The sequence below is a fragment of the Rhipicephalus microplus genome, chromosome 5 (genome assembly GCF_043290135.1).
Source record: "Rhipicephalus microplus isolate Deutch F79 chromosome 5, USDA_Rmic, whole genome shotgun sequence".
In the NCBI taxonomy this organism is placed as follows: Eukaryota; Metazoa; Arthropoda; class Arachnida; order Ixodida; family Ixodidae; genus Rhipicephalus; species Rhipicephalus microplus.
The window spans coordinates 196,200,572-196,272,660 of record NC_134704.1 but is presented as its reverse complement, the minus strand read 5'-3'; the positions used below and the strand labels follow the sequence as shown (position 1 = coordinate 196,272,660).

Below are 72,089 nucleotides of genomic sequence, written 5' to 3'. Positions count from 1 at the left end.
AAGGTCTCGTACTGGCAGACTTCGCGCCTTTAGGTTGTATACGAGGGTCTATTGGTCAGCTGAGAACTCGTAATAAGTTCACGTGCTGCGTGACGCTATATAGGCTCAAAAGAGTGTGCTACTTTCGCTGCCATGGCTACTGGTGGACCTGACTGACACTCCCATGTTTAATTCACATATACACCCAATAAAGTGAGGGGGGGGGGCGGATAGCTATCGTGGTAGTTCAGCGGTAGAGCATCGAACGCGTCATTCGAAGGTCGCAGGTTCGGATCCTGTCCTCGGCAAGTTATCTTTTTACCCACTTTTCTTCATATTTACATTACCAATCGGTCTAATGTCTTCCCCTATACTTTCCTTAGCATTAGTGTCTGTTAGATCTCCTTATTAATGTTTAAAACACAGAAAAAACGAGCCCTTAAGTATGCACTTCCTTCCTTAATTCATTAACGAAGGTCTCGTACTGGCAGACTTGGAGCCTTTAGGTTGTATACGAGGGTCGATTGGTCAGCTTACAACTCGTAATAAGTTCACGTGCTGCGTGACGCTATATAGGCTCAAAAGAGTGTGCTACTTTCGCCGCCATGGCTACTGGTGGCGCTGACTGACTCTCCCATGTTTAATTCACATATACACCCAATAAAGTGAGGGGGGGCGGATAGCTATCGTGGTAGTTCAGCGGTAGAGCATCGAACGCGTCATTCGAAGGTCGCAGGTTCGGATCCTGCCCACGGCAAGTCATGTTTTCACCAACTTTTCTTCACATTTACATTACCATTCGGTCTTATGTCTTCCCCTATACTTTCCTTGGCATTATTGTCTGATGGATCGCATTATTATTTATAAAACACAGAAAAAACGAGCCCTTACGTATACACTTCTTTCCTTAATTCATTAACGAGGGTCTCGTACTGGCAGACTTAGCATTTTTAGGTTTTATACGAGGGACTATTGGTCAGCTGACAACTCGTAATAAGTTCACGTGCTACGTGAGGATAAGTAAGCTCAAAAGAGTGTGCTACACTCGTCGCCATGGCTACTGGTGGCGCTGACTGAAACTCTCACGTTTAATTCACATATAAACCCAATAAAGTGGCTGGGTGAGAGCTGTCGTGGTAGCTCAGTGATAGAGCATCGAACGCGTCATTCGAAGGTCGCAGGTTCGAATCCTGCTCACGGCAAGTTATCTTTTCACCCACTTTTCTTCATATTTACATTACGATTCGGTCTAATGTCCTCTCCTATACTTTCCTTGGCATCATTGTCGGTTAGATCTCTTTATATTGTTTAAAACACAGAAAACACGAGCCCTTAAGTATACACTTCTTTCCCTTATTCATTAAGGAAGGTCTCGTACTGGCAGACTTAGCGCCTTTAGGTTGTATACGAGGGACCATTGGTCAGCTGCCAACTCGTAACAAGTTCACGTGCTGCGTGACGCCCAATAGGCTCAAAAGAGTGTGCTACTTTCGCCGCCATGGCTACTGGTGGCGCTGACTGACACTCCCATGTTTATTTCACATATAAACCCAATAAAGTGAGGGGGGGCGGATAGCTATTGTGGTAGTTCAGCGGTAGAGCATCGAACGCGTCATCCGAAGGTCGCAGGTTCGGATCCTGACCACGGCAAGTTATCTTTTCACCCACTTTTCTTCATACTTACATTACGATTCGGTCTAATGTCTTCTCCTATACTTTCCTTGGCATTATTGTCTGTTAGATCTCGTTATATTGTTTAAAACACAGAAAAAACAAGCCCTTAAGTATACACTTATTTCCTTAATTCATAAACGAGGGTCTCGTACTGGCAGACTTATCGCCTTTAGGTTCGATGCTCTACCACTGCTCTACCACTGAGCTACCACGACAGCCCTCACCCAGCCACTTTATTGGGTTTATATGTGAATTAAACGTGGGAGTTTCAGTTAGCACCACCAGTAGCCATGGTGGCGAGTGTAGCACACTCTTTTGAGCCTAATTGGCGTCACGTAGCACGTGAACTTATTACGAGTGTTCAGCTGACCAATAGTCCCTCGTATAAAACCTAAAAGTGCTAAGTCTGCCAGTACGAGACCCTCGTTAATGAATTAAGGAAAGAAGTGTATACTTAAGGGCCCGTTTTTTCTGTGTTTTATAAATAATAATGCGATCCATCAGACAATAATGCCAAGGAAAGTATAGGGGAAGACATAAGACCGAATGGTAATGTAAATATGAAGAAAAGTTGGTGAAAAGATGACTTGCCGTGGGCAGGATCCAAACCTGCGACCTTCGAATGACGTGCTCGATGCTCTACCGCTGAACTACCACGATAGCTATCCGCCCCCCCTCACTTTATTGGGTGTATATGTGAATTAAACATGGGAGTGTCAGTGAGCGCCACCAGTAGCCATGGCGGCGAAAGTAGCACACTCTTTTGAGCCTATATAGCGTCACGCAGCACGTGAACTTATTACGAGTTGTAAGCTGACCAATCGACCCTCGTATACAACCTAAAGGCTCCAAGTCTGCCAGTACGAGACCTTCGTTAATGAATTAAGGAAGGAAGTGCATACTTAAGGGCTCGTTTTTTCTGTGTTTTAAACAATAATAAGGAGATCTAACAGACACTAATGCTAAGGAAAGTATAGGGGAAGACATTAGACCGATTGGTAATGTAAATATGAAGAAAAGTGGGTAAAGAGATACTTTGCGGAGGACAGGATCCGAACCTGCGACCTTCGAATGACGCGTTCGATGCTCTACCGCTGAACTACCACGATAGCTATCCGCCCCCCCCTCACTTTATTGGGTGTATATGTGAATTAAACATGGGAGTGTCAGTCAGCGCCACCAGTAGCCATGGCGGCGAAAGTAGCACACTCTTTTGAGCCTATATAGCGTCACGCAGCACGTGAACTTATTACGAGTTGTCAGCTGACCAATAGTCCCTCGTATACAACCTAAAGGCGCTAAGTCTGCCAGTACGAGACCCTCGTTAATGAATTAAGGAAAGAAGTGTATACTAAAGGGCTCGTTTTTTCTGTGTTTTACACAATATAATGAGATCCAACAGACAATAATGCCAAGGAAAGTATTGGGGAAGACATTAGACCGAATGTTAATGTAAATATGAAGAAAAGTGGGTGAAAAGATGACTTGCCGTGGGCAGGATCCGAACCTTCAACCTTCGAATGAAGCGTTCGATGCTCTACCACTGAGCTACCACGACAGCTATCCCCCGGCCACTTTATTGGGTTTATATGTGAAATAAACATGGGAGTGTCAGTCAGCGCCACCAGTAGCCATGGCGGTGAGTGTAGCACACTCTTTTGAGCCTATATGGCGTCACCTAGCATGTGAACTTATTACGAGTTGTCAGCTGACCAATAGTCCCTCATATACAACCTAAAGGCGCTAAGTGTGCCAGTACGAGACCCTCGTTATTGAATTAGGAAAGAAGTGTATACTGAAGGGCTCGTTTTTTCTGTGTTTTACACAATATTAATGAGATCCAACAGACAATATTGCCAAGGAATGTATAGGGAAGACATTAGACTGAATGTTAATGTAAGTATGAAGAAAAGTGGGTGAAAAGATAACTTGCCGTGGGCAGGATCCGAACCTGCGACCTTCGAATGACGCGTTCGATGCTCTACCGCTGAACTACCACAATAGCTATCCGCCCCGCCTCACTTTATTGGGTTTATATGTGAAATAAACATGGGAGTGTCAGTCAGCGCCACCAGTAGCCATGGCGGCGAGTGTAGCACACTCTTTTGAGCCTATTGGGCGTCACGCAGCACGTGAACTTATTACGAGTTGGCAGCTGACCAATGGTCCCTCGTATACAACCTAAAGGCGCTAAGTCTGCCAGTACGAGACCTTCCTTAATGAATAAGGGAAAGAAGTTTATACTTAAGGGCTCGTTTTTTCTGTGTTTTAAACAATATAAAGAGATCTAACCGACAATGATGCCAAGGAAAGTATAGGAGAGGACATTAGACCGAATCGTAATGTATATATGAAGAAATGTGGGTGAAAAGATAACTTGCCGTGAGCAGGATCCGAACCTGCGTTCTTCGAATGACGCGTTCAATGCTCTACCACTGAGCTACCACGACAGCCCTCACCCAGCCACTTTATTGGGTTTATATGTGAATTAAACGTGGGAGTTTCAGTTAGCACCACCAGTAGCCATGGTGGCGAGTGTAGCACACTCTTTTGAGCCTATTTTGCGTCACGTAGCACGTGAACTTATTACGAGTTGTCAGCTGACCAATAGTCCCTCGTATAAAACCTAAAAGTGCTAAGTCTGCCAGTACGAGACCCTCGTTAATGAATTAAGGAAAGAAGTGTATACTTAAGGGCTCGTTTTTTCTGTGTTTTATAAATAATAATGCAATCCATCAGACAATAATGCCAAGAAAAGTATAGGGGAAGACATAAGACCGAATGGTAATGTAAATATGAAGAAAAGTTGGTGAAAAGATGACTTGCCGTGGGCAGGATCCGAACCTGCGACCTTCGAATGACGCGTTCGATGCTCTACCGCTGAACTACCACGATAGCTATCCGCCCCCCCTCACTTTATTGGGTGTATATGTGAATTAAACATGGGAGTGTCAGTCAGCGCCACCAGTAGCCATGGCGGCAAAAGTAGCACACTCTTTTGAGCCTATATAGCGTCACGGAGCACGTGAACTTATTACGAGTTGTAAGCTGACCAATCGACCCTCGTATACAGCCTAAAGGCTCCAAGTTTGCCAGTACGAGACCTTCGTTAATGAATTAAGGAAGGAAGTGCATACTTAAGGGCTCGTTTTTTCTGTGTTTTAAACAATAATAAAGAGATCTAACAGACACTAATGCTAAGGAAAGTATAGGGGAAGACATTAGACCGATTGGTAATGTAAATATGAAGAAAAGTGGGTAAAAAGATAACTTGCCGAGGACAGGATCCGAACCTGCGACCTTCGAATGACGCGTTCGATGCTCTACCGCTGAACTACCACGACAGCTATCCCCCAGCCACTTTTTGGGTTTATATGTGAATTGAACGTGAGAGTTTCAGTCAGCGCCACCAGTAGCCATGGCGACGAGTGTAGCACACTCTTTTGAGCTTACTTATCCTCACGTAGCACGTGAACTTATTACGAGTTGGCAGCTGACCAATAGTCCCTCGTATACAACCTAAAGGCGCTAAGTCTGCCAGTACGAGACCCTCGTTAATGAATTAAGGAAAGAAGTGTATACTTAAGGGCTCGTTTTTTCTGTGATCTACACAATATTTATGAGATATAACAGACAATAATGCCAAGGAAAGTATAGGGGAATACATTAGAAAGAATTGTAATGTAAACATGAAGAAAAGTAAGTAAAAAGATAACTTGCCATGGGCAGGATCTGAACCGGCGACCTTCGAATGACGCGTTCCATGCTCTACCACTGAGCTCTACCACTGAGCTCAGTGGTAGAGCATCGAACGCATTCAATGGTACCACTGAGCTCAGTGGTACCATTGAACGCGTCATTCGAAGAACGCAGGTTCGGATCCTGCTCACGGAAAGTTATCTTTTCACCCACTTTTCTTCGTATTTACATTACGATTCGGTCTAATGTCTTCCCCTATACTTTCCTTGGCATTATTGTCTGTTAGATCTCGTTATATTGTTTAAAACACAGAAAAAAACGAGCCCTTAAGTATACACTTCTTTCCTTAATTCATTAACAAGGGTCTCGTACTGGCAGACTTAGCGCCTTTAGGTTGTATACGAGGGACTATTGGTCAGCTGACAACTCGTAATAAGTTCACGTGCTACGTGACGCAAAATAGGCTAAAAAGAGTGTGCTACACTCGCCACCATGGCTACTGGTGGCGCTGACTGAAACTTCCACGTTTAATTCACATATAAACCCAATAAAGTGGCTGGGTGAGGGCTGTCGTGCTAGCTGAGTGGTAGAGCATTGAACGCGTCATTTGAAGGTCGCAGGTTCGGATCCTGCTCACGGCAAGTTATCTTTCCACCCACTTTTCTTCATATATACATTACGATTCGGTCTAATGTCTTCCCCTATACTTTCCTTGGCATTATTGTCTGTTAGATCTCCTTATATTGTTTAAAACACAGAAAAAACAAGCCCTTAAGTATACACTTATTTCCTTAATTCATAAACGAGGGTGTCGTACTGGCAGACTTAGCGCCTTTAGGTTGTATACGAGAAACTATTGGTCAGCTAACAACTCGTAATAAGTTCACGTGCTACGTGACGCCAAATGGGCTCAAAATGGTGTGCTACACTCGCCACCATGGCTACTGGTGGCGCTGACTGAAACTCCCACGTTTAATTCACATATAAACCCAATAAAGTGGCTGGGTGAGGGCTGTCGTGGTAGCTGAGTGGTAGAGCTTTGAACGCGTCATTCGAAGGTCGCAGGTTCGGATCCTGCTCACGGCAAGTTATCTTTTCACACACTTTTCTTCATATTTACATTACGATTCGGTCTAATGTCTTCCCCTATACTTTCCTTGGCATTATTGTCTGTTAGATCTCGTTATATTGTTTAAAACACAGAAAAAACGAGCCCTTAAGTATACACTTCTTTCCCTAATTCATTAACGAGGATCTCATACTGGCAGACTTAGCGTCTTAAGGTTGTATACGAGGGACTATTGGTCAGCTGCCAACTCGTAATATGTTCACGTGCTACGTGACGCCAAATAGGCTCAAAAGAGTGTGCTACACTCGCCGCCAGGGCTACTGGTGGCGCTGACTGACACTCCCACGTTTAATTCACATATAAACCCAATAAAGTGACCGGGGGATAGCTGTCGTGGTAGCTCAGTGGTAGAGCATCGAACGCGTCATTCGAAGGTCACAGGTTCGGATCTTGCCCACGGCAAGTTATCTTTTCACCCACTTTTCTTCATATTTACATTACCGTTCGGTCTATTGTCTCCCCTATAATTTCCTTGGCAATATTGTCTGTTGCATCTCATTATAATTGTGTAAAACACAGAAACAACGAGCCCTTAAGTAAACATTTTCCTTAATTATTTAACGGGGGTGTCGTACTGGCAGCTTTAGCGCCTTTAGGTTGTATACGAGGGAGTATTGTTCAGCTGCCAACTCGTAATAAGTTCACGTGCTACGTGAGAATAAATAAGCTCAAAAGAGTGTGCTACACTCGTCGCCATGGCTACTGGTGGCGCTGACTGAAACTCTCACGTTTAATTCACATATAAACCCAATAAAGTGGCTGGGTGAGAGCTGTCGTGGTAGCTCAGTGATAGAGCATCGAACGCGTCATTCGAAGATCGCCGGTTCGAATCCTGCTCCCGGCAAGTTATCTCTTCACCCACGTTTCTTCATATTTACATTACAATTCGGTCTAATGTATTCCCCTATACTTTCCTTGGCAATATTGTCTGTTAGATCTCATAAATATTGTGTAAATCACAGAAAAAACGAGCCCTTAAGTATACACTTCTTTCCTTATTTCATTAACGAGGGTCTCATACTGGCAGACTTAGCGGCTTAAGGTTGTATACGAGAGACTATTGGTCAGCTGCCAACTCGTAATAAGTTCACGTGCTACGTGACGCCAAACAGGCTCAAAAAAATGTGCTACACTCGCCGCCATGGCTACTGGTGGCGCTGACTGACACTCCCTCGTTTAATTCACATATAAACCCAAAAAGTGGCTGCAGGGATAGCTGTCGTGGTAGCTCAGCGGAAGAGCATCGAACGCGTCATTCGAAGGTCGCAGGTTCGGATCCTGCCCACGGCAAAATATCTTTTCACCCTTTTTCTTCATATTCACACTATAATTCGGTCTAATGTCTTCCCCTATACTTTCCTTGGCATCATTGTCTGTTAGATCTCATCAATAATGTGTAAAACACAGAAAAAACAAGCCCTTAAGTATACACTTATTTCCCTAATTCATTAACGAGGGTCTCGTACTGTCAGAGTTAGCGCCTTTAGGTTGTATACGAGGGAGTATCGGTCAGCTGATAACTCGAAATAAGTTCACGTGCTACGTGACGCCAAATAGGCTCAAAAGAGTGTGCTACACTCGCCGCCAGGGCTACTGGTGGCGCTGGCTGACACTCCCACGTTTAATTCACATATAAACCCAATAAAGTGACCGGGGGATAGCTGTCGTGGTAGCTCAGTGGTAGAGCATCGAACGCGTCATTCGAAGGTCACAGGTTCGGATCCTGCCCACGGCAAGTTATCTTTTCACCCACTTTTCTTCATAATTACATTACCGTTTGGTCTATTGTCTTCCCCTATACTTTCCTTGGCATTATTGTCTGTTGGATCTCATTATAATTGTGTAAAACACAGAAACAACGAGCCCTTAGGTACACATTTTCCTTAATTATTTAACGGGGGTGTCGTACTGGCAGCTTTAGCGCCTTTAGGTTGTATACGAGGCACTATTGGTCAGCTGCAACTCGTAATAAGTTCACGTGCTACGTGACGCCAAACAGGCTCAAAAGAATGTGCTACACTCGCCGCCATGGCTACTGGTGGCGCTGACTGACACTCCCACGTTTAATTCACATATAAACCCAAAAAAGTGGCTGGGGGGATAGCTCTCGTTGTTGCTCAGCGGTAGAGCATCGAACGCGTCATTCGAAGGTCGCAGGTTCGAATCCTGCCCACGGCAAGTTATCTTTTCACCCTTTTTCTTCATATTCACACTATAATTCGGTCTAATGTCTTCCCCTATACATTCCTTGGCATTATTGTCTGTTAGATCTCATCAATAATGTGTAAAACACAGAAAAAACAAGGCCTTAAGTATACACTTATTTCCTTAATTCATTAACGAGGGTCTCGTACTGGCAGAATTAGCGCCTTTAGGTTGTATACGAGGGAATATTGGTCAGCTGACAACTCGTAATAAGTTCACGTGCTACGTGACGCCAAATAGGCTCAAAAGAGTGTGCTACACTCGCCACCATGGCTACTGGTGGCGCTGACTGAAAGTCCCACGTTTAATTCACATATAAACCCAATAAAGTGGCTGGGTGAGGGCTGTCGTGGTAGCTCAGTGGTAGAGCCTTGAACGCGTCATTCGAAGGTCGCAGGTTCGGATCCTGCTCACGGCAAGTTATCTTTTCACCCACTTTTCTTCATATTTACACTACGATTCGGTCTAATGTCTTCCCCTATACTTTCCTTGGCATTATTGTCTTTTAGATCTCGTTATATTGTTTAAAACACAGAAAAAACGAGCCCTTTAGTATACACTTCTTTCCCTGATTCATTAACGAGGATCTCATACTGGCAGACTTAGCGCCTTAAGGTTGTATACGAGGGACTATTGGTCAGCTGCCAACTCGTAATAAGTTCACGTGCTACGTGATCCAAAACAGGCTCAAAAAAATGTGCTACACTCGCCGCCATGGCTACTGGTGGCGCTGAATGAAACTCCCACGTTTAATTCACATATAAACCCAATTATGTTGCTGGATGAGAGCTGTCGTGGTAGCTCAGTGGTAGAGCATCGAACGCGTCATTCGAAGGTAGCCGGTTCGGATCCTGCCCACGGCAAGTTATCTTTTCACCCCTTTTCTTCATATTTACACTAAAATTCTGTCTAATGTCTTCCCCTATACTTTCCTTGGCATTATTGTCTGTTAGATCTCATTATTGATGTGTAAAAGACAGAAAAAACAAGCCCTTAAGTATACACTTATTTCCTTAATTCATTAACAAGGGTCTGGTACTGGCAGACTTAGCGCCTTTAGTTTGTATACGAGGGACTATTGGTCAGCTGCCAACTCGTAATAAGTTCATGTGCTACGTGAGGCCGAATAAGCTCAAAAGAGTGTGCTACACTCGCCGCCATGGCTACTGGTGGCGCTGACTGAAACTCCCACGTTTAATTCACATATAAACCTAATAAAGTGGATGGGTGAGAGCTGTCATGGTAGCTCAGTGGTAGAGCATCGAACGCGTCATTTGAAGGTCGCAGGTTCGGATCCTGCTCACGGCATGTTATCTTTTCACCAACTTTTCTTCACATTTACATTAACATTCGGTCTTATGTCTTTCCCTATACTTTCCTTGGCATTATTGTCTGATGGATCGCATTATTATTGTGTAAAACACAAAAAACGAGCCCTTAAGTATACACTTCTTTCCTTAATTCATTAACGTGGGTCTCGTACTGGCAGACTTAGCGCCTTTAGGTTGTATACGAGGAACTATTGGTCAGCTGCCAACTTGTATTAAGTTCACGTGTTACGAGACGCCAAATAGGCTCAAAAGAGTGTGCTATACTCGCCGCCATGGCTACTGGTGGCGCTGACTGACACTCCCACGTTTAATTCACATATAAACCCAATAAAATGGCTGGGGGGATAGCTGTCGTGGTAGGTCAGCGGTAGAGCATTGAACGCGTCATTCGAAGGTCGCAGGTTCGGATCCTGCCCACGGCAAGTTATCTTTTCACCCCTTTTCTTCATATTCACACTATAATTCGGTCTAATGTCCTCCCCTATACTTTCCTTGGCATTATTGTCTGTTAGATCTCATCAATAATGTGTAAAACACAGAAAAAACAAGCACTCAAGTATACACTTATTTCCTTAATTCATTAACGAGGGTCTCGTACTAGCAGACTTAGTGCCTTTAGGTTGTATACGAGGAACTATTGGTCAGCTGCCAACTCGTAAAGGGTTCACGCGCTACGTGAGGCCAAATAGGCTCAAAAGAGTATGCTACACTCGCCGCCATGGCTACTGGTGGCGCTGACTGACACTCCCATGTTTATTTCACATATAAACCCAATAAAGTGAGGGGGGGGCGGATAGCTATTGCGGTAGTTCAGCGGTAGAGCATCCAACGCGTCATTCGAAGGTCGCAGGTTCGGATCCTGCCCACGGCAACTTATCTTTTCACCCATTTTCCTTCATATTTACAATACAATTCGGTCTAATGTCTTCCGCTATATTTTGCTTGGCATTATTGTCTGTTAGATCTCATTATTATTGCCTAAAACACAGAAAAAACGAGCCCTTAAGTATACACTTTATTTCCTAATTCGTTAACGTGGGTCTCGTACTGTCAGACTTAGCGCCTTTAGATTGTATACGAGCGACTATTGGTCAGCTGACAACTCGAAATAAGTTCACGTACTACGTGACGCCAAATAGGCTCAAAAGAGTGTGCTACACTCGCCGCCATGGCTACTGGTGGCGCTGACTGCCACTCCCACGTTTAATTCACATGTAAACCCAATAAATTGGGGGAGGGATAGCTGTCGTGGTAGCTCAGTGGTAGAGCATCGAACGCGTCATTCGAAGGTCGCAGGTTCGGATCCTGCCCACGGCAAGTTATCTTTTCACCAACTTTTCTTCACATTTACATTACCATTCGGTCTTATGTCTTCCCCTATAGTTTCCATGGCATTATTGTCTGATGGATCGCATTATTATTGTGTAAAACACAGAAAAAACGAGCCCTTATGTATACACTTCTTTCCTGAATTCATTAACGAGGGTCTCGTGCTGGCAGACTTAGCGCCTTTAGGTTGTATACGAGGGACTATTGGTCAGCTGACAACTCGTAATAAGTTCACGTGCTACGTGACGCCAAATAGGCTCAAAAGGGTGTGCTACACTCGCCACCATGGCTACTGGTGGCGCTAACTGAAACTCCCACGTTTAATTCACATATAAACCCAATAAAGTGGCTGGGTGTGGGCTGTCGTGGTAGCTCAGTGGTAGAGCATTGAACGCGTCATTCGAAGAACGCAGGTTCGAATCCCGCTCACGGCAAGTTATCTTTTCACCCACTTTTCTTCGTATTTACAATACGATTCGGTCTAATGTATTCCCCTATACTTTCCTTGGCATTATTGTCTGTTAAATCTCGTTATATTGTTTAAAACACAGAAAAAACGAGCCCTTAAGTATACACTTCTTTCCTTAATTCATTAACCAGGGTCTCGTACTGGCAGACTTAGCGCCTTTAGGTTGTATACGAGGGACTATTGGTCAGCTGACAACTCGTAATAAGTTCACGTGCTACGTGACGCCAAATAGGCTCAAAAGAGTGTGCTACACTCGCCACCATGGCTACTGGTGGCACTGACTGAAACTCCAACGTTTAATTCACATATAAACAAAATAAAGTGGCTGGGTGAGGGCTGTCGTGGTAGCTCAGTGGTAGAGCATTGAACACGTCATTCGAAGGTCGCAGGTTCGGATCCTGCCCATGGCAAGTTATCTTTTCGCCCACTTTTCTTCATATTTACATTACGATTCGGTGTAATGTCTTCCTCTATACTTTCCTTGGCATTATTTTCTAATATATCTCGTTATATTGTTTAAAACACAGAAAAAACAAGCCCTTAGGTGTACACTTATTTCCTTAATTCATTAACGAGGGTCTCGTACTGGCAGACTTAGCGCCTTTAGGTTGTATACGAGGAACTATTGGTCAGCTGCCAACTCGTAAAGGGTTCACGCGCTACGTGAGGCCAAATAGGCTCAAAAGAGTGTGCTACACTCGCCGCCATGGCTACTGGTGGCGCTGACTGAAACTCCCACGTTTAATTCACATATGAATCCAATAAAGTGGCTGGGTGAGAGCTGTCGTGGTAGCTCAGTGGTAGAGCATCGAACGCGTCATTGGAAGGTCGCAGGTTCGAATCCTGCTCACGGCAAGTTATCTTTTAACCCACTTTTCTTCATATTTACATTACGATTCGGTCTAATGTCCTCTTCTATACTTTCCTTGGCATCATTGTCTGTTAGATATCATTATTTTGTGTAAAACACAGAAAAAACGAGCCCTCAAGTGTACACTTCTTTCCTTAATTCATTAGCGAGCGTCTCGTACTGGCAGACTTAGCGCCTTTAGGTTGTATACGAGGGACTATTGGTCAGCCGACAACTCGTAATAAGTTCACGTGCTACGTGACGCCAAATAGGCTCAAAAGAGTGTGCTACACTCGCAGCCATGGCTACTGGTGGCACTGACTGAAACTCCAACGTTTAATTCACATATAAACCCAGTAAAGTGGCCGGGGGATAGCTGTCGTGGTAGCTCAGTGGTAGAGCATCGAACGCGTCATTCGAAGGTTGCAGGTTCGGATCCTGCCCACGGCAAGTTATCTTTTCACCCACTTTTCTTCATATTTACATTAACATTCGGTCTAATGTCTTCCCCTATACTTTCCTTGGCAATATTGTCTGTTGGATCTCATTAATATTGTGTAAAACACAGAAAAAACGAGCCCTTTAGTATACACTTCTTTCCTTAATTCATTAACGAGGGTCTCGTACTGGCAGACTTAGCGCCTTTAGGTTGTATACGAGGGACTCTTGGTCAGCTGACAACTCGAAATAAGTTCACATGCTACGTGACGCCAAATAGGCTCAAAAGAGTGTGCTACACTCGCCGCCATGGCTACTGGTGGTGCTGACTGACACTCCCACGTTTAATTCACATATAAACCCAATAAAGATGGGGAAGGATAGCTGTCGTGGTAGCTCAGTGGTGGAGCATCGAACGCGTCATTCGAAGGTCGCAGGTTCGGATCCTGCCCACGGCAAGTTAACTTTTCACCAACTTTTCTTAACATTTACATTACCATTCGGTCTTATGTCTTCCCCTATACTTTCCTTGGCATTATTGTCGGATGGATCGCATTATTATTGTGTAAAACACAGAAAAAACGAGCCCTTAAGTATACACTTCTTTCCTGAATTCATTAACGAGGGTCTCGTACTGGCAGACTTAGCGCCTTTAGGTTGTATACGAGGGACTACTGGTCAGCTGACAACTCGTAATAAGTTCACGTGGTACGTGACGCCAAATAGGCTCAAAAGAGTGTGCTACACTCGCCACCATGGCTACTGGTGGCGCTAACTGAAACTCCCACGTTTAATTCACATATAAACCCAATAAAGTGGCTGGGTGAGGGCTGTCGTGGTAGCTCAGTGGTAGAGCATTGAAAACGTCATTCGAAGGTCGCAGGTTCGGATCCTGCCCATGGCAAGTTATCTTTTCGCCCACTTTTCTTCATATTTACATTACGATTCGGTTTAATGTCTTCCTCTATACTTTCCTTGGCATTATTTTCTAATATATCTCGTTATATTGTTTAAAACACAGAAAAAACAAGCCCTTAGGTGTACACTTATTTCCTTAATTCATTAACGAGGGTCTCGTACTGGCAGACTTAGCGCCTTTAGGTTGTATACGAGGAACTATTGGTCAGCTGCCAACTCGTAAAGGGTTCACGCGCTACGTGAGGCCAAATAGGCTCAAAAGAGTGTGCTACACTCGCCGCCATGGCTACTGGTGGCGCTGACTGAAACTCCCACGTTTAATTCACATATGAATCCAATAAAGTGGCTGGGTGAGAGCTGTCGTGGTAGCTCAGTGGTAGAGCATCGAACGCGTCATTGGAAGGTCGCAGGTTCGAATCCTGCTCACGGCAAGTTATCTTTTAACCCACTTTTCTTCATATTTACATTACGATTCGGTCTAATGTCCTCTTCTATACTTTCCTTGGCATCATTGTCTGTTAGATATCATTATTTTGTGTAAAACACAGAAAAAACGAGCCCTCAAGTGTACACTTCTTTCCTTAATTCATTAGCGAGCGTCTCGTACTGGCAGACTTAGCGCCTTTAGGTTGTATACGAGGGACTATTGGTCAGCCGACAACTCGTAATAAGTTCACGTGCTACGTGACGCCAAATAGGCTCAAAAGAGTGTGCTACACTCGCCGCCATGGCTACTGGTGGCACTGACTGAAACTCCAACGTTTAATTCACATATAAACCCAGTAAAGTGGCCGGGGGATAGCTGTCGTGGTAGCTCAGTGGTAGAGCATCGAACGCGTCATTCGAAGGTTGCAGGTTCGGATCCTGCCCACGGCAAGTTATCTTTTCACCCACTTTTCTTCATATTTACATTAACATTCGGTCTAATGTCTTCCCCTATACTTTCCTTGGCAATATTGTCTGTTGGATCTCATTAATATTGTGTAAAACACAGAAAAAACGAGCCCTTTAGTATACACTTCTTTCCTTAATTCATTAACGAGGGTCTCGTACTGGCAGACTTAGCGCCTTTAGGTTGTATACGAGGGACTCTTGGTCAGCTGACAACTCGAAATAAGTTCACATGCTACGTGACGCCAAATAGGCTCAAAAGAGTGTGCTACACTCGCCGCCATGGCTACTGGTGGCGCTGACTGACACTCCCACGTTTAATTCACATATAAACCCAATAAAGATGGGGAAGGATAGCTGTCGTGGTAGCTCAGTGGTGGAGCATCGAACGCGTCATTCGAAGGTCGCAGGTTCGGATCCTGCCCACGGCAAGTTAACTTTTCACCAACTTTTCTTAACATTTACAATACCATTCGGTCTTATGTCTTCCCCTATACTTTCCTTGGCATTATTGTCGGATGGATCGCATTATTATTGTGTAAAACACAGAAAAAACGAGCCCTTAAGTATACACTTCTTTCCTGAATTCATTAACGAGGGTCTCGTACTGGCAGACTTAGCGCCTTTAGGTTGTATACGAGGGACTACTGGTCAGCTGACAACTCGTAAAGGGTTCACGCGCTACGTGAGGCCAAATAGGCTCAAAAGAGTGTGCTACACTCGCCGCCATGGCTACTGGTGGCGCTAACTGAAACTCCCACGTTTAATTCACATATAAACCCAATAAAGTGGCTGGGTGAGGGCTGTCGTGGTAGCTCAGTGGTAGAGCATTGAACGCGTCATTCAAAGAACGCAGGTTCGGATCCTGCTCACGGCAAGTTATCTTTTCACCCACTTTTCTTCGTATTTACATTACGATTCGGTATAATGTCTTCCCCTATACTTTCCTTGGCATTATTGTCTGTTAAATCTCGTTATATTGTTTAAAACACAGAAAAAACGAGCCCTTAAGTATACACTTCTTTCCTTAATTCATTAACCAGGGTCTCGTACTGGCAGACTTAGCGCCTTTAGGTTGTATACGAGGGACTATTGGTCAGCTGACAACTCGTAATAAGTTTACGTGCTACGTGACGCCAAATAGGCTCAAAAGAGTGTGCTACACTCGCCACCATGGCTACTGGTGGCGCTGACTGAAACTCCAACGTTTAATTCACATATAAACCCAATAAAGTGGCTGGGGGGATAGCTGTCGTGGTAGCTCAGCGGTAGAGCATTGAACGCGTCATTCGAAGGTCGCAGGTTCGGATCCTGCCCACGGCAAGTTATCTTTTCACACATTTTCCTTCATATTTGCAATACAATTCGGTCTAATGTCTTCCCCTATACTTTCCTTGGCATTATTGTCTGTTAAATCTCGTTATATTGTTTAAAACACTGAAAAAACGAGCCCTTAAGTATACACTTCTTTCCTTAATTCATTATCCAGGGTCTCGTACTGGCAGACTTAGCGCCTTTAGGTTGTATACGAGGGACTATTGGTCAGCTGACAACTCGTAATAAGTTTACGTGCTACGTGACGCCAAATAGGCTCAAAAGAGTGTGCTACACTCGCCACCATGGCTACTGGTGGCGCTGACTGAAACTCCACCGTTTAATTCACATATAAACCCAATAAATTGGGGGAGGGATAGCTGTCGTGGTAGCTCAGTGGTAGAGCATCGAACGCGTCATTCGAAGGTCGCAGGTTCGGATCCTGCCCACGGCAAGTTATCTTTTCACCAACTTTTCTTCACATTTACATTACCATTCGGTCTTATGTCTTCCCCTATAGTTTCCATGGCATTATTGTCTGATGGATCGCATTATTATTGTGTAAAACACAGAAAAAACGAGCCCTTATGTATACACTTCTTTCCTGAATTCATTAACGAGGGTCTTGTACTGGCAGACTTAGCGCCTTTAGGTTGTATACGAGGGACTATTGGTTAGCTGACAACTCGTAATAAGTTCACGTGCTACGTGACGCCAAATAGGCTCAAAAGGGTGTGCTACACTCGCCACCATGGCTACTGGTGGCGCTAACTGAAACTCCCACGTTTAATTCACATATAAACCCAATAAAGTGGCTGGGTGAGGGCTGTCGTGGTAGCTCAGTGGTAGAGCATTGAACGCGTCATTCGAAGAACGCAGGTTCGGATCCTGCTCACGGCAAGTTATCTTTTCACCCACTTTTCTTCGTATTTACATTACGATTCGGTTTAATGTCTTCCTCTATACTTTCCTTGGCATTATTTTCTAATATATCTCGTTATATTGTTTAAAACACAGAAAAAACAAGCCCTTAGGTGTACACTTATTTCCTTAATTCATTAACGAGGGTCTCGTACTGGCAGACTTAGCGCCTTTAGGTTGTATACGAGGAACTATTGGTCAGCTGCCAACTCGTAAAGGGTTCACGCGCTACGTGAGGCCAAATAGGCTCAAAAGAGTGTGCTACACTCGCCGCCATGGCTACTGGTGGCGCTGACTGAAACTCCCACGTTTAATTCACATATGAATCCAATAAAGTGGCTGGGTGAGAGCTGTCGTGGTAGCTCAGTGGTAGAGCATCGAACGCGTCATTGGAAGGTCGCAGGTTCGAATCCTGCTCACGGCAAGTTATCTTTTAACCCACTTTTCTTCATATTTACATTACGATTCGGTCTAATGTCCTCTTCTATACTTTCCTTGGCATCATTGTCTGTTAGATATCATTATTTTGTGTAAAACACAGAAAAAACGAGCCCTCAAGTGTACACTTCTTTCCTTAATTCATTAGCGAGGGTCTCGTACTGGCAGACTTAGCGCCTTTAGGTTGTATACGAGGGACTATTGGTCAGCCGACAACTCGTAATAAGTTCACGTGCTACGTGACGCCAAATAGGCTCAAAAGAGTGTGCTACACTCGCCGCCATGGCTACTGGTGGCGCTGACTGACACTCCCACGTTTAATTCACATATAGACCCAATAAAGTGGGGGAGGGATAGCTGTCGTGGTAGCTCAGTGGTAGAGCATCGAACGCGTCATTCGAAGGTCGCAGGTTCAGATCCTGCCCACGGCAAGTTAACTTTTCACCAACTTTTCTTAACATTTACATTACCATTCCGTCTTATGTCTTCCCCTATACTTTCCTTGGCATTATTGTCGGATGGATCGCATTATTATTGTGTAAAACACGGAAAAAACGAGCCCCTAAGTATACACTTCTTTCCTTAATTCATTAACGAGGGTCTCGTACTAGCAGACTTAGCGCCTTTAGGTTGTATACGAGGAACTATTGGTCAGCTGCCAACTCGTAAAGGGTTCACGCGCTACGTGAGGCCAACTAGGCTCAAAAGAGTGTGCTACACTCGCCCCCATGGCTACTGGTGGCGCTGACTGACACTCCCACGTTTAATTCACATATAAACCCAATAAAGTGGCCGGGGCATAGCTGTCGTGGTAGCTCAGTGGTAGAGCATCGAACGCGTCATTCGAAGGTCGCAGGTTCAGATCCTGCCAACGGCAAGTTATCTTTTCACCCACTTTTCCTCATATTTACATTACCATTCGGTCTAATGTCTTCCCCTATACTTTCCTTGGCATTATTGTCTGTTAAATCTCGTTATATTGTTTAAAACACAGAAAAAACGAGCCCTTAAGTATACACTTCTTTCCTTAATTCATTAACCAGGGTCTCGTACTTGCATACTTAGCGCCTTTAGGTTGTATACGAGGGACTATTGGTCAGCTGACAACTCGTAATAGGTTTACGTGCTACGTGACGCCAAATAGGCTCAAAAGAGTGTGCTACACTCGCCGCCACGGCTACTGGTGGCGCTGACTGAAACTCCAACGTTTAATTCACATACAAACCCAATAAAGTGGCTGGGGGGACCGCTGTCGTGGTAGCTCAGCGGTAGAGCATTGAACGCGTCATTCGAAGAACGCAGGTTCGGATCCTGCTCATGGCAAGTTATCTTTTCACCCACTTTTCTTCGTATTTACATTACGATTCGGTCTAATGTCTTCCCCTATACTTTCCTTGGCATTATTGTTTGTTAAATCTCGTTACATTGTTTAAAACACAGAAAAAACGAGCCCTTAAGTATACACTTCTTTCCTTAATTCATTAACCAGGGTCTCGTACTGGCATACTTAGCGCCTTTAGGTTGTATACGAGGGACTATTGGTCAGCTGACAACTCGTAATAAGTTCACGTGCTACGTGACGCCAAATAGGCTCAAAAGAGTGTGCTACACTTGCCACCATGGCTACTGGTGGCGCTGACTGAAACTCCCACGTTTAATTCACATATGAACCCAATAAAGTGGCTGGGTGAGGGCTATCGTGGTAGCTCAGTGGTAGAGCATTGAACGCGTCATTCGAAAGTCGCAGGTTCGGATCCTGCTTACGGCAAATTATCTTTTCACCCACTTTTCCTCATATTTACATTACGATTCGGTCTAATGTCTTCCCCTATACTTTCCTTGGCATATTGTCTGTTAGATCTTGTTATATTGTGTAAAACACAGAAAAAACGAGCCCTTAAGAATACACTTTATTCCTTAATTCATTAACGTGGGTCTCGTACTGTCAGACTTAGCGCCTTTAGGTTGTATACGAAGGACTCTTGGTCAGCTGACAACTCGAAATTAGTTCACGTGCTACGTGACGCCAAATAGGCTCAAAAGAGTGTGCTACACTCGCCGCCATGGCTACTGGTGGCGCTGACTGACACTCCCACGTTTAATTCACACATAAACGCAATAAAGATGGGGAGGGATAGCTGTCGTGGTAGCTCAGTGGTAGAGCATCGAACGCGTCATTCGAAGGTCGCAGGTTCGGACCTGCCCACGGCAAGTTAACTTTTCACCAACTTTTCTTAACATTTACATTACCATTCGGTCTTATGTCTTCCCCTATACTTTCCTTGGCATTATTGTCGGATGGATCGCATTATTATTGTGTAAAACACAGAAAAAACGAGCCCCTAAGTATACACTTCTTTCCTGAATTCATTAACGAGGGTCTCTTACTGGCAGACTTAGCGCCTTTAGGTTGTATACGAGGGACTATTGGTCAGCTGACAACTCGTAATAAGTTTACGTGCTACGTGACGCCAAATAGGCTCAAAAGAGTGTGCTACATTCGCCACCATGGCGACTGGTGGCGCTGACTGAAACTCCAACGTTTAATTCACATATATACCCAATAAAGTGGCTGGGGGGATAGCTGTCGTGGTAGCTCAGTGGTAGAGCATCGAACGCGTCATTCGAAGGTTGCAGGTTCGAATTCTGCCCACGGCAAGTTATCGTTTCACCCACTTTTCTTCATATTTACAATACCATTCGGTCTAATGTCTTCCCCTATACTTTCCTTGGCATATTGTCTGTTAGATCTTGTTATATTGTGTAAAACACAGAAAAAACGAGCCCTTAAGTATACACTTCTTTCCTTAATTCATTAACGTGGCTCTCGTACTGGCAGACTTAGCGCCTTTAGGTTGTATACGAAGGACTATTGGTCAGTTGACAACTCGTAATAAGTTCACGTGCTACGTGACGCCAAATAGGCTCAAAAGAGTGTGCTACACTTGCCACTATGGCTACTGGTGGCGCTGACTGAAACTCCCACGTTCAATTCACATATAAACCTAATAAAGTGGCTGGGTGAGGGCTGTCGTGGTAGCTCAGTGGTAGAGCATTGAACGCGTCATTCGAAGAACGCAGGTTCGGATCCTGCTCACGGCAAGTTATCTTTTCACCCACTTTTCTTCGTATTTACATTACGATTCGGTCTAATGTCTTCCCCTATACTTTCCTTGGCATTATTGTCTGTTAAATCTCGTTATATTGTTTAAAACACAGAAAAAACGAGCCCTTAAGTATACACTTCTTTCCTTAATTCATTAACCAGGGTCTCGTACTGGCATACTTAGCGCCTTTAGGTTGTATACGAGGGACTATTGGTCAGCTGACAACTCGTAATAAGTTTACGTGCTACGTGACGCCAAATAGGCTCAAAAGAGTGTGCTACATTCGCCACCATGGCTACTGGTGGCGCTGACTGAAACTCCAACTTTTAATTCACATATAAACCCAATAAAGTGGCTGGGGGGACCGCTGTCGTAGTAGCTCAGCGGTAGAGCATTGAACACGTCCTTCGAAGAACGCAGGTTCGGATCCTGCTCATGGCAAGTTATCTTTTCACCCACTTTTCTTCGTATTTACATTACGATTCGGTCTAATGTCTTCCCCTATACTTTCCTTGGCATTATTGTCTGTTAAATCTCGTTATATTGTTTAAAACACAGAAAAAACGAGCCCCTTAAGTACACACTTCTTTCCTCAATTCATTAACCAGGGTCTCGTACTGGCATACTTAGCGCCTTTAGGTTGTATACGAGGGACTATTGGTCAGCTGACAACTCGTAATAAGTTCACGTGCTACGTGACGTCAAATAGGCTCAAAAGAGTGTGCTACACTTGTCACCATGGCTACTGGTGGCGCTGACTGAAACTCCCACGTTTAATTCACATATGAACCCAATAAAGTGGCTGGGTGAGGGCTATCGTGGTAGCTCAGTGGTAGAGCATTGAACGCGTCATTCGAAAGTCGCAGGTTCGGATCCTGCTTACGGCAAGTTATCTTTTCACCCACTTTTCCTCATATTTACATTACGATTCGGTCTAATGTCTTCCCCTATACTTTCCTTGGCATATTGTCTGTTAGATCTTGTTATATTGTGTAAAACAAAGAAAAAACGAGCCCTTAAGAATACACTTTATTCCTTATTCATTAACGTGGGTCTCGTACTGTCAGACTTAGCGCCTTTAGGTTGTATACGAGGGACTCTTGGTCAGCTGACAACTCGAAATTAGTTCACGTGCTACGTGACGCCAAATAGGCTCAAAAGAGTGTGCTACACTAGCCGCCATGGCTACTGGTGGCGCTGACTGACACTCCCACGTTTAATTCACACATAAACGCAATAAAGATGGGGAGGGATAGCTGTCGTGGTAGCTCAGTGGTAGAGCATCGAACGCCTCATTCGAAGGTCGCAGGTTCGGATCCTGCCCACGGCAAGTTAACTTTTCACCAACTTTTCTTAACATTTACATTACCATTCGGTCTTCTGTCTTCCCCTATACTTTCCTTGGCATTATTGTCGGATGGATCGCATTATTATTGTGTAAAACACAGAAAAAACGAGCCCCTAAGTATACACTTCTTTCCGGAATTCATTAACGAGGGTCTCGTACTGGCAGACTTAGCGCCTTTAGGTTGTATACGAGGGACTATTGGTCAGCTGACAACTCGTAATAAGTTTACGTGCTACGTGACGCCAAATAAGCTCAAAAGAGTGTGCTACATTCGCCACCATGGCGACTGGTGGCGCTGACTGAAACTCTAACGTTTAATTCACATATAAACCCAATAAAGTGGCTGGGGGGATAGCTGTCGTGGTAGCTCAGCGGTAGAGCATTGAACGCGTCATTCGAAGGTCGCAGGTTCGGATCCTGCCAACGGCAAGTTATCTTTTCACCCCTTTTCTTCTTATTCACACTATAATTCGGTCTAATGTCTTCCCCTATACTTTCCTTGGCATTATTGTCTGTTAGATCTCATCAATAATGTGTAAAACACAGAAAAAACAAGCACTCAAGTATACACTTATTTCCTTAATTCAATAACGAGGGTCTCGTACTAGCAGACTTAGCGCCTTTAGGTTGTATACGAGGAACTATTGGTCAGCTGCCAACTCGTAAAGGGTTCACGCGCTACGTGAGGCCAACTAGGCTCAAAAGAGTGTGCTACACTCGCCCCCATGGCTACTGGTGGCGCTGACTGAAACTCCCACGTTTATTTCACATATAAACCTAATAAAGTGGCTGGGTGAGAGCTGTCGTGGTAGCTCAGTGGTAGAGCATCGAACGCGTCATTGGAAGGTCGCAGGTTCGAATCCTGCTCACGGCAAGTTATCTTTTAACCCACTTTTCTTCATATTTACATTACGATTCGGTCTAATGTCCTCTCCTATACTTTCCTCGGCATCATTGTCTGTTAGATCTCTTTATATTGTTTAAAACACAGAAAAAACGAGCCCTTAAGTACACACTTCTTTCCCTTATTCATTAAGGAAGGTCTCGTACTGGCAAACTTAGCGCCTTTAGGTTGTATACGAGGGACCATTGGTCAGCTGCCAACTCGTAATAAGTTCACGTGCTGCGTGACGCCCAATAGGCTCAAAAGAGTGTGCTACACTCGCCGCCATAGCTACTGGTGGCGCTGACTGAAACTCCCAGGTTTAATTGACATATACACCCAATAAAGTGGCTGGGTGAGAGCTGTCATGGTAGCTCAGTGGTAGAGCATCGAACGCGTCATTGGAAGGTCGCAAGTTCGAATTCTGCTCACGGCAAGTTATCTTTTCACCCACTTTTCTTAATATTTACATTACGATTCGGTCTAATTTCCTCTCCTATACTATCCTTGGCATTATTGCCTGTTAGATCTCGTTATATTGTTTAAAACACAGAAAAAACGAGCCCTTAAGTATACACTTCTTTCCTTAATTCATTAAGGAAGGTCTCGCACTGGCAGACTTAGCGCCTTTAGGTTGTATACGAGGGACCATTGGTCAGCGGCCAACTCCTAAAAAGTTCACGTGCTGCGTGACGCCAAATAGGCTCAAAAGAGTGTGCTACACTCGCCGCCATGGCTACTGGTGGCGCTGACTGACACTCCCATGTTTATTTCACATATAAACCCAACAAAGTGAGGGGGGCGGATAGCTATTGCGGTAGTTCAGCGGTAGAGCATCGAACGCGTCATTCGAAGGTCGCAGGTTTGGATCCTGTCCACGGCAAGTTATCTTTTCACCCATTTTCCTTCATATTTACATTACAATTCGGTCTAATGTCTTCCGCTACACTTTGCTTGGCAATATTGTCTGTTAGATATCATTAATATTGTGTAAAACACAGAAAAAAAGTGCCCTTAAGTATACACTTATTTCCTTAATTCATTAGCGAGGGTCTCGTACTGGCAGACTTAGCGCCTTTAGGTTTTATACGAGGGACTATTGGTCAGCTGACAACTCGTAATACGTTACGTGCTACGTGACGCCATATAGGCTCAAAAGAGTGTGCTACACTCGCCGCCATGGCTACTGGTGGCGCTGACTGACACTCCCACGTTTATTTCACATATAAACCCAATAAACTGGCCGGGGGATAGCTGCCGTGGTAGCTCAGTGGTAGAGCATCGAACGCGTTATTCGAAGGTTGCAGGTTCGGATCCTGCCCAGGGCAAGTTATCTTTTCACCCACTTTTCTTCATATTTACATTACCATTCGGTTTAATGTCTTCCCCTATACTTTCCTTGGCATTATTGTCTGTTGGATCTCATTATTATTGTGTAAAACAAAGAAAAAACGAGCCCTTAAGTATACACTTCTTTCCTTAATTCAATAACGTGGGTCTCGTACTGGCAGACTTAGCGCCGTTAGGTTGTATTCGAGGGACTATTGGTCAGCTGACAACTCGTAATAGGTTCACGTGCTACGTGACGCCAAATAGGCTCAAAAGAGTGTGCTACACTCGCCTCCATGGCTACTGGTGGCGCTGGCTGACACTCCCACGTTTAATTCACATATAAACCCAATAAAGTGGCCGGGGCATAGCTGTCGTGGTAGCTCAGTGGTAGAGCATCGAACGCGTCATTCGAAGGTCGCAGGTTCAGATCCTGCCAACGGCAAGTTATCTTTTCACCCACTTTTCCTCATATTTACATTACCATTCGGTCTAATGTCTTCCCCTATACTTTCCTTGGCATTATTGTCTGTTAAATCTCGTTATATTGTTTAAAACACAGAAAAAACGAGCCCTTAAGTATACACTTCTTTCCTTAATTCATTAACCAGGGTCTCGTACTGGCAGACTTAGCGCCTTTAGGTTGTATACGAGGGACTATTGGTCAGCTGACAACTCGTAATAAGTTTACGTGCTACGTGACGCCAAATAGGCTCAAAAGAGTGTGCTACACTCGCCACCATGGCTACTGGTGGCGCTTACTGAAACTCCAACGTTTAATTCACATATAAACCCAATAAAGTGGCTGGGGGGATAGCTGTCGTGGTTGCTCAGTGGTAGAGTATTGAACGCGTCAATCGAAGGTCGCAGGTTCGGATCCTGCCCACGGCAAGTTATCTTTTCACCCCTTTTCTTCTTATTCACACTATAATTCGGTCTAATGTCTTCCCCTATACTTTCCTTGGCATTATTGTCTGTTAGATCTCATCAATAATGTGTAAAACACAGAAAAAACAAGCACTCAAGTAGACACTTATTTCCTTAATTCATTAACGAGGGTCTCGTACTAGCAGACTTAGCGCCTTTAGGTTGTATACGAGGAACAATTGGTCAGCTGCCAACTCGTAAAGGGTTCACGCCCTACGTGAGGCCAACTAGGCTCAAAAGAGTGTGCTACACTCGCCCCCATGGCTACTGGTGGCGCTGACTGAAACTCCCACGTTTAATTCACATATAAACCCAATAAAGTGGCTGGGTGAGAGCTGTCGTGGTAGCTCAGTGGTAGAGCATCGAACGCGTCATTGGAAGGTGGCAGGTTCGAATCCTGCTCACGGCAAGTTATCTTTTAACCCACTTTTCTTCATATTTACATTACGATTCGGTCTAATGTCCTCTCCTATACTTTCCTTGGCATCATTGTCTGTTAGATCTCTTTATATTGTTTAAAACACAGAAAAAACGAGCCCTTAAGTACAGACTTCTTTCCCTTATTCATTAAGGAAGGTCTCGTACTGGCAAACTTAGCGCCTTTAGGTTGTATACGAGGGACCATTGGTCAGCTGCCAACTGGTAATAAGTTCACGTGCTGCGTGACGCCCAATAGGCTCAAAAGAGTGTGCTACACTCGCCGCCATAGCTACTGGTGGCGCTGACTGAAACTCCCAGGTTTAATTGACATATACACCCAATAAAGTGGCTGGGTGAGAGCTGTCATGGTAGCTCAGTGGTAGAGCATCGAACGCGTCATTGGAAGGTCGCAGGTTCGAATTCCGCCCACGGCAAGTTATCTTTTCACCCACTATTCTTAATATTTACATTACGATTCGGTCTAATGTCCTCTCCTATACTATCCTTGGCATTATTGCCTGTTAGATCTCTTTATATTGTTTAAAACACAGAAAAAACGAGCCCTTAAGTACAGACTTCTTTCCCTTATTCATTAAGGAAGGTCTCGTACTGGCAAACTTAGCGCCTTTAGGTTGTATACGAGGGACCATTGGTCAGCTGCCAACTCCTAAAAAGTTCACGTGCTGCGTGACGCCAAATAGGCTCAAAAGAGTGTGCTACACTCGCCGCCATGGCTACTGGTGGCGCTGACTGACACTCCCATGTTTAGTTCACATATAAACCCAACAAAGTGAGGGGGGCGGATAGCTATTGCGGTAGTTCAGCGGTAGAGCATCGAACGCGTCATTCGAAGGTCGCAGGTTTGGATCCTGTCCACGGCAAGTTATCTTTTCACCCATTTTCCTTCATATTTACATTACAATTCGGTCTAATGTCTTCCGCTACATTTTGCTTGGCAATATTGTCTGTTAGATATCATTAATATTGTGTAAAACACAGAAAAAAAGTGCCCTTAAGTATACACTTATTTCCTTAATTCATTAGCGAGGCTCTCGTACTGGCAGACTTAGCGCCTTTAGGTTTTATACGAGGGACTTTTGGTCAGCTGACAACTCGTAATACGTTACGTGCTACGTGACGCCATATAGGCTCAAAAGAGTGTGCTACACTCGCCTCCATGGCTACTGGTGGCGCTGGCTGACACTCCCACGTTTAATTCACATATAAACCCAATAAAGTGGCCGGGGCATAGCTGTCGTGGTAGCTCAGTGGTAGAGCATCGAACGCGTCATTCGAAGGTCGCAGGTTCAGATCCTGCCAACGGCAAGTTATCTTTTCACCCACTTTTCCTCATATTTACATTACCATTCGGTCTAATGTCTTCCCCTATACTTTCCTTGGCATTATTGTCTGTTAAATCTCGTTATATTGTTTAAAACACAGAAAAAACGAGCCCTTAAGTATACACTTCTTTCCTTAATTCATTAACCAGGGTCTCGTACTTGCATACTTAGCGCCTTTAGGTTGTATACGAGGGACTATTGGTCAGCTGACAACTCGTAATAGGTTTACGTGCTACGTGACGCCAAATAGGCTCAAAAGAGTGTGCTACATTCGCCACCACGGCTACTGGTGGCGCTGACTGAAACTCCAACGTTTAATTCACATATAAACCCAATAAAGTGGCTGGGGGGACCGCTGTCGTGGTAGCTCAGCGGTAGAGCATTGAACGCGTCATTCGAAGAACGCAGGTTCGGATCCTGCTCATGGCAAGTTATCTTTTCACCCACTTTTCTTCGTATTTACATTACGATTCGGTCTAATGTCTTCCCCTATACTTTCCTTGGCATTATTGTTTGTTAAATCTCGTTACATTGTTTAAAACACAGAAAAAACGAGCCCTTAAGTATACACTTCTTTCCTTAATTCATTAACCAGGGTCTCGTACTGGCATACTTAGCGCCTTTAGGTTGTATACGAGGGACTATTGGTCAGCTGACAACTCGTAATAAGTTCACGTGCTACGTGACGCCAAATAGGCTCAAAAGAGTGTGCTACACTTGCCACCATGGCTACTGGTGGCGCTGACTGAAACTCCCACGTTTAATTCACATATGAACCCAATAAAGTGGCTGGGTGAGGGCTATCGTGGTAGCTCAGTGGTAGAGCATTGAACGCGTCATTCGAAAGTCGCAGGTTCGGATCCTGCTTACGGCAAATTATCTTTTCACCCACTTTTCCTCATATTTACATTACGATTCGGTCTAATGTCTTCCCCTATACTTTCCTTGGCATATTGTCTGTTAGATCTTGTTATATTGTGTAAAACACAGAAAAAACGAGCCCTTAAGAATACACTTTATTCCTTAATTCATTAACGTGGGTCTCGTACTGTCAGACTTAGCGCCTTTAGGTTGTATACGAAGGACTCTTGGTCAGCTGACAACTCGAAATTAGTTCACGTGCTACGTGACGCCAAATAGGCTCAAAAGAGTGTGCTACACTCGCCGCCATGGCTACTGGTGGCGCTGACTGACACTCCCACGTTTAATTCACACATAAACGCAATAAAGATGGGGAGGGATAGCTGTCGTGGTAGCTCAGTGGTAGAGCATCGAACGCGTCATTCGAAGGTCGCAGGTTCGGACCTGCCCACGGCAAGTTAACTTTTCACCAACTTTTCTTAACATTTACATTACCATTCGGTCTTATGTCTTCCCCTATACTTTCCTTGGCATTATTGTCGGATGGATCGCATTATTATTGTGTAAAACACAGAAAAAACGAGCCCCTAAGTATACACTTCTTTCCTGAATTCATTAACGAGGGTCTCTTACTGGCAGACTTAGCGCCTTTAGGTTGTATACGAGGGACTATTGGTCAGCTGACAACTCGTAATAAGTTTACGTGCTACGTGACGCCAAATAGGCTCAAAAGAGTGTGCTACATTCGCCACCATGGCGACTGGTGGCGCTGACTGAAACTCCAACGTTTAATTCACATATATACCCAATAAAGTGGCTGGGGGGATAGCTGTCGTGGTAGCTCAGTGGTAGAGCATCGAACGCGTCATTCGAAGGTTGCAGGTTCGAATTCTGCCCACGGCAAGTTATCGTTTCACCCACTTTTCTTCATATTTACAATACCATTCGGTCTAATGTCTTCCCCTATACTTTCCTTGGCATATTGTCTGTTAGATCTTGTTATATTGTGTAAAACACAGAAAAAACGAGCCCTTAAGTATACACTTCTTTCCTTAATTCATTAACGTGGCTCTCGTACTGGCAGACTTAGCGCCTTTAGGTTGTATACGAAGGACTATTGGTCAGTTGACAACTCGTAATAAGTTCACGTGCTACGTGACGCCAAATAGGCTCAAAAGAGTGTGCTACACTTGCCACTATGGCTACTGGTGGCGCTGACTGAAACTCCCACGTTCAATTCACATATAAACCTAATAAAGTGGCTGGGTGAGGGCTGTCGTGGTAGCTCAGTGGTAGAGCATTGAACGCGTCATTCGAAGAACGCAGGTTCGGATCCTGCTCACGGCAAGTTATCTTTTCACCCACTTTTCTTCGTATTTACATTACGATTCGGTCTAATGTCTTCCCCTATACTTTCCTTGGCATTATTGTCTGTTAAATCTCGTTATATTGTTTAAAACACAGAAAAAACGAGCCCTTAAGTATACACTTCTTTCCTTAATTCATTAACCAGGGTCTCGTACTGGCATACTTAGCGCCTTTAGGTTGTATACGAGGGACTATTGGTCAGCTGACAACTCGTAATAAGTTTACGTGCTACGTGACGCCAAATAGGCTCAAAAGAGTGTGCTACATTCGCCACCATGGCTACTGGTGGCGCTGACTGAAACTCCAACTTTTAATTCACATATAAACCCAATAAAGTGGCTGGGGGGACCGCTGTCGTAGTAGCTCAGCGGTAGAGCATTGAACACGTCCTTCGAAGAACGCAGGTTCGGATCCTGCTCATGGCAAGTTATCTTTTCACCCACTTTTCTTCGTATTTACATTACGATTCGGTCTAATGTCTTCCCCTATACTTTCCTTGGCATTATTGTCTGTTAAATCTCGTTATATTGTTTAAAACACAGAAAAAACGAGCCCCTTAAGTACACACTTCTTTCCTCAATTCATTAACCAGGGTCTCGTACTGGCATACTTAGCGCCTTTAGGTTGTATACGAGGGACTATTGGTCAGCTGACAACTCGTAATAAGTTCACGTGCTACGTGACGTCAAATAGGCTCAAAAGAGTGTGCTACACTTGTCACCATGGCTACTGGTGGCGCTGACTGAAACTCCCACGTTTAATTCACATATGAACCCAATAAAGTGGCTGGGTGAGGGCTATCGTGGTAGCTCAGTGGTAGAGCATTGAACGCGTCATTCGAAAGTCGCAGGTTCGGATCCTGCTTACGGCAAGTTATCTTTTCACCCACTTTTCCTCATATTTACATTACGATTCGGTCTAATGTCTTCCCCTATACTTTCCTTGGCATATTGTCTGTTAGATCTTGTTATATTGTGTAAAACAAAGAAAAAACGAGCCCTTAAGAATACACTTTATTCCTTATTCATTAACGTGGGTCTCGTACTGTCAGACTTAGCGCCTTTAGGTTGTATACGAGGGACTCTTGGTCAGCTGACAACTCGAAATTAGTTCACGTGCTACGTGACGCCAAATAGGCTCAAAAGAGTGTGCTACACTAGCCGCCATGGCTACTGGTGGCGCTGACTGACACTCCCACGTTTAATTCACACATAAACGCAATAAAGATGGGGAGGGATAGCTGTCGTGGTAGCTCAGTGGTAGAGCATCGAACGCCTCATTCGAAGGTCGCAGGTTCGGATCCTGCCCACGGCAAGTTAACTTTTCACCAACTTTTCTTAACATTTACATTACCATTCGGTCTTCTGTCTTCCCCTATACTTTCCTTGGCATTATTGTCGGATGGATCGCATTATTATTGTGTAAAACACAGAAAAAACGAGCCCCTAAGTATACACTTCTTTCCGGAATTCATTAACGAGGGTCTCGTACTGGCAGACTTAGCGCCTTTAGGTTGTATACGAGGGACTATTGGTCAGCTGACAACTCGTAATAAGTTTACGTGCTACGTGACGCCAAATAAGCTCAAAAGAGTGTGCTACATTCGCCACCATGGCGACTGGTGGCGCTGACTGAAACTCTAACGTTTAATTCACATATAAACCCAATAAAGTGGCTGGGGGGATAGCTGTCGTGGTAGCTCAGCGGTAGAGCATTGAACGCGTCATTCGAAGGTCGCAGGTTCGGATCCTGCCAACGGCAAGTTATCTTTTCACCCCTTTTCTTCTTATTCACACTATAATTCGGTCTAATGTCTTCCCCTATACTTTCCTTGGCATTATTGTCTGTTAGATCTCATCAATAATGTGTAAAACACAGAAAAAACAAGCACTCAAGTATACACTTATTTCCTTAATTCAATAACGAGGGTCTCGTACTAGCAGACTTAGCGCCTTTAGGTTGTATACGAGGAACTATTGGTCAGCTGCCAACTCGTAAAGGGTTCACGCGCTACGTGAGGCCAACTAGGCTCAAAAGAGTGTGCTACACTCGCCCCCATGGCTACTGGTGGCGCTGACTGAAACTCCCACGTTTATTTCACATATAAACCTAATAAAGTGGCTGGGTGAGAGCTGTCGTGGTAGCTCAGTGGTAGAGCATCGAACGCGTCATTGGAAGGTCGCAGGTTCGAATCCTGCTCACGGCAAGTTATCTTTTAACCCACTTTTCTTCATATTTACATTACGATTCGGTCTAATGTCCTCTCCTATACTTTCCTCGGCATCATTGTCTGTTAGATCTCTTTATATTGTTTAAAACACAGAAAAAACGAGCCCTTAAGTACACACTTCTTTCCCTTATTCATTAAGGAAGGTCTCGTACTGGCAAACTTAGCGCCTTTAGGTTGTATACGAGGGACCATTGGTCAGCTGCCAACTCGTAATAAACTCACGTGCTGCGTGACGCCCAATAGGCTCAAAAGAGTGTGCTACACTCGCCGCCATAGCTACTGGTGGCGCTGACTGAAACTCCCAGGTTTAATTGACATATACACCCAATAAAGTGGCTGGGTGAGAGCTGTCATGGTAGCTCAGTGGTAGAGCATCGAACGCGTCATTGGAAGGTCGCAAGTTCGAATTCTGCTCACGGCAAGTTATCTTTTCACCCACTTTTCTTAATATTTACATTACGATTCGGTCTAATTTCCTCTCCTATACTATCCTTGGCATTATTGCCTGTTAGATCTCGTTATATTGTTTAAAACACAGAAAAAACGAGCCCTTAAGTATACACTTCTTTCCTTAATTCATTAAGGAAGGTCTCGCACTGGCAGACTTAGCGCCTTTAGGTTGTATACGAGGGACCATTGGTCAGCGGCCAACTCCTAAAAAGTTCACGTGCTGCGTGACGCCAAATAGGCTCAAAAGAGTGTGCTACACTCGCCGCCATGGCTACTGGTGGCGCTGACTGACACTCCCATGTTTATTTCACATATAAACCCAACAAAGTGAGGGGGGCGGATAGCTATTGCGGTAGTTCAGCGGTAGAGCATCGAACGCGTCATTCGAAGGTCGCAGGTTTGGATCCTGTCCACGGCAAGTTATCTTTTCACCCATTTTCCTTCATATTTACATTACAATTCGGTCTAATGTCTTCCGCTACACTTTGCTTGGCAATATTGTCTGTTAGATATCATTAATATTGTGTAAAACACAGAAAAAAAGTGCCCTTAAGTATACACTTATTTCCTTAATTCATTAGCGAGGGTCTCGTACTGGCAGACTTAGCGCCTTTAGGTTTTATACGAGGGACTATTGGTCAGCTGACAACTCGTAATACGTTACGTGCTACGTGACGCCATATAGGCTCAAAAGAGTGTGCTACACTCGCCGCCATGGCTACTGGTGGCGCTGACTGACACTCCCACGTTTATTTCACATATAAACCCAATAAACTGGCCGGGGGATAGCTGCCGTGGTAGCTCAGTGGTAGAGCATCGAACGCGTTATTCGAAGGTTGCAGGTTCGGATCCTGCCCAGGGCAAGTTATCTTTTCACCCACTTTTCTTCATATTTACATTACCATTCGGTTTAATGTCTTCCCCTATACTTTCCTTGGCATTATTGTCTGTTGGATCTCATTATTATTGTGTAAAACAAAGAAAAAACGAGCCCTTAAGTATACACTTCTTTCCTTAATTCAATAACGTGGGTCTCGTACTGGCAGACTTAGCGCCGTTAGGTTGTATTCGAGGGACTATTGGTCAGCTGACAACTCGTAATAGGTTCACGTGCTACGTGACGCCAAATAGGCTCAAAAGAGTGTGCTACACTCGCCTCCATGGCTACTGGTGGCGCTGGCTGACACTCCCACGTTTAATTCACATATAAACCCAATAAAGTGGCCGGGGCATAGCTGTCGTGGTAGCTCAGTGGTAGAGCATCGAACGCGTCATTCGAAGGTCGCAGGTTCAGATCCTGCCAACGGCAAGTTATCTTTTCACCCACTTTTCCTCATATTTACATTACCATTCGGTCTAATGTCTTCCCCTATACTTTCCTTGGCATTATTGTCTGTTAAATCTCGTTATATTGTTTAAAACACAGAAAAAACGAGCCCTTAAGTATACACTTCTTTCCTTAATTCATTAACCAGGGTCTCGTACTGGCAGACTTAGCGCCTTTAGGTTGTATACGAGGGACTATTGGTCAGCTGACAACTCGTAAAGGGTTCACGCCCTACGTGAGGCCAACTAGGCTCAAAAGAGTGTGCTACACTCGCCCCCATGGCTACTGGTGGCGCTGACTGAAACTCCCACGTTTAATTCACATATAAACCCAATAAAGTGGCTGGGTGAGAGCTGTCGTGGTAGCTCAGCGGTAGAGCATTGAACGCGTCATTCGAAGGTCGCAGGTTCGGATCCTGCCAACGGCAAGTTATCTTTTCACCCCTTTTCTTCTTATTCACACTATAATTCGGTCTAATGTCTTCCCCTATACTTTCCTTGGCATTATTGTCTGTTAGATCTCATCAATAATGTGTAAAACACAGAAAAAACAAGCACTCAAGTATACACTTATTTCCTTAATTCAATAACGAGGGTCTCGTACTAGCAGACTTAGCGCCTTTAGGTTGTATACGAGGAACTATTGGTCAGCTGCCAACTCGTAAAGGGTTCACGCGCTACGTGAGGCCAACTAGGCTCAAAAGAGTGTGCTACACTCGCCCCCATGGCTACTGGTGGCGCTGACTGAAACTCCCACGTTTATTTCACATATAAACCTAATAAAGTGGCTGGGTGAGAGCTGTCGTGGTAGCTCAGTGGTAGAGCATCGAACGCGTCATTGGAAGGTCGCAGGTTCGAATCCTGCTCACGGCAAGTTATCTTTTAACCCACTTTTCTTCATATTTACATTACGATTCGGTCTAATGTCCTCTCCTATACTTTCCTCGGCATCATTGTCTGTTAGATCTCTTTATATTGTTTAAAACACAGAAAAAACGAGCCCTTAAGTACACACTTCTTTCCCTTATTCATTAAGGAAGGTCTCGTACTGGCAAACTTAGCGCCTTTAGGTTGTATACGAGGGACCATTGGTCAGCTGCCAACTCGTAATAAGTTCACGTGCTGCGTGACGCCCAATAGGCTCAAAAGAGTGTGCTACACTCGCCGCCATAGCTACTGGTGGCGCTGACTGAAACTCCCAGGTTTAATTGACATATACACCCAATAAAGTGGCTGGGTGAGAGCTGTCATGGTAGCTCAGTGGTAGAGCATCGAACGCGTCATTGGAAGGTCGCAAGTTCGAATTCTGCTCACGGCAAGTTATCTTTTCACCCACTTTTCTTAATATTTACATTACGATTCGGTCTAATTTCCTCTCCTATACTATCCTTGGCATTATTGCCTGTTAGATCTCGTTATATTGTTTAAAACACAGAAAAAACGAGCCCTTAAGTATACACTTCTTTCCTTAATTCATTAAGGAAGGTCTCGCACTGGCAGACTTAGCGCCTTTAGGTTGTATACGAGGGACCATTGGTCAGCGGCCAACTCCTAAAAAGTTCACGTGCTGCGTGACGCCAAATAGGCTCAAAAGAGTGTGCTACACTCGCCGCCATGGCTACTGGTGGCGCTGACTGACACTCCCATGTTTATTTCACATATAAACCCAACAAAGTGAGGGGGGCGGATAGCTATTGCGGTAGTTCAGCGGTAGAGCATCGAACGCGTCATTCGAAGGTCGCAGGTTTGGATCCTGTCCACGGCAAGTTATCTTTTCACCCATTTTCCTTCATATTTACATTACAATTCGGTCTAATGTCTTCCGCTACACTTTGCTTGGCAATATTGTCTGTTAGATATCATTAATATTGTGTAAAACACAGAAAAAAAGTGCCCTTAAGTATACACTTATTTCCTTAATTCATTAGCGAGGGTCTCGTACTGGCAGACTTAGCGCCTTTAGGTTTTATACGAGGGACTATTGGTCAGCTGACAACTCGTAATACGTTACGTGCTACGTGACGCCATATAGGCTCAAAAGAGTGTGCTACACTCGCCGCCATGGCTACTGGTGGCGCTGACTGACACTCCCACGTTTATTTCACATATAAACCCAATAAACTGGCCGGGGGATAGCTGCCGTGGTAGCTCAGTGGTAGAGCATCGAACGCGTTATTCGAAGGTTGCAGGTTCGGATCCTGCCCAGGGCAAGTTATCTTTTCACCCACTTTTCTTCATATTTACATTACCATTCGGTTTAATGTCTTCCCCTATACTTTCCTTGGCATTATTGTCTGTTGGATCTCATTATTATTGTGTAAAACAAAGAAAAAACGAGCCCTTAAGTATACACTTCTTTCCTTAATTCAATAACGTGGGTCTCGTACTGGCAGACTTAGCGCCGTTAGGTTGTATTCGAGGGACTATTGGTCAGCTGACAACTCGTAATAGGTTCACGTGCTACGTGACGCCAAATAGGCTCAAAAGAGTGTGCTACACTCGCCTCCATGGCTACTGGTGGCGCTTACTGAAACTCCAACGTTTAATTCACATATAAACCCAATAAAGTGGCTGGGGGGATAGCTGTCGTGGTTGCTCAGTGGTAGAGCATTGAACGCGTCATTCGAAGGTCGCAGGTTCGGATCCTGCCCACGGCAAGTTATCTTTTCACCCCTTTTCTTCTTATTCACACTATAATTCGGTCTAATGTCTTCCCCTATACTTTCCTTGGCATTATTGTCTGTTAGATCTCATCAATAATGTGTAAAACACAGAAAAAACAAGCACTCAAGTAGACACTTATTTCCTTAATTCATTAACGAGGGTCTCGTACTAGCAGACTTAGCGCCTTTAGGTTGTATACGAGGAACAATTGGTCAGCTGCCAACTCGTAAAGGGTTCACGCCCTACGTGAGGCCAACTAGGCTCAAAAGAGTGTGCTACACTCGCCCCCATGGCTACTGGTGGCGCTGACTGAAACTCCCACGTTTAATTCACATATAAACCCAATAAAGTGGCTGGGTGAGAGCTGTCGTGGTAGCTCAGTGGTAGAGCATCGAACGCGTCATTGGAAGGTGGCAGGTTCGAATCCTGCTCACGGCAAGTTATCTTTTAACCCACTTTTCTTCATATTTACATTACGATTCGGTCTAATGTCCTCTCCTATACTTTCCTTGGCATCATTGTCTGTTAGATCTCTTTATATTGTTTAAAACACAGAAAAAACGAGCCCTTAAGTACACACTTCTTTCCCTTATTCATTAAGGAAGGTCTCGTACTGGCAAACTTAGCGCCTTTAGGTTGTATACGAGGGACCATTGGTCAGCTGCCAACTCGTAATAAGTTCACCTGCTGCGTGACGCCCAATAGGCTCAAAAGAGTGTGCTACACTCGCCGCCATGGCTACTGGTGGCGCTGACTGACACTCCCATGTTTAATTCACATATAAACCCAATAAAGTGGCCGGGGGATAGCTGTCGTGGTAGCTCAGTGGTAGAGCATCGAACGCGTCATTCGAAGGTTGCAGGTTCGGATTCTGCCCACGGCAAGTTATCTTTTCACCCACTTTTCTTCATATTTACAATACCATTCGGTCTAAAGTCTTCCCCTATACTTTCCTTGGCATTATTGTCTGTTGGATCTCATTATTATTGTGTAAAACACAGAAAAAACGAGCCCTTAAGTACACACTTCTTTCCTTAATTCATTAACGTGGCTCTCGTACTGGCAGACTTAGCGCCTTTGGGTTGTATATGAAGGACTATTGGTCAGTTGACAACCCGTAATAAGTTCACGTGCTACGTGACGCCAAATAGGCTCAAAAGAGTGTGCTACACTTGCCACCATGGCTACTGGTGGCGCTGACTGAAACTCCCACGTTTAATTCACATATGAACCCAATAAAGTGGCTGGGTGAGGGCTATCGTGGTAGCTCAGTGGTAGAGCATTGAACGCGTCATTCGAAAGTCGCAGGTTCGGATCCTTCTCACGGCAAATTATCTTTTCACCCACTTTTCCTCATATTTACATTACGATTTGGTCTAATGTCTTCCCCTATACTTTCCTTGGCATTATTGTCTGTTAGATCTTGTTATATTGTGTAAAACACAGAAAAAACGAGCCCTTAAGAATACACTTTATTCCTAATTCATTAACGTGGGTCTCGTACTGTCAGACTTAGCGCCTTTAGATTGTATACGAGGGACTACTGGTCAGCTGACAACTCGAAATAAGTTCACGTGCTACGTGACGCCAAATAGGCTCAAAAGAGTGTGCTACACTCGCCGCCATGGCTACTGGTGGCGCTGACTGACACTCCCACGTTTAATTCACATATAGACCCAATAAAGTGGGGGAGGGATAGCTGTCGTGGTAGCTCAGTGGTAGAGCATCGAACGCGTCATTCGAAGGTCGCAGGTTCGGATCCTGCCCACGGCAAGTTATCTTTTCACCAACTTTTCTTCACATTTACATTACCATTCGGTCTTATGTCTTCCAATATACTTTCCTTGGCAATATTGTCTGATGGATCGCATTATTATTGTGTAAAACACAGAAAAAACGAGCCCTTATGTATACACTTCTTTCCTGAATTCATTAACGAGGGTCTCGTACTGGCAGACTTAGCGCCTTTAGGTTTTATACGAGGGACTATTGGTCAGCTGACAACTCGTAATAGGTTCACGTGCTACGTGACGCCAAATAGGCTCAAAAGAGTGTGCTACACTCGCCACCATGGCTACTGGTGGCACTAACTGAAACTCCCACGTTTAATTCGCATATAAACCCAATAAAGTGGCCGGGCGATAGCTGTCGTGGTAGCTCAGAGGTAGAGCATCGAATGCGTCATCTGAAGGTCGCCGGTTGGGATCCTGCCCATGGCAAGTTATCTTTTCACTTACTTTTCTTCATGTTTACATTACAATTCGGTCTAATGTATTCCCCTATACATTCCTTGGCATTATTGTCTGTTAGATCTCATCAATTTTGAGTGAATCACAGAAAAAACGAGCCCTTAAGTATACACTTCTTTCCTTAATTCATTAACGAGGGTCTCATACTGGCAGACTTAGCGTCTTAAGGTTGTTTACGAGGGACTATTGGTCAGCTGCCAACTCGTAATAAGTTCAAGTGCTACTTGACGCCTAACAGGCTCAAAAGAATGTGCTACACTCGCCGCCGTGGCTACTGGTGGCGCTGACTGACACTCTCACGTTTAATTAACATATAAACCCAATAAAGTGGCTGGGGGGATAGCTGTCGTGGTAGCTCAGTTGTAGAGCATCGAACGCGTCATTCGAAGGTTGCAGGTTTGGATCCTGCCCACGGCAAGTTATCTTTTCACCCACTTTTCTTAATATTTACATTACGATTCGGTCTAATGTCCTCTCCTATACTATCCTTGGCATTATTGCCTGCTAGATCTCGTTATATTGTTTAAAACACAGAAAAAACGAGCCCTTAAGTATACACTTCTTTCCTTAATTCATTAACGTGGGTCTCGTACTGGCAGACTTAGCGCCTTTAGGTTGTATACGAGGGAGTATTGGTCAGCTGCCAACTCGTAATAAGTTCACGTGCTACGTGAGGCCAAATAGGCTCAGAAGAGTGTGCTACACTCGCCGCCATAGCTACTGGTGGCGCTGACTGAAACTCTCACGTTTAATTGACATATAAACCCAATAAAGTGGCTGGGTGAGAGCTGTCATGGTAGCTCAGTGGTAGAGCATCGAACGCGTCATTGGAAGGTCGCAGGTTCGAATTCTGCTCACGGCAAGTTATCTTTTCACCCACTTTTCTTCATATTTACATTACGATTCGGTCTAATGTCCTCTCCTATACTTTCCTTGGCATCATTGTCTGTTAGATCTCTTTATATTGTTTAAAACACAGAAAAAACGAGCCCTTAAGTACACACTTCTTTCCCTTATTCATTAAGGAAGGTCTCGTACTGGCAAACTTAGCGCCTTTAGGTTGTATACGAGGGACCATTGGTCAGCTGCCAACTCGTAATAAGTTCACCTGCTGCGTGACGCCCAATAGGCTCAAAAGAGTGTGCTACACTCGCCGCCATGGCTACTGGTGGCGCTGACTGACACTCCCATGTTTAATTCACATATAAACCCAATAAAGTGGCCGGGGGATAGCTGTCGTGGTAGCTCAGTGGTAGAGCATCGAACGCGTCATTCGAAGGTTGCAGGTTCGGATTCTGCCCACGGCAAGTTATCTTTTCACCCACTTTTCTTCATATTTACAATACCATTCGGTCTAAAGTCTTCCCCTATACTTTCCTTGGCATTATTGTCTGTTGGATCTCATTATTATTGTGTAAAACACAGAAAAAACGAGCCCTTAAGTACACACTTCTTTCCTTAATTCATTAACGTGGCTCTCGTACTGGCAGACTTAGCGCCTTTGGGTTGTATATGAAGGACTATTGGTCAGTTGACAACCCGTAATAAGTTCACGTGCTACGTGACGCCAAATAGGCTCAAAAGAGTGTGCTACACTTGCCACCATGGCTACTGGTGGCGCTGACTGAAACTCCCACGTTTAATTCACATATGAACCCAATAAAGTGGCTGGGTGAGGGCTATCGTGGTAGCTCAGTGGTAGAGCATTGAACGCGTCATTCGAAAGTCGCAGGTTCGGATCCTTCTCACGGCAAATTATCTTTTCACCCACTTTTCCTCATATTTACATTACGATTTGGTCTAATGTCTTCCCCTATACTTTCCTTGGCATTATTGTCTGTTAGATCTTGTTATATTGTGTAAAACACAGAAAAAACGAGCCCTTAAGAATACACTTTATTCCTAATTCATTAACGTGGGTCTCGTACTGTCAGACTTAGCGCCTTTAGATTGTATACGAGGGACTACTGGTCAGCTGACAACTCGAAATAAGTTCACGTGCTACGTGACGCCAAATAGGCTCAAAAGAGTGTGCTACACTCGCCGCCATGGCTACTGGTGGCGCTGACTGACACTCCCACGTTTAATTCACATATAGACCCAATAAAGTGGGGGAGGGATAGCTGTCGTGGTAGCTCAGTGGTAGAGCATCGAACGCGTCATTCGAAGGTCGCAGGTTCGGATCCTGCCCACGGCAAGTTATCTTTTCACCAACTTTTCTTCACATTTACATTACCATTCGGTCTTATGTCTTCCAATATACTTTCCTTGGCAATATTGTCTGATGGATCGCATTATTATTGTGTAAAACACAGAAAAAACGAGCCCTTATGTATACACTTCTTTCCTGAATTCATTAACGAGGGTCTCGTACTGGCAGACTTAGCGCCTTTAGGTTTTATACGAGGGACTATTGGTCAGCTGACAACTCGTAATAGGTTCACGTGCTACGTGACGCCAAATAGGCTCAAAAGAGTGTGCTACACTCGCCACCATGGCTACTGGTGGCACTAACTGAAACTCCCACGTTTAATTCGCATATAAACCCAATAAAGTGGCCGGGCGATAGCTGTCGTGGTAGCTCAGAGGTAGAGCATCGAATGCGTCATCTGAAGGTCGCCGGTTGGGATCCTGCCCATGGCAAGTTATCTTTTCACTTACTTTTCTTCATGTTTACATTACAATTCGGTCTAATGTATTCCCCTATACATTCCTTGGCATTATTGTCTGTTAGATCTCATCAATTTTGAGTGAATCACAGAAAAAACGAGCCCTTAAGTATACACTTCTTTCCTTAATTCATTAACGAGGGTCTCATACTGGCAGACTTAGCGTCTTAAGGTTGTTTACGAGGGACTATTGGTCAGCTGCCAACTCGTAATAAGTTCAAGTGCTACTTGACGCCTAACAGGCTCAAAAGAATGTGCTACACTCGCCGCCGTGGCTACTGGTGGCGCTGACTGACACTCTCACGTTTAATTAACATATAAACCCAATAAAGTGGCTGGGGGGATAGCTGTCGTGGTAGCTCAGTTGTAGAGCATCGAACGCGTCATTCGAAGGTTGCAGGTTTGGATCCTGCCCACGGCAAGTTATCTTTTCACCCACTTTTCTTAATATTTACATTACGATTCGGTCTAATGTCCTCTCCTATACTATCCTTGGCATTATTGCCTGCTAGATCTCGTTATATTGTTTAAAACACAGAAAAAACGAGCCCTTAAGTATACACTTCTTTCCTTAATTCATTAACGTGGGTCTCGTACTGGCAGACTTAGCGCCTTTAGGTTGTATACGAGGGAGTATTGGTCAGCTGCCAACTCGTAATAAGTTCACGTGCTACGTGAGGCCAAATAGGCTCAGAAGAGTGTGCTACACTCGCCGCCATAGCTACTGGTGGCGCTGACTGAAACTCTCACGTTTAATTGACATATAAACCCAATAAAGTGGCTGGGTGAGAGCTGTCATGGTAGCTCAGTGGTAGAGCATCGAACGCGTCATTGGAAGGTCGCAGGTTCGAATTCTGCTCACGGCAAGTTATCTTTTCACCCACTTTTCTTAATATTTACATTACGATTCGGTCTAATGTCCTCTCCTATACTATCCTTGGCATTATTGCCTGTTAGATCTCGTTATATTGTTTAAAACACAGAAAAAACGAGCCCTTAAGATACACTTCTTTCCTTAATTCATTAAGGAAGGTCTCGCACTGGCAGACTTAGCGCCTTTAGGTTGTATACGAGGGACCAATGGTCAGCGGCCAACTCCTAAAAAGTTCACGTGCTGCGTGACGCCAAATAGGCTCAAAAGAGTGTGCTACACTCGCCGCCATGGCTACTGGTTGCGCTGACTGACACTCCCATGTTTATTTCACATATAAACCCAACAAAGTGAGGGGGGCGGATAGCTATTGCGGTAGTTCAGCGGTAGAGCATCGAACGCGTCATTCGAAGGTCGCAGGTTTGGATCCTGTCCACGGCAAGTTATCTTTTCACCCATTTTCCTTCATATTTACATTACAATTCGGTCTAATGTCTTCCGCTACATTTTGCTTGGCAATATTGTCTGTTAGATATCATTAATATTGTGTAAAACACAGAAAAAACGTGCCCTTAAGTATACACTTCTTTCCTTAATTCATTAGCGAGGGTCTCGTACTGGCAGACTTAGCGCCTTTAGGTTTTATACGAGGGACTATTGGTCAGCTGACAACTCGTAATACGTTACGTGCTACGTGACGCCATATAGGCTCAAAAGAGTGTGTTACACTCGCCGCCATGGCTACTGGTGGCGCTGACTGACACTCCCACGTTTATTTCACATATAAACCCAATAAACTGGCCGGGTGATAGCTGCCGTGGTGGCTCAGTGGTAGAGCATCGAACGCGTTATTCGAAGGTTGCAGGTTCGGATCCTGCCCACGGCAAGTTATCTTTTCACCCACTTTTCTTCATACTTACATTACCATTCGGTTTAATGTATTCCCCTATACTTTCCTTAGCATTATTGTCTGTTGAATCTCATTATTATTGTGTAAAACAAAGAAAAAACGAGCCCTTAAGTATACACTTCTTTCCTTAATTCAATAACGAGGGTCTCGTACTGGCAGACTTAGCGCCGTTAGATTGTATACGAGGGACTATTGGTCAGCTGACAACTCGTAATAAGTTCACGTGCTACGTGACGCCATATAGGCTCAAAAGAGTGTGTTACACTCGCCGCCATGGCTACTGGTGGCGCTGACTGACACTCCCACGTTTATTTCACATATAAACCCAATAAAGTGGCCGGGGCATAGCTGTCGTGGTAGCTCAGTGGTAGAGCATCGAACGCGTCATTCGAAGGTCGCAGGTTCAGATCCTGCCAACGGCAAGTTATCTTTTCACCCACTTTTCCTCATATTTACATTACCATTCGGTCTAATGTCTTCCCCTATACTTTCGTTGGCATTATTGTCTGTTGGATCTCATTATTATTGTGTAAAACACAGAAAAAACGAGCCTTTAAGTATACACTTCTTTTCTTAATTCATTAACGTGGGTCTCGTACTGGCATACTTAGCGCCTTTAGGTTGTATACGAGGGACTATTGGTCAGCTGACAACTCGTAATAAGTTCACGTGCTACGTGACGCCATATAAGCTCAAAAGAGTGTGCTACACTCGCCGCCATGGCTACTGGTGGCGCTGACTGACACTCCCATGGTTATTTCACATATAAACCCAATAAAGTGAGGGGGGCGGATAGCTATTGTGGTAGTTCAGCGGTAGAGCATCGAACGCGTCATTCGAAGGTCGCAGGTTCGGATCCTGCCCACGGCAAGTTAACTTTTCACCCACTTTTCTTCATATTTACATTACCATTTGGTCTAATGTCTTCCCCTATACTTTCCTTGACATTATTGTCTGTTGGATCTCATTATTATTGTGTAAAACACAGAAAAAACGAGCCCCTCAGTATACACTTCTTTCCTTAATTCAATAACGAGGGTCTCGTACTGGCAGACGTAGCGCCGTTAGATTGTATTCGAGGGACTATTGGTCAGCTGACAACTCGTAATAGGTTCACGTGCTACGTGACGCCAAATAGGCTCAAAAGAGTGTGCTACACTCGCCTCCATGGCTACTGGTGGCGCTGGCTGACACTCCCACGTTTAATTCACATATAAACCCAATAAAGTGGCCGGGGCATAGCTGTCGTGGTAGCTCAGTGGTAGAGCATCGAACGCGTCATTCGAAGGTCGCAGGTTCAGATCCTGCCAACGGCAAGTTATCTTTTCACCCACTTTTCCTCATATTTACATTATCATTCGGTCTAATGTCTTCCCCTATACTTTCCTTGGCATTATTGTCTGTTGGATCTCATTATTATTGTGTAAAACACAGAAAAAACGAGCCCTTAAGTATACACTTCTTTTCTTAATTCATTAACGTGGGTCTCGTACTGGCATACTTAGCGCCTTTAGGTTGTATACGAGGGACTATTGGTCAGCTGACAACTCGTAATAAGTTCACGTGCTACGTGACGCCATATAAGCTCAAAAGATGGTGCTACACTCGCCGCCATGGCTACTGGTGGCGCTGACTGACACTCCCACGTTTAATTAACATATAAACCCAATAAAGTGGCTGGGGGGATAGCTGTCGTGGTAGCTCAGTTGTAGAGCATCGAACGCGTCATTCGAAGGTTGCAGGTTTGGATCCTGCCCACGGCAAGTTATTTTTTCGCCCCTTTTCTTCATATTTACAGTACAATTCGGTCTAATGTCTTCCCCTATACTTTCCTTTGCATTATTGTCTGTTAGATCTCATTATTAAAGTGCAAAACACAGAAAAAACAAGCACTTAAGTATACACTTACTTCCTTGATTCATTAACGAGGGTCTCGTACTGGCAGACTTGCCACATTTAGGTTGTATACGAGGGATTATTGGTCAGCTGCCAACTCGTAATAAGTTCACGTGCTACGTGAGGCCAAATAGGCTCAGAAGAGTGTGCTACACTCGCCGCCATAGCTACTTGTGGCACTGACTGAAACTCCCACGTTTAATTGACATATAAACCCAATAAAGTGGCTGGGTGAGAGCTGTCATGGTAGCTCAGTGGTAGAGCATCGAACGCGTCATTGGAAGGTCGCAGGTTCGAATTCTGCTCACGGCAAGTTATCTTTTCACCCACTTTTCTTAATATTTACATTACGATTCGGTCTAATGTCCTCTCCTATACTATCCTTGGCATTATTGCCTGTTAGATCTCGTTATATTGTTTAATACACAGAAAAAACGAGCCCTTAAGTATACACTTCTTTCCTTAATTCATTAAGGACGGTCTCGCACTGGCAGACTTAGCGCCTTTAGGTTGTATACGAGGGACCATTGGTCAGCGGCCAACTCCTAAAAAGTTCACGTGCTGCGTGACGCCAAATAGGCTCAAAAGAGTGTGCTACACTCGCCGCCATGGCTACTGGTGGCGCTGACTGACACTCCCATGTTTATTTCACATATAAACCCAACAAAGTGAGGGGGGCGGATAGCTATTGCGGTAGTTCAGCGGTAGAGCATCGAACGCGTCATTCGAAGGTCGCAGGTTTGGATCCTGTCCACGGCAAGTTATCTTTTCACCCATTTTCCTTCATATTTACATTACAATTCGGTCTAATGTCTTCCGCTACATTTTGCTTGGCAATATTGTCTGTTAGATATCATTAATATTGTGTAAAACACAGAAAAAACGTGCCCTTAAGTATACACTTCTTTCCTTAATTCATTAGCGAGGGTCTCGTACTGGCAGACTTAGCGCCTTTAGGTTTTATACGAGGGACTATTGGTCAGCTGACAACTCGTAATACGTTACGTGCTACGTGACGCCATATAGGCTCAAAAGAGTGTGTTACACTCGCCGCCATGGCTACTGGTGGCGCTGACTGACACTCCCACGTTTATTTCACATATAAACCCAATAACCTGGCCGGGTGATAGCTGCCGTGGTAGCTCAGTGGTAGAGCATCGAACGCGTTATTCGAAGGTTGCAGGTTCGGATCCTGCCCACGGCAAGTTATCTTTTCACCCACTTTTCTTCATACTTACATTACCATTCGGTTTAATGTCTTCCCCTATACTTTCCTTGGCATTATTGTCTGTTGAATCTCATTATTATTGTGTAAAACAAAGAAAAAACGAGCCCTTAAGTATACACTTCTTTCCTTAATTCAATACTGTGGGTCTCGTACTGGCAGACTTAGCGCCGTTAGGTTGTATTCGAAGGACTATTGGTCAGCTGACAACTCGTAATAGGTTCACGTGCTACGTGACGCCAAATAGGTTCAAAAGAGTGTGCTACACTCACCTCCATGGCTACTGGTGGCGCTGGCTGACACTCCCACGTTTAATTCACATATAAACCCAATAAAGTGGCCGGGGCATAGCTGTCGTGGTAGCTCAGTGGTAGAGCATCGAACGCGTCATTCGAAGGTCGCAGGTTCAGATCCTGCCAACGGCAAGTTATCTTTTCACCCACTTTTCCTCATATTTACATTACCATTCGGTCTAATGTCTTCCCCTATACTTTCCTTGGCATTATTGTCTGTTGGATCTCATTATTATTGTGTAAAACACAGAAAAAACGAGCCCTTAAGTATACACTTCTTTTCTTAATTCATTAACGTGGGTCTCGTACTGGCATACTTAGCGCCTTTAGGTTGTATACGAGGGACTATTGGTCAGCTGACAACTCGTAATAAGTTTACGTGCTACGTGACGCCATATAAGCTCAAAAGAGTGTGCTACACTCGCCGCCATGGCTACTGGTGGCGCTGACGGACACTCCCATGTTTATTTCACATATAAACCCAATAAAGTGAGGGGGGCGGATAGCTATTGTGGTAGTTCAGCGGTAGAGCATCGAACGCGTCATTCGAAGGTCGCAGGTTCGGATCCTTCCCACGGCAAGTTAACTTTTCACCCACTTTTCTTCATATTTACAATACCATTCGGTCTAATGTCTTCCCCTATACTTTCCTTGACATTATTGTCTGTTGGATCTCATTATTATTGTGTAAAACACAGAAAAAACGAGCCCCTCAGTATACACTTCTTTCCTTAATTCAATAACGAGGATCTCGTACTGGCAGACTTAGCGCCGTTAGGTTGTATTCGAGGGACTATTGGTCAGCTGACAACTCGTAATAGGTTCACGTGCTACGTGACGCCAAATAGGCTCAAAAGAGTGTGCTACACTCGCCTCCATGGCTACTGGTGGCGCTGGCTGACACTCCCACGTTTAATTCACATATAAACCCAATAAATTGGCCGGGGCATAGCTGTCGTGGTAGCTCGGTGGTAGAGCATCGAACGCGTCATTTGAAGGTCGCAGGTTGAGATCCTGCCAACGGCAAGTTATCTTTTCACCCACTTTTCCTCATATTTACATTATCATTCGGTCTAATGTCTTCCCCTATACTTTCCTTGGCATTATTGTCTGTTGAATCTCATTATTATTGTGTAAAACACAGAAAAAACGAGCCCTTAAGTATACACTTCTTTCCTTAATTCATTAACGTGGGTCTCGTACTGGCATACTTAGCGCCTTTAGGTTGTATACGAGGGACTATTGGTCAGCTGACAACTCGTAATAAGTTCACGTGCTACGTGACGCCATATAAGCTCAAAAGAGTGTGCTACACTCGCCGCCATGGCTACTGGTGGCGCTGACTGACACTCCCACGTTTAATTCACATATAAACCCAAAAAGTGGCCGAGGGATTGCTGTCGTGGTAGCTCAGTGGTAGAGCATCGAACGCGTCATTCAAATGTCGCAGGTTCGGATCCTGCCCACGGCATGTTATCTTTTCACCCACTTTTCTTCATATTTACATTACCATTCGGTCTAATGTCTTCCCCTATACTTTCCTTGACATTATTGTCTGTTAGATCTCGTTATATTGTTTAAAACACAGAAAAAACGAGCCCTTAAGTATGCACTTCCTTCCGTAATTCATTAACGAAGGTCTCGTACTGGCAGACTTCGCGCCTTTAGGTTGTATACGAGGGTCTAATGGTCAGCTGACAACTCGTAATAAGTTCACGTGCTGCGTGACGCTATATAGGCTCAAAAGAGTGTCTACTTTCGCCGCCATGGTGCTGGTGGCGCTGCCTGACAGTCCCACATTTAATTCACATATAAACCCAAAAAGTGGCCGGGGGATAGCTGTCGTGGTAGCTCAGTGGTAGAGCATCGAATGCGTCATCTGAAGGTCGCCGGTTGGGATCCTGCCCATGGTAAGTTATCTTTTCACTTACTTTTCTTCATGTTTACATTACCGTTCGGTCTAATGTATTCCCCTATACTTTCCTTGGCATTATTGTCTGTTAGATCTCATCAATATTGTGTGAATCACAGAAAAAACGAGCCCTTAAGTATACACTTCTTTCCTTAATTCATTACCGAGGGTCTCATACTGGCAGACTTAGCGCCTTAAGGTTGTTTACGAGGGACTATTGGTCAGCAGCCAACTCGTAATAAGTTCAAGTGCTACTTGACGCCTAACAGGCTCAAAAGAATGTGCTACACTCGCCGCCATGGCTACTGGTGGCGCTGACTGACACTCCCACGTTTAATTAACATATAAACCCAATAAAGTGGCTGGGGGGATAGCTGTTGTGGTAGCTCAGTGGTAGAGCATCGAACGCGTCATTCGAAGGTTGCAGGTTTGGATCCTGCCCACGGCAAGTTATCTTTTCGCCCCTTTTCTTCATATTTACAGTACAATTCGGTCTAATGTCTTCCCCTATACTTTCCTTTGCATTAGTGTCTGTTAGATCTCATTAATAAAGTGTAAAACACAGAAAAAAACAAGCACTTAAGTATACACTTACTTCCTTGATTCATTAACGAGGGTCTCGTACTGGCAGACTTAGCGCCTTTAGGTTGTATACGAGGGATTATTGGTCAGCTGCCAACTCGTAATAAGTTCACGTGCTACGTGAGGCCAAATAGGCTCAGAAGAGTGTGCTACACTCGCCGCCATAGCTACTGGTGGCGCTGACTGAACCTCCCGTGTTTAATTGACATATAAACCCAATAATGTGGCTGGGTGAGAGCTGTCGTGGTAGCTCAGTAATAGAGCATCGAACGCGTCATTGGAAGGTCGCAGGTTCGAATTCTGCTTATGGCAAGTTATCTTTTCACCCACTTTTCCTAATATTTACATTACGATTCGGTCTAATGTCCTCTCCTATACTATCCTTGGCATTATTGTCTGTTAGATCTCGTTATATTGTTTAAAACACAGAAAAAACAAGCCCTTAAGTATACACTTCTTTCCTTAATTCATTAAGGAAGGTCTCGCACTGGCAGACTTAGCGCCTTTAGGTTGTATACGAGGGACCATTGGTCAGCTGCCAACTCGTAATAAGTTCACGTGCTGCGTGACGCCCAATAGGCTCAAAAGAGTGTGCTATACTCGCCGCCATGGCTACTGGTGGCGCTGACTGACACTCCCATGTTTATTTCACATATAAACCCAATAAAGTGAGGGGGGGCGGATAGCTATTGTGGTAGTTCAGCGGTAGAGCATCGAACGCGTCATTCGAAGGTCGCAGGTTCGGATCCTGCCCACGGCAAGTTATCTTTTCACCCGTTTTTCTTCATATTTACATTACCATTCGGTCTAATGTCTTCCCCTATACTTTCCTTGACATTATTGTCTGTTGGATCTCATTATTATTGTGTAAAACACAGAAAAAACGAGCCCTTCAGTATACACTTCGTTCCTTAATTCAATAACGAGGGTCTCGTACTGGCAGACTTAGCGCCTTTAGGTTGTATATGAGGGACTATTGGTCAGCTGACAACTCGTAATAAGTTCACGTGCTAGGTGACGCCATATAGACTCAAAAGAGTGTGCTACACTCGCCGCCATGGCTACTGGTGGCGCTGACTGACAGTCCCACGTTTAATTCACATATAAACCAAAAATGTGGCCGGGGGATAGCTGTCGTGGTAGCTCAGTGGCAGAGCATCGAACGCGTCATTCAAAGGTCGCAGGTTCGGATCCTGCCCACGGCAAGTTATCTTTTCACCCACTTTTCTTCATATTTACATTACCATTTTGTCTAATGTCTTCCCCTATACTTTCCTTGGCATTATTGTCTGTTAGATCTCGTTATATTGTTTAAAACACAACAAAAACGAGCCCTTAAGTATGCACTTCCTTCCGTAATTCATTAACGAAGGTCTCGTACTGGCAGACTTCACCCCTTTAGGTTGTATACGAGGGTCTATTGGTCAGCTGACAACTCGTAATAAGTTCACGTGCTGCGTGACGCTATATAGGCTCAAAAGAGTGTGCTACTTTCGCCGCCATGGCTACTGGTGGCGCTGACTGACACTCCCATGTTTAATTCACATATACACCCAATGAAGTGAGGGGGGGGCGGATAGCTGTCGTGGTAGCTCAGTGGTAGAGCATCGAACGCGTCATTCGAAGGTCGCAGGTTCGGATCCTGCCCACGGCAAGTTATCTTTTCACCCATTTTCCTTCATATTTACATTACAATTCGGTGTAATGTCTTCCGCTATGTTTTGCTTGGCAATATTGTCTGTTATATATCATTAATAATGTGTAAAACACAGAAAAAACGTGCCCTTAAGTATACACTTCTTTCCTTAATTCATTAGCGAGGGTCTCGTACTGGCAGTCTTAGCGCCTTTAGGTTTTATACGAGGGACTATTGGTCAGCTGACAACTCGTAATACGTTACGTGCTACGTGACGCCATATAGGCTCAAAAGAGTGTGCTACACTCGCCGCCATGGTTACTGGCGGCGCTGACTGACACTCCCACGTTTATTTCACATATAAACCCAATAAACTTGCCGGGGGATAGCTGCCGTGGTAGCTCAGTGGTAGAGCATCGAGCGCGTTATTCGAAGGTTGCAGGTTCGGATCCTGCCCACGGCAAGTTATCTTTTCACCCACTTTTCTTCATATTTACATTACCATTCGGTTTACTGTCTTCCCCTATACTTTCCTGGGCATTATTGTCTGTTAGATCTTGTTATATTGTGTAAAACACAGAAAAAACGAGCCCTTAAGAATACACTTTATTCCTTAATTCATTAACGTGGGTCTCGTACTGTCAGACTTAGCGCCTTTAGATTGTATACGAGGGACTATTGGTCAGCTGACAACTCGAAATAAGTTCACGTGCTACGTGACGCCAAATAGGCTCAAACGAGTGTGCTACACTCGCCGCCATGGCTACTGGTGGCGCTGACTAACACTCCCACGTTTAATTCACATATAAACCCAATAAAGTGGGGGAGGGATAGCTGTCGTGGTAGCTCAGTGGTAGAGCATTGAACGCGTCATTCGAAAGTCGCAGGTTCGGATCCTGCTCACGGCAAAATATTTTTTTCACCCACTTTTCCTCATATTTACATTACGATTCGGTCTAATGTCTTTCCCTATACTTTTTTTGGCATTATTATCTGTTAGATCTTGTTATATTGTGTAAAACACAGAAAAAACGAGCCCTTAAGTATACACTTCTTTCCTTAATTCATTAACGTGGCTCTCGTACTGGCAGACTTAACGCCTTTAGGTTGTATACGAAGGACTATTGGTCAGTTGACAACTCGTAATAAGTTCACGTGCTACGTGACGCCAAATAGGCTCAAAAGAGTGTGCTACACTTGCCACCATGGCTACTGGTGGCGCTGACTGAAACTCCCACGTTTAATTCACATATAAACCCAATAAAGTGGCTGGGTGAGGGCTATCGTGGTAGCTCAGTGGTAGAGCATTGAACGCGTCATTCGACAGTCGCAGGTTCGGATCCTTCTCACGGCAAATTATCTTTTCACCCACTTTTCCTCATATTTACATTACGATTCGGTCTAATGTCTTCCCCTATACTTTTCTTGGCATTATTGTCGGTTAGATCTTGTTATATTGTGTAAAACACAGAAAAAACGAGCCCTTAAGAATACACTTTATTCCTTAATTCATTAACGTGGGTCTCGTACTGTCAGACTTAGCGCCTTTAGATTGTATACGAGGGACTATTGGTCAGCTGACAACTCGAAATAAGTTCACGTGCTACGTGACGCCAAATAGGCTCAAAAGAGTGTGCTACACTCGCCGCCATGGCTACTGGTGGCGCTGACTGACACTCCCATGTTTATTTCACATATAAACCCAACAAAGTGAGGGGGGCGGATAGCTATTGTGGTAGTTCAGCGGTAGAGCATCGAACGCCTCATTCGATGGTCGCAGGTTTGGATCCTGTCCACGGCAAGTTATCTTTTCACCCATTTTCCTTCATATTTACATTACAATTCGGTCTAATGTCTTCCGCTACGTTTTTCTTGGCAATATTGTCTGTTAGATATCATTAATATTGTGTAAAACACAGAAAAAACGTGCCCTTAAGTATACACTTCTTTCCTTAATTCATTAGCGAGGGTCTCGTACTGGCAGACTTTGCGCCTTTAGGTTTTATACGAGGGACTATTGGTCAGCTGACAACTCGTAATACGTTACGTGCTACGTGACGCCATATAGGCTCAAAAGAGTGTGCTACACTCGCCGCCATGGCTACTGGTGGCGCTGACTGACACTCCCACGTTTATTTCACATATAAACCCAATAAACTGGCCGGGGGATAGCTGCCGTGGTAGCTCAGTGGTAGAGCTTCGAACGCGTTATTCGAAGGTTGCAGGTTCGGATCCTGCCCACGGCAAGTTATCTTTTCACCCACTTTTCTTCATATTTACATTACCATTCGGTTTAATGTCTTCCCCTATACTTTCCTTGGCATTATTGTCTGTTGGATCTCATTATTATTGTGTAAAACAAAGAAAAAACGAGCCCTTAAGTATACACTTCTTTACTTAATTCAATAACGTGGGTCTCGTACTGGCAGACTTAGCGCCGTTAGGTTGTATTCGAGGGACTATTGGTCAGCTGACAACTCGTAATAGGTTCACGTGCTACGTGACGCCAAATAGGCTCAAAAGAGTGTGCTACACTCGCCTCCAAGGCTACTGGTGGCGCTGGCTGACACTCCCATGTTTATTTCACATATAAACCCAATGAAGTGAGGGGGGGGGCGGATAGCTATCGTGGTAGTTCAGCGGTAGAGCATCGAACGCGTCATTCGAAGGTCGCAGGTTCGGATCCTGTCCACGGCAAGTTATCTTTTTACCCACTTTTCTTCATATTTACATTACCAATCGGTCTAATGTCTTCCCCTATACTTTCCTTAGCATTAGTGTCTGTTAGATCTCCTTATCATTGTTTAAAACACAGAAAAAACGAGCCCTTAAGTATACACTTCCTTCCTTAATTCATTAACGAAGGTCTCGTACTGGCAGACTTGGAGCATTTAGGTTGTATACGAGGGTCGATTGGTCAGCTGACAACTCGTAATAAGTTCACGTGCTGCGTGACGCTATATAGACTCAAAAGAGTGTGCTACTTTCGCCGCCATGGCTACTGGTGGCGCTGACTGACACTCCCATGTTTAATTCACATATAAACCCAATAAAGTGGCCGGGGGATAGCTGTCGTGGTAGCTCAGTGGTAGAGCATCGAACGCGTCATTCGAAGGTTGCAGGTTCGGATTCTGCCCACGGCAAGTTATCTTTTCACCCACTTTTCTTCATATTTACAATACCATTCGGCCTAATGTCTTCCCCTGTACTTTCTTTGGCATTATTGTCTGTTGGATCTCTTTATTATTGTGTAAAACACAGAAAAAACGAGCCCTTAAGTATACACTTCTTTCCTTAATTCATTAACGTGGCTCTCGTACTGGCAGACTTAGCGCCTTTAGGTTGTATACGAAGGACTATTGGTCAGTTGACAACTCGTAATAAGTTCACGTGCTACGTGACGCCAAATAGGCTCAAAAGAGTGTGCTACACTTGCCACCATGGCTACTGGTGGCGCTGACTGACACTCCCATGTTTAATTCACATATAAACCCAATAAAGTGGCCGGAAGATAGCTGTCGTGGTAACTCAGTGGTAGAGCATCGAACGCGTCATTCGAAGGTCGCGGGTTCGAATCCTGCCCACGGCAAGTTATCTTTTCAACCACTTTTCTTCATATTTACATTACAATTCGGTTTAATGTCTTTCCCTATACTTTCCTTGGCAATATTGTCTGTTAGAACTCATTGTTATTGTGTAAAACACACAAAAAACGAGCCTTTAGGTATACACTTCTTTCCTTAATTCATTAACGTGGCTCTCGTACTGGCAGACTTAGCGCCTTTAGGTTGTATACGAAGGACTATTGGTCAGTTGACAACTCGTAATAAGTTCACGTGCTACGTGACGCCAAATAGGCTCAAAAGAGTGTGCTACACTTGCCACCATGGCTACTTGTGGCGCTGACTGAACCTCCCACGTTTAATTCACATATGAACCCAATAAAGTGGCTGGGTGAGGGCTATCGTGGTAGCTCAGTGGTAGAGCATTGAACGCGTCATTCGAAAGTCGCAGGTTCGGATCCTGCTCACGGCAAATTATCTTTCACCCACTTTTCCTCATATTTACATTACGATTCGGTCTAATGTCTTCCCCTATACTTTCTTTGGCATTATTGTCTGTTGGATCTCTTTATTATTGTGTAAAACACAGAAAAAACGAGCCCTTAAGTATACACTTCTTTCCCTAATTCATTAACGTGGCTCTCGTACTGGCAGACTTCACCCCTTTAGGTTGTATACGAGGGTCTATTGGTCAGCTGACAACTCGTAATAAGTTCACGTGCTGCGTGACGCTATATAGGCTCAAAAGAGTGTGCTACTTTCGCCGCCATGGCTACTGGTGGCGCTGACTGACACTCCCATGTTTAATTCACATATACACCCAATGAAGTGAGGGGGGGGCGGATAGCTGTCGTGGTAGCTCAGTGGTAGAGCATCGAACGCGTCATTCGAAGGTCGCAGGTTCGGATCCTGCCCACGGCAAGTTATCTTTTCACCCATTTTCCTTCATATTTACATTACAATTCGGTGTAATGTCTTCCGCTATGTTTTGCTTGGCAATATTGTCTGTTATATATCATTAATAATGTGTAAAACACAGAAAAAACGTGCCCTTAAGTATACACTTCTTTCCTTAATTCATTAGCGAGGGTCTCGTACTGGCAGACTTAGCGCCTTTAGGTTTTATACGAGGGACTATTGGTCAGCTGACAACTCGTAATACGTTACGTGCTACGTGACGCCATATAGGCTCAAAAGAGTGTGCTACACTCGCCGCCATGGTTACTGGCGGCGCTGACTGACACTCCCACGTTTATTTCACATATAAACCCAATAAACTTGCCGGGGGATAGCTGCCGTGGTAGCTCAGTGGTAGAGCATCGAGCGCGTTATTCGAAGGTTGCAGGTTCGGATCCTGCCCACGGCAAGTTATCTTTTCACCCACTTTTCTTCATATTTACATTACCATTCGGTTTACTGTCTTCCCCTATACTTTCCTTGGCATTATTGTCTGTTAGATCTTGTTATATTGTGTAAAACACAGAAAAAACGAGCCCTTAAGAATACACTTTATTCCTTAATTCATTAACGTGGGTCTCGTACTGTCAGACTTAGCGCCTTTAGATTGTATACGAGGGACTATTGGTCAGCTGACAACTCGAAATAAGTTCACGTGCTACGTGACGCCAAATAGGCTCAAACGAGTGTGCTACACTCGCCGCCATGGCTACTGGTGGCGCTGACTAACACTCCCACGTTTAATTCACATATAAACCCAATAAAGTGGGGGAGGGATAGCTGTCGTGGTAGCTCAGTGGTAGAGCATTGAACGCGTCATTCGAAAGTCGCAGGTTCGGATCCTGCTCACGGCAAAATATTTTTTCACCCACTTTTCCTCATATTTACATTACGATTCGGTCTAATGTCTTTCCCTATACTTTTTTTGGCATTATTATCTGTTAGATCTTGTTATATTGTGTAAAACACAGAAAAAACGAGCCCTTAAGTATACACTTCTTTCCTTAATTCATTAACGTGGCTCTCGTACTGGCAGACTTAACGCCTTTAGGTTGTATACGAAGGACTATTGGTCAGTTGACAACTCGTAATAAGTTCACGTGCTACGTGACGCCAAATAGGCTCAAAAGAGTGTGCTACACTTGCCACCATGGCTACTGGTGGCGCTGACTGAAACTCCCACGTTTAATTCACATATAAACCCAATAAAGTGGCTGGGTGAGGGCTATCGTGGTAGCTCAGTGGTAGAGCATTGAACGCGTCATTCGACAGTCGCAGCTTCGGATCCTTCTCACGGCAAATTATCTTTTCACCCACTTTTCCTCATATTTACATTACGATTCGGTCTAATGTCTTCCCCTATACTTTTCTTGGCATTATTGTCGGTTAGATCTTGTTATATTGTGTAAAACACAGAAAAAACGAGCCCTTAAGAATACACTTTATTCCTTAATTCATTAACGTGGGTCTCGTACTGTCAGACTTAGCGCCTTTAGATTGTATACGAGGGACTATTGGTCAGCTGACAACTCGAAATAAGTTCACGTGCTACGTGACGCCAAATAGGCTCAAAAGAGTGTGCTACACTCGCCGCCATGGCTACTGGTGGCGCTGACTGACACTCCCATGTTTATTTCACATATAAACCCAACAAAGTGAGGGGGGCGGATAGCTATTGTGGTAGTTCAGCGGTAGAGCATCGAACGCCTCATTCGAAGGTCGCAGGTTTGGATCCTGTCCACGGCAAGTTATCTTTTCACCCATTTTCCTTCATATTTACATTACAATTCGGTCTAATGTCTTCCGCTACGTTTTTCTTGGCAATATTGTCTGTTAGATATCATTAATATTGTGTAAAACACAGAAAAAACGTGCCCTTAAGTATACACTTCTTTCCTTAATTCATTAGCGAGGGTCTCGTACTGGCAGACTTTGCGCCTTTAGGTTTTATACGAGGGACTATTGGTCAGCTGACAACTCGTAATACGTTACGTGCTACGTGACGCCATATAGGCTCAAAAGAGTGTGCTACACTCGCCGCCATGGCTACTGGTGGCGCTGACTGACACTCCCACGTTTATTTCACATATAAACCCAATAAACTGGCCGGGGGATAGCTGCCGTGGTAGCTCAGTGGTAGAGCTTCGAACGCGTTATTCGAAGGTTGCAGGTTCGAATCCTGCCCACGGCAAGTTATCTTTTCACCCACTTTTCTTCATATTTACATTACCATTCGGTTTAATGTCTTCCCCTATACTTTCCTTGGCATTATTGTCTGTTGGATCTCATTATTATTGTGTAAAACAAAGAAAAAACGAGCCCTTAAGTATACACTTCTTTACTTAATTCAATAACGTGGGTCTCGTACTGGCAGACTTAGCGCCGTTAGGTTGTATTCGAGGGACTATTGGTCAGCTGACAACTCGTAATAGGTTCACGTGCTACGTGACGCCAAATAGGCTCAAAAGAGTGTGCTACACTCGCCTCCAAGGCTACTGGTGGCGCTGGCTGACACTCCCATGTTTATTTCACATATAAACCCAATAAAGTGAGGGGGGGCGGATAGCTATTGTGGTAGTTCAGCGGTAGAGCATCGAACGCGTCATTCGAAGGTCGCAGGTTCGGATCCTGCCCACGGCAAGTAATCTTTTCACTCGTTTTTCATCATATTTACATTACCATTCGGTCTAATGTCTTCCCCTATACTTTCCTTGACATTATTGTCTGTTGGATCTCATTATTATTGTGTAAAACACAGAAAAAACGAGCCCTTCAGTATACACTTCGTTTCTTAATTCAATAACGAGGGTCTCGTGCTGGCAGACTTAGCGCCGTTAGGTTGTATATGAGGGACTATTGGTCAGCTGACAACTCGTAATAAGTTCACGTGCTGCGTGACGCTATATAGGCTCAAAAGAGTGTGCTACTTTCGCCGCCATGGCTACTGGTGGCGCTGACTGACACTCCCATGTTTAATTCACATATACACCCAATGAAGTGAGGGGGGGGGGCGGATAGCTATCGTGGTAGTTCAGCGGTAGAGCATCGAACGCGTCATTCGAAGGTCGCAGGTTCGGATCCTGTCCACGGCAAGTTATCTTTTTACCCACTTTTCTTCATATTTACATTACCAATCGGTCTAATGTCTTCCCCTATACTTTCCTTAGCATTAGTGTCTGTTAGATCTCCTTATCATTGTTTAAAACACAGAAAAAACGAGCCCTTAAGTATACACTTCCTTCCTTAATTCATTAACGAAGGTCTCGTACTGGCAGACTTGGAGCATTTAGGTTGTATACGAGGGTCGATTGGTCAGCTGAAAACTCGTAATAAGTTCACGTGCTGCGTGACGCTATATAGACTCAAAAGAGTGTGCTACTTTCGCCGCCATGGCTACTGGTGGCGCTGACTGACACTCCCATGTTTAATTCACATATAAACCCAATAAAGTGGCCGGGGGATAGCTGTCGTGGTAGCTCAGTGGTAGAGCATCGAACGCGTCATTCGAAGGTTGCAGGTTCGGATTCTGCCCACGGCAAGTTATCTTTTCACCCACTTTTCTTCATATTTACAATACCATTCGGCCTAATGTCTTCCCCTGTACTTTCTTTGGCATTATTGTCTGTTGGATCTCTTTATTATTGTGTAAAACACAGAAAAAACGAGCCCTTAAGTATACACTTCTTTCCTTAATTCATTAACGTGGCTCTCGTACTGGCAGACTTAGCGCCTTTAGGTTGTATACGAAGGACTATTGGTCAGTTGACAACTCGTAATAAGTTCACGTGCTACGTGACGCCAAATAGGCTCAAAAGAGTGTGCTACACTTGCCACCATGGCTACTGGTGGCGCTGACTGACACTCCCATGTTTAATTCACATATAAACCCAATAAAGTGGCCGGAAGATAGCTGTCGTGGTAGCTCAGTGGTAGAGCATCGAACGCGTCATTCGAAGGTTGCAGGTTCGGATTCTGCCCACGGCAAGTTATCTTTTCACCCACTTTTCTTCATATTTACAATACCATTCGGCCTGATGTCTTCCCCTGTACTTTCTTTGGCATTATTGTCTGTTGGATCTCTTTATTATTGTGTAAAACACAGAAAAAACGAGCCCTTAAGTATACACTTCTTTCCCTAATTCATTAACGTGGCTCTCGTACTGGCAGACTTAGCGCCTTTAGGTTGTATACGAAGGACTATTGGTCAGTTGACACCTCGTAATAAGTTCACGTGCTACGTGACGCCAAATAGGCTCAAAAGAGTGTGCTACACTTGCCACCATGGCTACTGGTGGCGCTGACTGAACCTCCCACGTTTAATTCACATATGAACCCAATAAAGTGGCTGGGTGAGGGCTATCGTGGTAGCTCAGTGGTAGAGCATTGAACGCGTCATTCGAAAGTCGCAGGTTCGGATCCTGCTCACGGCAAATTATCTTTCACCCACTTTTCCTCATATTTACATTACGATTCGGTCTAATGTCTTCCCCTATACTTTCCTTGGCCTTATTGTCTGTTAGATCTTGTATATTGTGTAAAACACAGGAAAAACGAGCCCTAAAGAATACACTTTATTCCTTAATTCATTAACGTGGGTCTCGTACTGTCAGACTTAGCGCCTTTAGATTGTATGCGAGGGACTATTGGTCAGCTGACAACTCGAAATAAGTTCACGTGCTACGTGACGCCAAATAGGCTCAAAAGAGTGTGCTACACTCGCCGCCATGGCTACTGGTGGCGCTGACTGACACTCCCATGTTTATTTCACATACAAACCCGACAAAGTGAGGGGGGCGGATAGCTATTCTGGTAGTTCAGCGGTAGAGCATCGAACGCGTCATTCGAAGGTCGCAGGTTTGGATCCTGTCCACGGCAAGTTATCTTTTCACCCATTTTCCTGCATATTTACATTACAATTCGGTCTAATGTCTTCCGCTACGTTTTGCTTGGCAATATTGTCTGTTAGATATCATTAATATTGTGTAAAACACAGAAAAAACGTGCCCTTAAGTATACACTTCTTTCCTTAATTCATTAGCGAGGGTCTCGTACTGGCAGACTTAGCGCCTTTAGGTTTTATACGAGGGACTATTGGTCAGCTGACAACTCGTAATACGTTACGTGCTACGTGACGCCATATAGGCTCAAAAGAGTGTGCTACACTCGCCGCCATGGCTACTGGTGGCGCTGACTGACACTCCCACGTTTAATTCACATATAAACCCTAAAAAGTGGCCGGGGGATAGCTGTCGTGGTAGCTCAGTGGTAGAGCATCGAACGCGTCATTCGAAGGTCGCAGGTTCGGATCCTGCCCACGGCATGTTATCTTTTCACCCACTTTTCTTCATATTTACATTACCATTTGGTCTAATGTCTTCCCCTATACTTTCCTTGGCATTATTGTCTGTTAGATCTCGTTATATTGAAAACACAGAAAAAACGAGCCCTTAAGTATGCACTTCCTTCCGTAATTCATTAACGAAGGTCTCGTACTGGCAGACTTAGCGCCTTTAGGTTGTATACGAGCGACCATTGGTCAGTTGCCAACTCGTAATAAGTTCACGTGCTGCGTGACGCCCAATAGGCTCAAAAGAGTGTGGTACACTCGCCCCCATGGCTACTGGTGGCGCTGACTGACACTCCCATGTTTATTTCACATATAAACCCAATAAAGTGAGGGGGGGCGGATAGCTATTGTGGTAGTTCAGCGGTAAAGCATCGAACGCGTCATTCGAAGGTCGCAGGTTCGGATCCTGCCCACGGCAAGTTATCTTTTCACCCACTTTTCTTCATATTTACATTACCATTCGGTCTAATGTCTTCCCCTATACTTTCCTTGACATTATTGTCTGTTGGATCTCATTATTATTGTGTAAAACACAAAAAAACTAGCCCTTCAGTATACATTTCATTCCTTAATTCAATAACGAGGGTCTCGTACTGGCAGACTTAGCGCCTTTAGGTTGTATATGAGGGACTATTGGTCAGCTGACAACTCGTAATAGGTTCACGTGCTAGGTGACGCCATATAGACTCAAAAGAGTGTGCTACACTCGCCGCCATGGCTACTGGTGGCGCTGACTGACAGTCCCACGTTTAATTCACATATAAACCCAAAAAGTGGCCGGGGGATAGCTGTCGTGGTAGCTCACCGGTAGAGCATCGAACGCGTCATTCGAAGGTCGCAGGTTCGGATCCTGCACACGGCAAGTTATCTTTTCACCCACTTTTCTTCATATTTACATTACCATTCGGTCTAATGTCTTCCCCTATACCTTCCTTGGCATTATTGTCTGTTATATCTCGTTATATTGTTTAAAACACAGAAAAAACGAGCCCTTAAGTATGCACTTCCTTCCGTAATTCATTAACGAAGGTCTCGTACTGGCAGACCTAGCGCCGTTAGGTTGTATTCGAGGGACTATTGGTCAGCTGACAACTCGTAATAGGTTCACGTGCTACGTGACGCCAAATAGGCTCAAAAGAGTGTGCTACACTCGCCTCCATGGCTACTAGTGGCGCTGGCTGACACTCCCACGTTTATTTCACATATAAACCCAATAAAGTGGCCGGGGCATAGCTGTCGTGGTAGCTCAGTGGTAGAGCATCGAACGCGTCGTTCGAAGGTCGCAGGTTCAGATCCTGCCAACGGCAAGTTATCTTTTCACCCACTTTTCCTCATATTTACATTACCATTCGGTCTAATGTCTTCCCCTATACTTTCTTTGGCATTATTGTCTGTTGGATCTCATTATTATTGTGTAAAACACAGAAAAAACGAGCCCTTAAGTATACACTTCTTCACTTAATTCATTAACGTGGGTCTCGTACTGGCAGACTTAGCGCCTTTAGGTTGTATACGAGGAACTATTGGTCAGCTGACAACTCGTAATAAGTTCACGTGCTACGTGACGCCATATAAGCTCAAAAGAGTGTGCTACACTCGCCGCCATGGCTACTGGTGGCGCTGACTGACACTCCCACGTTTAATTCACATATAAACCCAAAAAGTGGCCGGGGGATAGCTGTCGTGGTAGCTCAGTGGTAGAGCATCGAACGCGTCATTCAAAGGTCGCAGGTTCGGATCCTGCCCACGGCGTGTTATCTTTTCGCCCACTTTTCTTCATATTTACATTACCATTTGGTCTAACGTCTTCCCCTATACTTTCCTTGGCATTATTGTCTGTTAGATCTCGTTATATTGTTTAAAACACAGAAAAAACGAGCCCTTAAGTATGCACTTCCTTCCGTAATTCATTAACGAAGATCTCGTACTGGCAGACTTAGCGCCTTTAGGTTGTATACGAGGAACCATTGGTCAGCTGCCAACTCGTAATAAATTCACGTGCTGCGTGACGCCCAATAGGCTCAAAAGAGTGTGCTACACTCGCCGCCATGGCTACTGGTGGCGCTGACTGTCACTCCCATGTTTATTTCACATATAAACCCAATAAAGTGAGGGGGGGCGGATAGCTATTGTGGTAGTTCAGCGGTAGAGCATCGAACGCGTCATTCGAAGGTCGCAGGTTCGGATCCTGCCCACGGCAAGTTATCTTTTCACCCACTTTCCTTCATATTTACATTACCATTCGGTCTAATGTCTTTCCCTATACTTTCTTTGACAATATTGTCTGTTGGATCTCATTATTATTGTGTAAAACACAGAAAAGACGAGCCTTTCAGTATACACTTCTTTCCTTAATTCAATAACGAGGGTCTCGTACTGGCAGACTTAGCGCCTTTAGGTTGTATATGAGGGACTATTGGTCAGCTGACAACTCGTAATAAGTTCACGTGCTAGGTGACACCATATAGGCTCAAAAGAGTGTGCTACTTTCGCCGCCATGGCTACTGGTGGCGCTGACTGACAGTCCCACGTTTAATTCACATATAAACCCAAAAAGTGGCCGGGGGATAGCTGTCGTGGTAGCTCAGTGGTAGAGCATCGAATGCGTCATCTGAAGGTCGCCGGTTGGGATCCTGCCCATGGTAAGTTATCTTTTCACTTACTTTTCTTCATGTTTACATTACAATTCGGTCTAATGTATTCCCCTATATTTTCCTTGGCATTATTGTCTGTTAGATCTCATCAATATTGTGTGAATCACAGAAAAAACGAGCCCTTAAGTATACACTTCTTTCCTTAATTCATTAACGAGGGTCTCATACTGGCAGACTTAGCGCCTTAAGGTTGTATACGAGGGACTATTGCTCAGCTACCAACTCGTAATAACTTCAAGTGCTACTTGACGCCTAACAGGCTCAAAAGAATGTGCTACACGCGCCGCCATGGCTACTGGTGGCGCTGACTGACACTCCCACGTTTATTAACATATAAACCCAATAAAGTGGCTGGGGGGATAGCTGTCGTGGTAGCTCAGTGGTAGAGCATCGAACGCGTCATTCGAAGGTTGCAGGATTGGATCCTGCCCACGGCAAGTTATCTTTTCGCCCCTTTTCTTCATATTTACAGTACAATTCGGTCTAATGTCTTCCCCTATACTTTCCTTTGCATTATTGTCTGTTAGATCTCATTAATAAAGTGTAAAACACAGAAAAAACAAGCACTTAAGTATACACTTATTTCCTTGATTCATGAACGTGGGTCTCGTACTGGCAGACTTAGCGCCTTTAGGTTGTATACGAGGGACTATTGGTCAGCTGACAACTCGTAATAAGTTCACGTGCTACGTGACGCCATATAAGCTCAAAAGAGTGTGCTACACTCGCCGCCATGGCTACTGGTGGCGCTGACTGACACTCCCACGTTTAATTCACATATAAACCCAAAAAGTGGCCGGGGGATAGCTGTCGTGGTAGCTCAGTGGTAGAGCATCGAACGCGTCATTCAAAGGTCGCAGGTTTGGATCCTGCCCACGGCATGTTATCTTTTCACCCACTTTTATTCATATTTACATTACCATTTGGTCTAATGTCTTCCCCTATACTTTCCTTGGCATTATTGTCTGTTAGATCTCGTTATATTGTTTAAAACACAGAAAAAACGAGCCCTTAAGTATGCACTTCCTTCCGTAATTCATTAACGAAGGTCTCGTACTGGCAGACTTAGCGTCTTTAGGTTGTATACGAGGGTCTATTGGTCAGCTGACAACTCTTAATAAGTTCACGTGCTGCGTGACGCTATATAGGCTCAAAAGAGTGTGCTACTTTCGCCGCCATGACTACTGGTGGCGCTGACTGACAGTCCCACGTTTAATTCACATATAAACCCAAAAAGTGGCCGGGGGATAGCTGTCGTGGTAGCTCAGTGGTAGCGAATCGAACGCGTCATTGAAAGGTCGCAGGTTCGGATCCTGCCCACGGAATGTTATCTTTTCACCCACTTTTCTTCATATTTACATTACCATTTTGTCTAATGTCTTCCACTATACTTTGCTTGGCATTATTTTCTGTTAGATCTCGTTATATTGTTTAAAACACAGAAAAAACGAGCCCTTAAGTATGCACTTCCTTCCGTAATTCATTAACGAAGGTCTCGTACTGGCAGACTTCACGCCTTTAGGTTGTATACGAGGGTCTATTGGTCAGCTGACAACTCGTAATAAGTTCACGTGCTGCGTGACGCTATATAGGCTCAAAAGAGTGTGCTACTTTCGCCGCCATGGCTACTGGTGGCGCTGACTGACAGTCCCACGTTTAATTCACATATAAACCCAAAAAGTGGCCGGGGGATAGCTGTCGTGGTAGCTCAGTGGTAGAGCATCGAATGCGTCATCTGAAGGTCGCCGGTTGGGATCCTGCCCTTGGTAAGTTATCTTTTCACTTACTTTTCTTCATGTTTACATTACAATTCGGTCTAATGTATTCCCCTATACTTTCCTTGGCATTATTGTCTGTTAGATCTCATCAATATTGTGTGAATCACAGAAAAAACGGGCCCTTAAGTATACACTTCTTTCCTTAATTCAATAACGTGGGTCTCGTACTGGCAGACTTAGCGCCGTTAGGTTGTATTCGAGGGACTATTGGTCAGCTGACAACTCGTAATAGGTTCACGTGCTACGTGACGCCAAATAGGCTCAAAAGAGTGTGTTACACTCGCCTCCATGGCTACTGGTGGCGCTGGCTGACACTCCCACGTTTAATTCACATATAAACCCAATAAAGTGACCGGGGCATAGCTGTCGTGGTAGCTCAGTGGTAGAGCATCGAACGCGTCATTCGAAGGTCGCAGGTTCAGATCCTGCCAACGACAAGTTATCTTTTCACCCACTTTTCCTCATATTTACATTACCATTCGGTCCAATGTCTTCCCCTATACTTTCCCTGGCATTATTGTCTGTTGGATCTCATTATTATTGTGTAAAACACAGAAAAAACGAGCCCTTAAGTATACACTTCTTTCCCTAATTCATTAACGTGGGTCTCGTACTGGCAGACTTAGCGCCTTTAGGTTGTATACGAGGGACTATTGGGCAGCTGACAACTCGTAATAAGTTCACGTGCTACGTGACGCCATATAAGCTGAAAAGAGTGTGCTACACTCGCCGCCACGGCTACTGGTGGCGCTGACTGACACTCCCACGTTTAATTCACATATAAACCCAAAAAGTGGCCGGGGGATAGCTGTCGTGGTAGCTCAGTGGTAGAGCATCGAACGCGTCATTCAAAGGTCGCAGGTTCGGATCCTGCCCACGGCATGTTATCTTTTCACCCACTTTTATTCATATTTACATTACCATTTGGTCTAATGTCTTCCCCTATACTTTCCTTGGCATTATTGTCTGTTAGATCTCGTTATATTGTTTAAAACACAGAAAAAACGAGCCCTTAAGTATGCACTTCCTTCCGTAATTCATTAACGAAGGTCTCGTACTGGCAGACTTAGCGTCTTTAGGTTGTATACGAGGGACCATTGGTCAGCTGCCAACTCGTAAAAAATTCACGTGCTGCGTGACGCCCAATAGGCTCAAAAGAGTGTGCTACACTCGCCGCCATGGCTACTGGTGGCGCTTACTGACACTCCCATGTTTATTTCACATGTAAACCCATTAAAGTGAGGGGGGGGCGGATAGCTATTGTGGTAGTTCAGCGGTAGAGCATCGAACGCGTCATTCGAAGGTCGCAGGTTCGGATCCTGCCCACGGCAAGTTATCTTTTCACTTACTTTTCTTCATGTTTACATTACAATTCGGTCTAATGTATTCCCCTATACTTTCCTTGGCATTATTGTCTGTTAGATCTCATCAATATTGTGTGAATCACAGAAAAAACGAGCCCTTAAGTATGCACTTCTTTCCTTAATTCATTAACGAGGGTCTCATACTGGCAGACTTAGCTCCTTAAGGTTGTATACGAGGGACTATTGCTCAGCTACCAACTCGTAATAACTTCAAGTGCTACATGACGCCTAACAGGCTCAAAAGAATGTGCTACACTCGCCGCCATGGCTACTGGTGGCGCTGACTGACACTCCCACGTTTATTAACATATAAACCCAATAAAGTGGCTGGGGGGATAGCTGTCGTGGTAGCTCAGTGGTAGAGCATCGAATGCGTCATCTGAAGGTTGCAGGTTTGGATCCTGCCCACGGCAAGTTATCTTTTCGCCCCTTTTCTTCATATTTACAGTACAATTCGGTCTAATGTCTTCCCCTATACTTTCCTTTGCATTATTGTCTGTTAGATCTCATTAATAAAGTGTGAATCACAGAAAAAACGAGCCCTTAAGTATGCACTTCTTTCCTTAATTCATTAGCGAGGGTCTCGTACTGGCAGACTTAGCGCCTTTAGGTTTTATACGAGGGACTATTGATCAGCTGACAACTCGTAATACGTTACGTGCTACGTGACGCCATATAGGCTCAAAAGAGTGTGCTACACTCGCCGCCATGGCTACTGGTGGCGCTGACTGACACTCCCACGTTTATTTCACATATAAACCCAATAAACTGGCCGGGGATAGCTGCCGTGGTAGCTCAGTGGTAGAGCATCGAACGCGTTATTCGAAGGTTGCAGGTTCGGATCCTGCCCACGGCAAGTTATTTTTTCACCCACTTTTCTTCATATTTACATTACCATTCGGTTTAATGTCTTCCCCTATACTTTCCTTGGCATTATTGTCTGTTAGATCTTGTTATATTGTGTAAAACACAAAAAAAAACGAGCCCTTAAGAATACACTTTATTCCTTAATTCATTAACGTGGGTCTCGTACTGCCAGACTTAGCGCCTTTAGATTGTATACGAGGGACTATTGGTCAGCTGACAACTCGAAATAAGTTCACGTGCTACGTGACGCCAAATAGGCTCAAAAGAGTGTGCTACACTCGCCGCCATGGCTACTGGTGGCGCTGACTGACACTCCCACGTTTAATTCACATATAAACCCAATAAAGTGGGGGAGGGATAGCTGTTGTGGTAGCTCAGTGGTAGAGCATTGAACGCGTCATTCGAAAGCCGCAGGTTCGGATCCTGCTCACGGCAAATTATTTTTTCACCCACTTTTCCTCATATTTACCTTACGATTCGGTCTAATGTCTTCCCCTATACTTTCTTTGGCATTATTATCTGTTAGATCTTGTTATATTGTGTAAAACACAGAAAAAATGAGCCCTTAAGTATCCACTTCTTTCCTTAATTCATTAACGTGGCTCTCGTACTGGCAGACTTAGCGCCTTTAGGTTGTATACGAAGGACTATTGGTCAGTTGACAACTCGTAATATGTTCACGTGCTACGTGACGCCAAATAGGCTCAAAAGAGTGTGCTACACTTGCCACCATGGCTACTGGTGGCGCTGACTGAAACTCCCACGTTTAATTCACATATAAACCCAATAAAGTGGCTGGGCGAGGGCTATCGTGGTAGCTCAGTGGTAGAGCATTGAACGCGTCATTCGACAGTCGCAGGTTCGGATCCTGCTCACGGCAAATTATCTTTTCACCCACTTTTCCTCATATTTACATTACGATTCGGTCTAATGTCTTCCCCTATACTTTCCTTGGCCTTATTGTCTGTTAGATCTTGTATATTGTGTAAAACACAGGAAAAACGAGCCCTAAAGAATACACTTTATTCCTTAATTCATTAACGTGGGTCTCGTACTGTCAGACTTAGCGCCTTTAGATTGTATACGAGGGACTATTGGTCAGCTGACAACTCGAAATAAGTTCACGTGCTACGTGACGCCAAATAGGCTCAAAAGAGTGTGCTACACTCGCCGCCATGGCTACTGGTGGCGCTGACTGACACTCCCATGTTTATTTCACATACAAACCTGACAAAGTGAGGGGGGCGGATAGCTATTCTGGTAGTTCAGCGGTAGAGCATCGAACGCGTCATTCGAAGGTCGCAGGTTTGGATCCTGTCCACGGCAAGTTATCTTTTCACCCATTTTCCTTCATATTTACATTACAATTCGGTCTAATGTCTTCCGCTACGTTTTGCTTGGCAATATTGTCTGTTAGATATCATTATTATTGTGTAAAACACAGAAAAAACGTGCCCTTAAGTATACACTTCTTTCCTTAATTCATTAGCGAGGGTCTCGTACTGGCAGACTTAGCGCCTTTAGGTTTTATACGAGGGACTATTGGTCAGCTGACAACTCGTAATACGTTACGTGCTACGTGACGCCATATAGGCTCAAAAGAGTGTCTACTGGTGGCGCTGACTGACACTCCCACGTTTAATTCACATATAAACCCTAAAAAGTGGCCGGGGGATAGCTGTCGTGGTAGCTCAGTGGTAGAGCATCGAACGCGTCATTCAAAGGTCGCAGGTTCGGATCCTGCCCACGGCATGTTATCTTTTCACCCACTTTTCTTCATATTTACATTACCATTTGGTCTAATGTCTTCCCCTATACTTTCCTTGGCATTATTGTCTGTTAGATCTCGTTATATTGAAAACACAGAAAAAACGAGCCCTTAAGTATGCACTTCCTTCCGTAATTCATTTACGAAGGTCTCGTACCAGCAGACTTAGCGCCTGTAGGTTGTATACGAGCGACCATTGGTCAGTTGCCAACTCGTAATAAGTTCACGTGCTGCGTGACGCCCAATAGGCTCAAAAGAGTGTGGTACACTCGCCCCCATGGCTACTGGTGGCGCTGACTGACACTCCCATGTTTATTTCACATATAAACCCAATAAAGTGAGGGGGGGCGGATAGCTATTGTGGTAGTTCAGCGGTAAAGCATCGAACGCGTCATTCGAAGGTCGCAGGTTCGGATCCTGCCCACGGCAAGTTATCTTTTCACCCACTTTTCTTCATATTTACATTACCATTCGGTCTAATGTCTTCCCCTATACTTTCCTTGACATTATTGTCTGTTGGATCTCATTATTATTGTGTAAAACACAAAAAAACTAGCCCTTCAGTATACATTTCATTCCTTAATTCAATAACGAGGGTCTCGTACTGGCAGACTTAGCGCCTTTAGGTTGTATATGAGGGACTATTGGTCAGCTGACAACTCGTAATAGGTTCACGTGCTAGGTGACGCCATATAGACTCAAAAGAGTGTGCTACACTCGCCGCCATGGCTACTGGTGGCGCTGACTGACAGTCCCACGTTTAATTCACATATAAACCCAAAAAGTGGCCGGGGGATAGCTGTCGTGGTAGCTCACCGGTAGAGCATCGAACGCGTCATTCGAAGGTCGCAGGTTCGGATCCTGCACACGGCAAGTTATCTTTTCACCCACTTTTTTTCATATTTACATTACCATTCGGTCTAATGTCTTCCCCTATACCTTCCTTGGCATTATTGTCTGTTATATCTCGTTATATTGTTTAAAACACAGAAAAAACGAGCCCTTAAGTATGCACTTCCTTCCGTAATTCAATAACGAAGGTCTCGTACTGGCAGACCTAGCGCCGTTAGGTTGTATTCGAGGGACTATTGGTCAGCTGACAACTCGTAATAGGTTCACGTGCTACGTGACGCCAAATAGGCTCAAAAGAGTGTGCTACACTCGCCTCCATGGCTACTGGTGGCGCTGGCTGACACTCCCACGTTTATTTCACATATAAACCCAATAAAGTGGCCGGGGCATAGCTGTCGTGGTAGCTCAGTGGTAGAGCATCGAACGCGTCGTTCGAAGGTCGCAGGTTCAGATCCTGCCAACGGCAAGTTATCTTTTCACCCACTTTTCCTCATATTTACATTACCATTCGGTCTAATGTCTTCCCCTATACTTTCTTTGGCATTATTGTCTGTTGGATCTCATTAATATTGTGTAAAACACAGAAAAAACGAGCCCTTAAGTATACACTTCTTCACTTAATTCATTAACGTGGGTCTCGTACTGGCAGACTTAGCGCCTTTAGGTTGTATACGAGGGACTATTGGTCAGCTGACAACTCGTAATAAGTTCACGTGCTACGTGACGCCATATAAGCTCAAAAGAGTGTGCTACACTCGCCGCCATGGCTACTGGTGGCGCTGACTGACACTCCCACGTTTAATTCACATATAAACCCAAAAAGTGGCCGGGGGATAGCTGTCGTGGTAGCTCAGTGGTAGAGCATTGAACGCGTCATTCAAAGGTCGCAGGTTCGGATCCTGCCCACGGCGTGTTATCTTTTCGCCCACTTTTCTTCATATTTACATTACCATTTGGTCTAACGTCTTCCCCTATACTTTCCTTGGCATTATTGTCTGTTACATCTCGTTATATTGTTTAAAACACAGAAAAAACGAGCCCTTAAGTATGCACTTCCTTCCGTAATTCATTACCGAAGATCTCGTACTGGCAGACTTAGCGCCTTTAGGTTGTATACGAGGAACCATTGGTCAGCTGCCAACTCGTAATAAATTCACGTGCTGCGTGACGCCCAATAGGCTCAAAAGAGTGTGCTACACTCGCCGCCATGGCTACTGGTGGCGCTGACTGTCACTCCCATGTTTATTTCACATATAAACCCAATAAAGTGAGGGGGGCCGGATAGCTATTGTGGTAGTTCAGCGGTAGAGCATCGAACGCGTCATTCGAAGGTCGCAGGTTCGGATCCTGCCCACGGCAAGTTATCTTTTCACCCACTTTCCTTCATATTTACATTACCATTCGGTCTAATGTCTTCCCCTATACTTTCTTTGACAATATTGTCTGTTGGATCTCATTATTATTGTGTAAAACACAGAAAAGACGAGCCCTTCAGTATACACTTCTTTCCTTAATTCAATAACGAGGGTCTCGTACTGGCAGACTTAGCGCCTTTAGGTTGTATATGAGGGACTATTGGTCAGCTGACAACTCGTAATAAGTTCACGTGCTAGGTGACACCATATAGGCTCAAAACAGTGTGCTACACTCGCCGCCATGGCTACTGGTGGCACTGACTGACACTCCCACGTTTAATTCACATATAAACCCAAAAAGTGGCCGGGGGATAGCTGTCGTGGTAGCTCAGTGGTAGAGCATCGAACGCGTCATTCAAAGGTCGCAGGTTCGGATCCTGCCCACGGCAAGTTATCTTTTCACCCACTTTTCTTCATATTTACATTACCATTCGGTTTATTGTCTTCCCCTATACTTTCCTTGGCATTAGTGTCTGTTGGATCTCATTATTATTGTGTAAAACAAAGAAAAAACGAGCCCTTAAGTATACACTTCTTTCCTTAATTCAATAACGTGGGTCTCGTACTGGCAGACTTAGCGCCGTTAGGTTGTATTCGAGGGACTATTGGTCAGCTGACAACTCGTAATAGGTTCACGTGCTACGTGACGCCAAATAGGCTCAAAAGAGTGTGCTACACTCGCCTCCATGGCTACTGGTGGCGCTGGCTGACACTCCCACGTTTAATTCACATATAAACCCAATAAAGTGGCCGGGGCATAGCTGTCGTGGTAGCTCAGTGGTAGAGCATCGAACGCGTCATTCGAAGGTCGCAGGTTCAGATCCTGCCAACGACAAGTTATCTTTTCACCCACTTTTCCTCATATTTACATTACCATTCGGTCCAATGTCTTCCCCTATACTTTCCCTGGCATTATTGTCTGTTGGATCTCATTATTATTGTGTAAAACACAGAAAAAACGAGCCCTTAAGTATACACTTCTTTCCTTAATTCATTAACGTGGGTCTCGTACTGGCAGACTTAGCGCCTTTAGGTTGTATACGAGGGACTATTGGTCAGCTGACAACTCGTAATAAGTTCACGTGCTACGTGACGCCATATAAGCTCAAAAGAGTGTGCTACACTCGCCGCCACGGCTACTGGTGGCGCTGACTGACACTCCCACGTTTAATTCACATATAAACCCAAAAAGTGGCCGGGGGATAGCTGTCGTGGTAGCTCAGTGGTAGAGCATCGAACGCGTCATTCAAAGGTCGCAGGTTCGGATCCTGCCCACGGCATGTTATCTTTTCACCAACTTTTATTCATATTTACATTACCATTTGGTCTAATGTCTTCCCCTATACTTTCTTTGGCATTATTGTCTGTTAGATCTCGTTATATTGTTTAAAACACAGAAAAAACGAGCCCTTAAGTAAGGACTTCCTTCCGTAATTCATT

At 44.5% G+C, this 72,089-nt stretch overlaps 3 non-coding genes across 3 annotated transcripts; all 3 read left to right on the top strand.

The window, feature by feature from the left end:
- The first annotated feature begins 21,950 nt into the window (after positions 1-21,950).
- Positions 21,951-22,022, top strand: TRNAR-CCU (transfer RNA arginine (anticodon CCU)). The gene has a single exon. It is a non-coding gene; the product is annotated as a tRNA-Arg (tRNA).
- Positions 22,023-30,413: 8,391 nt separating this feature from the next.
- Positions 30,414-30,485, top strand: TRNAR-CCU (transfer RNA arginine (anticodon CCU)). The gene has a single exon. It is a non-coding gene; the product is annotated as a tRNA-Arg (tRNA).
- Positions 30,486-56,723: 26,238 nt separating this feature from the next.
- TRNAT-CGU (transfer RNA threonine (anticodon CGU)) lies at positions 56,724-56,795 on the top strand. The gene has a single exon. It is a non-coding gene; the product is annotated as a tRNA-Thr (tRNA).
- Positions 56,796-72,089: the final 15,294 nt, after the last annotated feature.